Raw genomic sequence first — 72,089 nt, 5'->3', positions numbered from 1 at the left:
AGTGTGTACCCCAGGGAGCAGAAGGTGCCGTCCTTCCTCCCCAGCGGCAGTGTGTATCCCAGGGAGCAGAAGGTGTCGTCCTTCCTCCCCAGCGGCAGTGTGTATCCCAGGGAGCAGAAGGTGTCGTCCTTCCTCCCCAGCGGTTTTTTCGGCATGAAATTGACCGACCGCACAGCCCAAATCTATGGAACTGTTTTGGGCAGGAAATTGTGCTTGCGGTCGGTCATAAAGGACTTCCACCTAACTTTTGATTCACTGGAGGGATCTGTGTGATTTTTGGAAGGGTTTATGTTTAAAGTGTGCTGATTCCAAATATGCAGTTTTTAGGAAGATTGGATGTATGGATTTAAAATTATAGCACATGTATAAAAACTGTATTTTCCCTGGCTGTAATAATTATGTTAACTGGTTATCTGAGGGGAGGGAACTTGTGGGTTGTAACCGTTATGCTATTGGCTGTTTTACCCCGCCCCTGTGGGCGGTCTTATATGTGTAAGTTGGAAATAAAAGCAGACTGGGTGTGCTAGCACCTCAGATCATCTTGTACCTTCATGAAGTTTCGGCTCATGTTTGGGGGATTGGAGAACTACACTCTGGGGATTGCTATAATCACTATACTCCCCAGGGTATTATCGTTGAGCTCTGCTAAGAGCTTGTTCCTGTTCCTGCTCTCTGGAATTCGGAGAGGTCCATCTACTGGAAGCTAGTCCCTGGTCTTGGGTCCAGAGTGGGTAGCGTGGCGAGACCCCAACCAAGCTGCGGCGGTTCGTGGGAGTCTACAGTGGTTATGGTGTCTGGTGGAGTGCTTGGAGACCTCGGAAAGCACTAGGAGCATCCGTCAGCGGAGGGTACCCGGTCGGGGTGCCAGCGGTTCCGTTACATTATTTTTTTCTTTATTGTGCTCTATTGGGCACTATATAATAGGTCCCCCCCCTTATAGAGAAAAAACATTTAAAAATAAAACTTACCTAGACTTCCATGCCATGCTCCGGTGTCATGCTGTGTCACTGACTGCCTCTCCTTGATCCATATAAAATTCTCCAGCGTAGAGTCTATACTGGAGAATTAATTCACAGATGGGAGAAAAACCTAGTTTTAAATATATAATTATAAATATACTGTATAGATAGAATTGTATGCTAATTGTATTAAAAAGAGCAAATGTGGTTTCTGGCATAACATGTTCCCTTTAAAATGTACTCTTAGAATAGATAAGCATGCAATAAAAACATTGTTTGAAATGTTGTATGTATTTATAATACAGAAAAAAAGAAAACTATTATTTTCATGGGATGTGTATATCACCCGAAATGCTGTGTCCCCTAGCCAAATGTGTCTTCCAAACTGAATATGCCCTGACACTCACTAACTCCTAACTAAATGATACCTTAAACATTGCCATGAGTATCCCCTAACCAGCAGTATTCCAAACCCCAAGTATGTGAGCCCCAACTATACTTATAAACAAGGTACCCTTTAGCAACCAGTAAGCCTGAACTCTGTAAACCCTGACCTCTGTAAACAGGGAAATGTGAGAAATGGACAATGGTATTTTATTGTGCACGTTTTTGGATGAAATCGCCAAGTTTGAAAAAAAAAACTCTAGATTGGCTGTTTTGTCCTAAAATTCGCAATTCATTCTTTGATTTTCTTTCTGACAGCTAATAGGAGCTTGAGACTAATAGATGGAAGAATAGTGTGACAGAGCTCCCGGACTCTGACCAAATACATCTGCCAAGTCCACTTCCTCGCTTTCAGAGGGAACTCTGGAACACTTAAGACCCAGTTGCCAAAGCTTGACTGGGGTCTCTCCAAAGCTCTTCCAACCAACCAGGCTGCAGCTCTTTCCTTCCAGGCAGGCATTTAACCCTGCCTGTACAATGATAGCTCCTGCCTTTACAAAGGCACTTGTGGCTCCCAGGTCTAGCTCTCTCTTTTTGTCTTGTCTCAGGCTACAGGGATCAAGCAGCCAGCCAACAAGTACAAATACTCTGTTGTTGGGGTCCAGAACAGATTTACACAATCCACTCAATTCTTTATATTTTTTATTTGTTAACTTAACTTTATTTAATTTTTATTTTTTTATTATTTTGTATTTTTTGACAAGGACTAGCCTTTAAGGACTAGTCCTTGAACATGTGGTGACAAATATTTAACATACAAATATATAGAACATTGGAGAACGATCAACTATAATTAATACATGACCTATTTAATATAAATAACATTTTCAAACACACTAAAATGCAATAATATATTCATTTAACTGCTTATTTGGTTGCCTTCATTTGCATACCAGCATTATGCAAATGTAAAATTTCCACTCAGCCAGCAGAGGGCACTGCAAAGTTATCAAGTAACAAGGAATCATTTGTTTTTTCAATTGCTACCATCACAAGCCCCTTTCATAGTCTGTTTGCAAGAGGCTGGCCCTCAAGCCTCTCCAAAAGGCCATGGCATGGGAGCTTCTGTCACAAATAGCATCTGATATCTAGTGTCCGCGTGTAAAAATGCTGATGTGAGAAGCTGACTCTGTGCCCATTTCTTCTGTATGGAAAGCATTGGATTTCATTATTGCAACAATTACCGATAATGTGCCATAGGACCACAATTCTTGGTGACTTTGCTGGACGAGGTTTGGGTTGCAGTGAGGGGTCTGTCTCGGTGATGGAATAAAGGAGGGGGACCCATTCATTTAAAGTTATAAAGATACATAGGAAACTTTATTTTTTTATTTGCGTATTCCATTAATGAAATTTACCAGTTTTCTCCGTTAATGCCTGTCTTACATTTGCAAAGCCACGTCTGCATTCAAATGAACCACAGTTTGCCATTATACACCAGTCGGTTGAGGTTTTAAGTGAGAAACAAACACCTTTTAACCATTAGTTTGCACAGTTTTGTCATGTCTCTCACCCTCACTGGGAATGGCACCATGCTCTCGGGAGAGTTTCATAATACCATGGTTGAACTTTCACAGAAAAACCTTTTCAGAAATAGGTGGAGACCTCTTTGGCATGGCAAGTCTTATACAAATATTGTCCAAGTTAGTACATCAAATATTAGGAGATAAGTGTAGGACTAATCCAACGTTGTTCTGATTAAAATATCTGCTGTGTGCACACAAGAACACTGGCAGTGCCAATTCCTCCGAAACGCTCAATTAAGTAGTATTGCTATGCTCCTTCCTCTACGAGTATTTACATTAAAGGTAATGTGAAATACTGCTTCAGATTTTTATATCATTCCCGGTTATTTACTAAGGTGAGAATTGAAAAGCGAAACTTTAAAAAAAAAAAAAAAAAAATCTGTTTGCCTATTCTGACCTTAAATTTTAAATTCTATTTGAATTCACTTTGAGTTCTCACTTTGGCGAATAAACCCTGATTGTGTCGACCTGAATCAGCAGCGGGTTTTAGTCACTAAACACCAGAGTACAATTAATTCAAAATTGTTTAGCGAAATTTATGCAAAAATTTCGAACATTTCTCCAAATCAGCTACATTTACGGCTTGGTTATTTTAGCATAAATGATGCACTGTGGTTTTCTGGTCACAATTTGAATATATCCCGTGTGTCCAAGATTCCGTCTGTAGATGTTGATGGTTCCGAGAGATTAACAGCAATATTTACATTGCTTGATTGATCTGTTGGAAGGATGGCACACGCCATGTCTTTGTGAATGCCTATCTGGAGCCAATGATGAGTCTGTGGCACGAACCCTGAGGTCTCTGCTGTTCGGATGCAGGTGGCAGGAAGCTAGCCGTGTGTAGCACAAAAGGTCAGAGTGCAGAAACGGCTAATTATCCCATGACAGTGATCTGGCATTTTTCCGCTGGTTTGTAATGCTAGTTTCAAGGATTGGAACTTTCCAGTAGTTACAATTAAAAAAAAAAAAGTAAAAATCCTGTTCATGACCTCGGTGTGAAAAAAAATTCTTCCAGTAATTAGTCTTTTTTGTTTTTTTTGTTCCTATCGAACATTTAATTATGCAAAATATTAGGTAGAAGTTTCAGCATATGTGGTGATTTGTTTACTCAAACCAATATAATTTTAATTCAAAAAAAGGATTTTTTATTTTTATGTAGTTATTGTCTTTAAAATTTGCTTTTTTTCCCCCAAAAATCCCCCCAGCAAATCATGATTTGGAGCCTCTTCCAAGTTTAAAGAAATTGGTGGCTTTATCTCGGTTTGTAAGTCACACCTTTGCTGCGCAGGCATTTACCAGAGCTTCCAGAAACCTACTCCACTGATAACAAAATACACTCTCCTAATAATAAAACGATATAGAAACTTTTATTTAAAGAGGAATAGATCTGTGTTAGTATTGTCGTTAAAGAAACACTCCAAGTGAATAGTGCATTGTAGTGGTTCAAGCGTTCTAGAACTGCAGATCTTAGCTCAGACAGCTCTCCATTGTTGCAGTGCTTGATAGACCCCAGGTAAGACATCAAACCTGGCTCCCTAACGAGCTCTAGTGAGTGCACTGTTCCTCAAAGAAACAATACTAAGAGTTGTAAAATATACTAAATAGAAAACTTGCACATTTTAGGCTGAAGATTTGCACATTTTAGGCTGAAATTGTACAGATTTTATGCACAGCTATTTTTGCCTAAATTCCACAGTTTTATCAACGTGGCACAGTTTTGTGTTTGGTGAAAAAGCAAATAAGTGAGCAAAACCAGCTGATCAACACAATTCCCTGTGTAAATTGCACGGTGCCATTTATAGTGCCCAATCACACCCATGCAGGCCATGGGCACGCATGATGCACTTGGTTGGAGCCCTGCGTCTGTGAAGCCGATATTGGGAAGCCCACAGACATGATAACATGTAAAGCCAAGTGGAACTCTAGCCATAACCTTCTACAGAGGTGTTTTGCAGTCTGCTGGTGATGTGCTTTTTTTCTCTTGTTGTGGCTGGATCTGGACACACAGTGTGCTGGGAGACTGGTGTACACCAAACACACATGTTGGTGGTGCTGCGCTCACTCTTTGCCTTTTTTCGGATAGTTTTTCCATGTATTCGCTTGTCTGTTCCATAACATTCGTTGCTGTCCCTGTTCCGTCATTTTCCCATTCCATGTTGGTTCTCTTTTTGGTTTACAAACATGTGCCTTATCTTTCTGTTACACCAAGGCTGCCCAAATTCTTAGGATTGTTTAGGAGCCTCCACATTTTCCCAACATGAAAAATGAAAGACGCTGCTTAGGAGAGCCTGGCATCTCTGAAAATGACGCTGGGCATCAGGAATGTGTAACATAGGTTATTGCAGAACTGACTCGAGTTATTTCCCAAACTGTGAATTGCGGAAAATTAACAAGATGCCATTTTTTCAGTAAATAATAATCAGGCTGGGAAAATAGCAGTTAGAGCAATTTTCACTACTTTGGAGAATGTGGTTATTTTGGTTAAAATTTGCAATTCCTTTATTTATACTCCACAATTACTAATTTCATGATTAACCTCACTATGTTTGAAGGGTTAAAGTATCTATGTTAAACCTATATGTCAATTCACCTCCTATAGTACATTCTAGACTTCTATTTTACGTAAGAGCGAGCTCAGATTACGAGTGTCCATTGAGCGTTGTCTGACTCATTCCTTGTGTCTCTCAGTACATTTAGTCTTTTTGTACTGTATAATCCCATTTCCCTATTCGCTGCACAGAATTTGCTTATTAAGGTTAGTTTGAGCGAGTTACAGAGTGTCACGGAATGGACAGTGTTAGCAAGGATTGATGTCTTTTGTCCAAGTTCCAATTTCGTATGTTAATCTGAAACAAAATGTCCAGTGATCGCACTCACATCGTCTTTCCTACCAGGTTTACCTTATGTATGTAGTTACAGGAAAGGTGCTGCCTTGTCCTGACCTTAAATGATTTAAGCGTACTACCAGACAGGACGTGGAAGAGGTAGATGGGGTAAGGCTGGCAACCGCAGGGCAAGGCTGGCAACTATATACTCTCTAGAAACATTCCCATCCGCAGTCACACGGTAGAAATTGGGGCTGTTCCAGAATCTTCCAGAATAGCAACTACCGAAAGAAGAAACGCAAACAAAGTGACTATTAACAGCTGATAAGTGGAATTACTGGGAGGCTTAGAAAACCACAAGTTAATGCTCACAACTTGGTGTGAGTAAAGTGCAGGATGTGAACAACAGGAGCCGCAGTCTGGTAAAGTGAGTGAATTACTCAATTACCCAACCCCAACGCTAGCTAGCACCACTGCGGGCATTCCCGTAAAGGAACTCTCCAGTGGCAGGAAAACATATCCGTTTTCCTGGCACTGCAGGTTTCTGCAGTGCGCCTCCCCCTCCCATCCCCCATCCCCCATCCCCCATCCCCCATCCCAAGTTGCTGAAGGTGTTAAAACCCCTTCAGTGACTTACCTGAATCCAGCGCCGGGTCAAGCTCCGCCCACTCTCCTCCCCCTCTGACATCAGCCTGCGGGGAAGACCTTATGCGCATGTGTGACAATGGCGGCATGCATACATTAGACCTCCCCATAGGAAAGCATTATTCAATGCATTATTCAATGCTTCCTATGGGGATTCCGGCGACGCTGAGGATATCCAGTATCCTTTAAAACACTTTTCAGGTTCTAAGAACACAGAAGTCCCTCTAGTGGCTGTCTGATAGACAGCCACTAGAGGAGGACTTAACCCTGCAAGGTAATTACACTTGCAGGGTTAAGGGTGGTGGCCGTGGGAGATGGCACCCAGACCACTCCAATGGGCAGAATTGGTCTGGGTGCCTGGAGTGTCCCTTTAAGTAAAATTTGTAGCTACTGCACTTGGGAGCAAGCGAACTTACACATTGCCAATCAGTGGTGTATGTTCTTGTTTAGTGGATGAGGCTTAAGATATGAGTGGCGTGCAGTCCCAGGAGGTGGGCTCATAGACCCTCATCTTGGAAAATCACCCCCTACCCCGAAATACCCATACACCCCAAAATGCCCTGTTTTAGGAAAGATGGGGTGTGTTGGCTCAGATCCAAATAAATTAATTTTCTCCAATAGGGCTTCACATTCTATCACCAAAACCAACAGCATTGTTAAACATAAACCAGCCACTGTCACACATCAATAGCTAACGGAAATTATCTATGGATTGTCCTGTGATTTGTCCTGTGATCTGAATGCATTTTATTTCATAATTTACATTGTAAGTCTGGCTGTCCTAGTAACTTTTATCACCCATGGGTACATGTGTAGGAGAGCTGCGGCGGCCCATGCCCGGCACTTTGGGAACATGCAGACACTTCAGCAGAAAAGACTTGTGAAGAAATTGCATTTTATACTTCCGTTCCATGCATAAACAATGCAGAATAGAATCTACGGAGGTAAAGGAACAAGAACTGTTGCTTTAAGAGATAAACAAAAAGCCACTAGAGGAGAACTTAACCCTGCAAGGTAATTACACTTGCAGGGTTAAGGGTGGTGGCCGTGGGAGATGGCACCCAGACCACTCCAATGGGCAGAATTGGTCTGGGTGCCTGGAGTGTCCCTTAAAGTAAAATTTGTAGCTACTGCACTTGGGAGCAAGCGAACTTACACATTGCCAATCAGTGGTGTATGTTCTTGTTTAGTGGATGAGGCTTAAGATATGAGTGGCGTGCAGTCCCAGGAGGTGGGCTCATAGACCCTCATGTTGGAAAATCACCCCCTACCCCGAAATACCCATACACCCCAAAATGCCCTGTTTTAGGAAAGATGGGGTGTGTTGGCTCAGATCCAAATAAATTAATTTTCTCCAATAGGGCTTCACATTCTATCACCAAAACCCACAGCATTGTTAAACATAAACCAGCCACTGTCACACATCAATAGCTAACGGAAATTATCTATGGATTGTCCTGTGATTTGTCCTGTGATCTGAATGCATTTTATTTCATAATTTACATTGTAAGTCTGGCTGTCCTAGTAACTTTTATCACCCATGGGTACATGTGTAGGAGAGCTGCGGCGGCCCATGCCCGGCACTTTGGGAACATGCAGACACTTCAGCAGAAAAGACTTGTGAAGAAATTGCATTTTATACTTCCGTTCCATGCATAAACAATGCAGAATAGAATCTACGGAGGTAAAGGAACAAGAACTGTTGCTTTAAGAGATAAACAAAAAGCTCTCTTATTATGGTCCTGTTATGGATTTGTTTCAGATAAGCAATTGTTTCATAATTGTTTATTTTTCTTGAAAAATAAGGTTTGTAGCAATATTTTTTCCCAAGTGCAAATCAAAAAAATAAATTGTGCAGTCTCTGAAAAACACCCCGTATAATGCTCTACTCGGACTCTAAATTTGAACGCATGTTGAATTCCCTGATAATGTGCATCTCCTTATACTTGATTGATCTTCAGTGCAGTTTGAGGAAGAGCAATTAGCAGGAACTATGGAGATTGCTCCACTTAAAATAAATAAATTAATTTAAAATCATGCTGTTTATTTAAACCCCCCCCCTTGGCCAGTGCAGCCCAGTGTTCTATCAGATAAGTATACTTATCAGATTTCTATAAGTAAGTGGTCACCGGAAGTGGCGCGAGAACAGCAGCGCTCATGTGCGCTTTCTGATCTCGGGGTATAGCATTCTGACAGAGGCACCGCGTGCATGCACGCCACCTCCAATGGCGCGGGACCAGCTGCTCCTCTAATCTGAGGGTGTACCACGCATGTGTGCGCCACACCCTGCAGATATAGAAATCTGATGGGTGTACTGCGCATGCGCGCGGCACATCCGTCAGATATAGAAATCTAATAGGTGTACTGCGCATGCGCATAGCTAAAATGCAGGATTGTGGGGGTGACACACTAGTGATGGGGAGGTTAATGGGGGCTATATACTGGGGATGGGGTGGATAATGTTGTGACACACAGGGCATGGGGGTAATACAATGGGGATAGGGGTTTTATGGGGGTTAATGGTGTGAAACACAGGGGAGAGGGGGTGACACACTGGGGACTGGGGGTTTAATGTGGTGACTGGTGTTAGGGGGTGACACACTGGGGATTGGGGGAGTTAATGGGGTGACAGACAGAGGATGTGGGGTTGTGGAGTGACAGTCAGGGGATCACCATAATTAACCCCGACTGGTAAGTCTCCTCACTCTTCTCTCCACCAAACCCCTTGCATTTGCAGCAATTCATCCTTTTTCAGACCAGCCCACCATACATGGGCAGCAGTCATGCTCCCCACACATGCGCCCCAGTGGGTAAAACAAATATAAAATAAAATTTTACCCTAAATAAGATTGTAAGAAGATCCCTTCAGTCTTCTAATTCAGTACAAATAACCATAAACCTGTCAGCTGTTGGGCGGTTAACGCAACAGACAGTTCTCCAACCTCTTTTCCCAAGAGCCTCAACATATGCTCTGGCTTCGGTCTGCCTGGCTGCCCAATACACATACCAATGGCCCAGGATCCAAATGTATCAGGTCTTGGGTCGCTGCCCTAATGCGAAACGAGTGAGGAGTATAACAGGAGGGATCCAACCCCACGCCGCTCACGCAGGCCCTAAGCACCCAAGAAAATTGTAAATGGCTCAATGAAGACCCATCCGGATGGATAAGAAGGGAACCCCCAATACCACCCGCACCTCCAGAAACCCGCGAACCATAGCTACTGGACAAAAAGCACCACCTGTCGCGCCGATGCAAACTCGCACGCCAGCTCCCCTGGTATTCGTCGTAGACCGTTGAATTAACAGAACCAACCAGCCCTTAGAGACCGAGATATCCGACAGGGGCAGCGCAGCTGGAGCACTGACCCGGGGGGCCACCAACCAGAAGGGCACAAAAAAAAACATAATAAAAAGGTCACCCGGAACCACTGAACCTCACACCCTGAAAAAAAAGTCTAACAACCGACACAAAACCTTGAAGGAGATGGGACGACGCAAGTCTGGCTGACTCCATTTTTCCAAAAACGCTTTTGTAACATCCTTCCAACCAACCCAACGAAACAAAAAAGAAAGGGCGGCCAATTGTCACTCTGCGACCACAGCAGACTTTCCTGTAGCACACAAGGACTCCAAGAGAGATAGCAAGTTAACCAACCTCCCCACATCTAATGTGAGACCTCCGACAGACCCCACAACATCTGAGGATCTACCTTTTGGACACCCCTTCTCTAAGCCAATTTATAACCGCCGATGTTGGGTGTGTTATGTATGAAGAGCTGTATGTGTATGTGAGCATAATGTATGTAGCTAATGATTGGTGGAGGAAGGGGAGGGCTGGCAGTCCTAGGCCTGGGGGGCAAATCCAATCACTGAATCAGCTCACCATCCATGCCCACCATATACTGGTTTTATAACGCAGCCAGTCACACTAAGCCTCTCCCTTGCTCCGCTGATGCTGCCTAGTGCCTGTCCTCTGCCTCCAACCTCCAATAAGATTGTCAGTGCGAGGACTGGGAGACTGGGAGTTGTAGTTTCCTGCTGAGCTGAAGCTGGGTTCTCCCCGCCTCCCAGGAGCGTGAGTGAGCAGGGACTAAAACTTCCAGAATGCATCAGCTCTCACTCGCTGTCAGCCAGTGAGCGGCCGCTCCATTCCCCCTCCCTCTGATCCACAGCCAAGCGACAGCCAAGAGATCCTGTCTCTGCCTTTGTGGCAGGCAAACAGGCAGAGACAGTGCCCATTTTTAATATGATTTAGGCAGGGCCGGTGCAAGGATTTTTAGGTACATAGGGGAAAATCCAAAAAATAACATCTTCACCTGTGTGCCTCTTAACCTCCCTTTTGTGTTTCTTATCCCCTCTTTTAAATGTCTTACCCCCTTTAGTCTATCTTATCTCCTATTTTTCCCCATTGTGTGTCTCTCTCTTCCTTGGTGCGCCCCCCACCCCTTTAGTGGTCCCCTCCCCTTCTGGGTGTGCCTCCTACCTCACTTGTAGTGTGGCCAAGCGAAGCAGATCCCCGTCCAGGAGCTTCAGTTTTCTGTATCCGGCCAGACTAAGAGGAAGTGGTCTCTCAGAGAGCACCTCCTGTTAGTCCGGCCAGGTACAGGAAACAGAAGCTCTGCCATGGTACCCTCAGTGCTGTATACACACTGACAGTCACACACACTCAATGACAAAACACACAGACATCACTGACAGACACAGACTCACTGATCTAACACACACTCATTTATTGACAGACACACATGCACACTGACAGACTGTTAGGGACCAGGAAGCAGACAGAGACAGAACTAGATGCAAAAACACCTTTATTAATAAATAACAAATAAATAACCAAAAGCAAAGTCCAGGAATCAAGCAGGGGTCAGTCACCAGAGCGGGTAGTCAGACAAGCAAGGATCAGGAGCACGGAGAGCAGCGGAGTCAGGAACAAGGCCGGAGTCAGGAACCAGGAACAAACAGGAAACACAGGAACAAGGAGACTTGGGGAACAGGAAACCACGCAAGGGCAAGGAGGTTCTGGGATTTGCTGCTTAAATAGGCAGAACTGATTAGCAGCAGGGTTGATTACTACTCTCAGGTGAGTAACCGTGGCAACATGCTGAAGGAGCTGATCGTTAATCTCAGCTGAAAAAGGAAGGGTTGCTGTTTAACCCCTTAAGGACACAACTTCTGGAATAAAAGGAAATCATGACGGAATATTTCCGTCATGTGTCCTTAAGGGGTTTTAAAACAGCAAAGAAACCCTGACACAGACACACACACTAACAGACACTCATTGACAGTCACACACAGGCTCAATGACAAACATACTCTCACTGATTTGACAGACACTCACAAACACACACTGACAGACACCCACACACACACACACTCACATGCACACACACTCATACACTCACAGACACATACATACACTCACTCACAGACACACACACCAATTTTTTATATTTTTATAATTAAATTTTTTCCACCCAGCCTCCCTACCTGGAGAGCTGGTGTGGATCTGTCCCTTGGGTCCAGTGGGGCTGCTGGGAGGCGTGCGGCTGTGTTTGAATCCGAGGCATTGAGGGAGCTGTGATCTCCCTGCTCTGCTCCCTCGTGGGCTGTTTACTGATTCTGGGAGCCGGAATACAACGTCATATTCCGGCTCCCGGGCCATTAGCAAATGGTGCACAAGGGAGCAGAGTAGGGAGATCAGAGCTCCTTTGCTGACTCGGATTCAAGCACAGCCGCACACCGCGCCGGGGGTCCATGACGTGGCCTGGTAGGAGGGAGCGCTTCCCTCCTGCCGGTCACTAGAGTCTTGTGCCCTCAGAGCCGGTGCGCCTGTACCACCTTATGGACGTGCCGGCCCTGGGTTTAGGGCGGCCTGGGGAGCAATTACCTCCCTGCCCCCTGTCCCAGCCCACCCCTGGGTGGAGGAGTAGATGGCAGAGTGGGTAGGTTTAATGTGAATAGGTGGGTTACTGTAGGTGGCTGTATGGGTGTATGCTACAGGTTAAGTGTTGCTGGGTCATGGTATGTACCATTTTGGGAGTATGTGACACGATGCCTCTCAGGTGAATGTAACTAAATGGGGCTGTGAGAGTCCACGTCTTGGTAACAAGCTAGCTGTGGGAGTGACTGTAAAGAGAATCCACAGACAGAGTAAAAATCTTCAAAGATGAGGCGTCTGCGAGCGATACACTCTGTGCACCCGGTTAGATTACCCCTGTAGATGACGGCACACAGACCAGCTTGGCATAATAATCCCAGGGGTGTTTATTTGGGTAAGGTGGCAAAGTACCACCAGCACCAAGGGACCCACTGGGACCCCTCTTGGGCTAGCCCCTCTGCCCTAAACCCTCCAAACTCTATCTCTCTGTAACCCTATATATTTTTCTCACTCTGCTGCCATTCTATAGAAACCCTCATCCCATTCTCCAACTCATTTCTTTCTTTCCTTGTTCAGAATGTAATATTCTTTTGTTCCCCAAACCTCTATCTATCTTTTCTTTCCATTTTAATTTATTACTTTACTGCCCCTTCCCTTCAACACCTCTCACCCTCATAGACTCCTTTACCGCTTCTCATTGCTTCTTGTTAATCTCTCCCACTCTCAGAGATTTATTTACCTATTCTTATTGCCCCCACTCAATCTCTCTAACTCTCAGAGATTTATTTACCTATTTTGACTGCCCCTCCTTCAATCTGTCTCACCTTCACCAATTCTCTTTGCCTCCCCTTCAATCTCTCTCATCCTCAGAGATTAACCCCTTAAGGACACACGACATGTGTGACATGTCATGATTCCCTTTTATTCCAGAAGTTTGGTCCTTAAGGGGTTAATTGACCTATTCTCATTGCCCCGTCAATCTCTTTAATTCTCAGAGATTAATTTACCTATTCTCATTGCCCCGTCAATCTCTCTAACTCTCAGAGATTCATTTACCTATTCTCATTGCCCCGTCAATCTCTCCAACTCTCAGAGATTCATTTACCTATTCTCATTGCCTCCCTTCAATCTCTCTAACTCTCAGATAATCATTTACCTTCTCTCATTGCCCCCCCATCGATCTCTCTCACTCTCAGAGATTCATTTACCTATTCTCATTGCCCCCCGTCAATCTCTCTCACTCTCAGAGATTCATTTACCTATTCTCATTGCCTCGTCAATCTCTCTAACTCTCAGAGATTCATTTATCTATTCTCACTGCCCCCTGTCAATCTCTCTTACTCTCAGATAATCATTTACCTTCTCTCATTGCCCCCCCATCGATCTCTCTCACTCTCAGAGATTCATTTACCTATTCTCATTGCCCCCCGTCAATCTCTCTCACTCTCAGAGATTCATTTACCTATTCTCATTGCCTCGTCAATCTCTCTAACTCTCAGAGATTCCTTTACGTATTCTCACTGCCCCGTCAATCTCTTTAATTCTCAGAGATTAATTTACCTATTCTCATTGCCCCGTCAATCTCTCCAACTCTCAGAGATTCATTTACCTATTCTCATTGCCTCCCTTCAATCTCTCTAACTCTCAGAGATTCATTTATCTATTCTCACTGCCCCCTGTCAATCTCTCTTACTCTCAGATAATCATTTACCTTTTCTCACTGCCCCCTGTCAATCTCTTTAATTCTCAGAGATTAATTTACCTATTCTCATTGCCTCGTCAATCTCTCTCACCCTCAGAGATTCATTTATCTATTCTCACTGCCCCGTCAATCTCTTTAATTCTCAGAGATTAATTTACCTATTCTCATTGCCCCCCATCGATCTCTCTCACTCTCAGAGATTAATTTACCTATTCTCATTGCCCCGTCAATCTCTCTCACCCTCAGAGATTCATTTACCTATTCTCATTGCCCCGTCAATCTCTCTCACCCTCAGAGATTCATTTACCTATTCTCATTGCCCCGTCAATCTCTCTCACCCTCAGAGATTAATTTACCTATTCTCATTGCCCCGTCAATCTCTCTCACCCTCAGAGATTCATTTACCTATTCTCACTGCCCCGTCAATCTCTTTAATTCTCAGAGATTAATTTACCTATTCTCATTGAGCCCCGTCAATCTCTCTCACCCTCAGAGATTCATTTATCTATTCTCACTGCCTCCCGTCGATCTCTCTCACCCTCAGAGATTAATTGACCTATTCTCATTGCCCCGTCAATCTCTCTAACTCTCAAAATTAATTTACCTATTGCCTCAACCTCAATGTCATCTCCCTTTTCCAGATATTTTTCAATCTCAGGCTCTTTACTCTCCATCTCCCTTAATGTTTCATTTCTCCCATGCACCCCTATCTTTGCCTCTCCAGACTATTTTGCAAATCCCAATACAAAGTCCTATTGAGGAAAGAATCCCTTTGTCGTATGTGACCGGATGCAATCCAATTTTACCCTTGCCTGAGTTAATGTGTAAATCGATTCAGTGCTAAAGACTTTGAAAGGTGTTCATGTTTATAGTTGGAAGGTTATGAGCCTTCAAATGACTAAGTATTATTTTCTAGATGAAGCCTCTCACTAATAAACCCGGCAGATCAAAAAGTTCAAGGATTTTTTTTTCCTTCAAAGAGTACAATCTGACTCATTGATATTTGTAACAATATGAATTATAAGGATCCATAACTTTGCTCCTGCATTTATTACATAATAAACCGTGTTTTCATGTCTGACCTCATCCCTAAGTTTACACGTTAAGTGGTGTGGTTAAGATGTCACATGTACAAAGGACAGCGCTTATTGTCTGTGATCTCGCTTTGATGTGCTTCAGAGCGGAAATCTTCTTTTTGTTGCTGAAGGAACATTGCATGTTTCCTATTTATAACTCGGTTACAATAACATTATAATCCGGGCTCACTATAGTGTGAGCCCGAAGAAGAGGCTTGCCAATTAAAATGGCCAAATTAATATGCTTTAATAAAGATTTAGATTGCAAGCTTGTTTGGTTCCTTGGCATCAAAACTGAAACAGGGCTTTTCACCAAGTTAAGAATTGTCAAGAATTCAAAGTGAATTAAAAGTGAATTTCAGCTTTACCGCCTTTTAACGTCATTTTTGACCTTAAATTCACATTGAATTTCCAACAATTTGGGATAGAGCACAAGTGACTCTTTCCCTTTTTGTGTATATGCATTTTTTTGCTAAGACCCTTCAAGTAGACATGTTCACTCATACGGTGGTAACCTACAGATCCCCCTTTAGGAAGCTCCCCTGTCTCTTTATTGTTGCACATTGCGTAAAAGCGGACCTGAAAACACGGCTAACGTCAAGATTTATATCCAATGTGGCTTTTGTTCCCTTATATTTTAAATTCCCTTTGAATTCTCAACTGTTCGTACTTTAGTGAATAATGTCATCAAACTACTTTATTCTTTATTAACTACCGTATGTACTCAAAGCTTTTACGCACCTTTTTTGAAAATAAAGTTTTGAAAATTTGAATGCGCATTAGATTCGATGGTGCATTAGATTCGTGAAAATATGGTAAAAATAAATTTTAGTGAATTGAGATCCGGATTGTAAAAATCAGACAATATCAGCCAAACCAGGACTATTGCCAAGCTGGGGAATGTCATATTTTGCCATCCAGATATTATTTTGCTGCAATGTTTATTGAATAGCCCCAAGTCTTTACAATTGAGACTGTTTGTTCGTGATGAACCCAGTAGTGTCAGTGCCACTTTAATTGTTTTTAATCATTATAATAATGTTGTTTTTCTATTTCATTGTTAGATGGGTGTGACATTGTTCCCGCAGTCAGCGCCATCACGGCAGACCTTGTACTAATTCGGGCAGGATTTGGAAAAGCAGGATTATGAAACAGTGACAAGTACGGGGACAAGTCGAATCAAGTCTACCATCGTCTTCATAATCCTGAGCGACTGTGATTAATTACTCATTGTGGATTGCCATTGCGTCAGTCCTCCTCCGCAAATCCAGATTTTCTAGTGCCACCAGATATGTGACAACCCATTATATCATGAAATCAAGAGATGTGGATTACACATGCTCAAACATAAACATGTATCCCATACATAAACACACTCACAGAAACCCTCTCCGTGTTTACACTTTGACTAATTGCTTCCATTATTCCTGGTTTAGAGGGGAGGACAATAGGATCGTTCCATAATATGTATTAATAGGTTTCTGTGAAGGACAAAGGACAAAAACAAGAGGAGCACGGGGGGGAGACGGGGGGGGGGGGGGGGGCAGCTTTCAGGATGGAAAAGACCCTTCAAATTATCATTAATATTAAACTGCTGATCAGATTGGGGAGACTAACTGTTGGACCTTAGATGCCTATAGCATCAGAGCTATTCACTGGCGTGTGATCTGTCTTGCATGCAAAACAATTTACGTATAAAAAAATCTCCAACTCAGCTAGAGTCACATATTAGCTTGTTTAACCTAATTTTTGTAATTATGTTTTATTTTTTATTATTTATTATCACAGACAATTATCAAACCGTAATGCAAGGCCAAGATGGCCGCCTCCATACAGAAAAAAAACCACATTGATTTGTTAAATGGTAATTGCAAGGAAACGTGCAACGCCTTAACTCAATGAAAATTGTACTAACCTGATGGAAATGTTGTAAAGGGAAGAAAATATTACTTGTAACAATTTTCCAATCTGAATGTGCTGTTTAACCATCTTACGTAATCAGTTTGCAAACTGAATTTAAAGAATGTGGACGGCACCAATAATGGTTACACAGAGATTCCAGATCAAGATTCAATAGCATCTTGTACAGACCTAAGACAAGATGATTCCTGTGAGCAAGAAAATCGTAACAGAAATGCAAAAAGAGGAAGAATGCAAAAATCTTAAAATATCCATTAATGCACTATAGGATGTAGAAGGTTCACACCTGCCAAAGGGTCTCTGTAGAGGACATTCAACCTGAAATCGAAACAGCACGAGCTCAGTACAAGTGATTTCAAACCGATGCACAGAATCTGTACTGAATCCAGTGTTTCTCTGAGAAACGTTAGCGGTGTTCAGTGATGTCATGCCATGCGTGATATTATCAAATGATAGTGAGACCTTTAAAATTTAATTCCTAAGGCACTTTAGCTTCTTGAAAAGCTTCATGTGTGAAGAGTGTGTCCCCTTCATTTTATTTTACAAATAATACAGATTTCAATAGAAATTTACACATTTATAAATTAACCTTGTTTCACCCCCCTAGCTCCTAATCAGATAACTGGATCTGCTACTTCCTGTTTTGATTAGGTCAGCCGAGATAAACTCAAGAGGCAGCAATTGCCCAGAGCTCCTGCCTTGCAAAGACTTCTCATTGAGCTGCATTGGGAAGTCTGTGATTGGACAGTCACAGAAAGTCTGGGTGGGGTTAGAACGGGTGGGCTTGCAGAGACAGCAAGATCTGCAGCTTTTGCAGTTTTTTTCCAATTTTTGGGTCCTGTCCCGCCATTCCAACTTTGGAACTTTCCCAAAAAGTGTAGCACAAGTGCATTATTAGACACGCTCGTTTTACACTCAGGGCACAGTTACAGCGTGCACCCTGCATGTCCTGCCCTCAGTGGGCCAGTCTGCTTGATAGACAGGCAGCCTGGCATCCACTCGGGCTAGCTGACCTGCCATGAATTTGGGTGTTTAGCGTCTCTGCTCCGCCTGCTTTATCCCCCTCTTACCGGTGTTCCACTTCTCAGGACGCCAATGCTGGGGATATGTTATTGTCACTTTACCATCCATATAAGCACCTTTCCACATAAATTGATCAGTCCTGAGAGAGTTCTAAACACAGACTGCAGAGAGAGTTCTAAACACAGCATAACAATTCCATCCTCTGAATAAATGTCTGTGTGTTCTGTCTACTCCTAGATATATTCAAATGACACGTGTCTTTAGCCCCTTAAGGACCAAACTTCTGGAATAAAAGGGAATCATGACATGTCACACATGTCATGTGTCCTTAAGGGGTTAAGGAGAGGTTAAAATATTATATTTCCTCTTGTGTTCCTTTACTGCAACATCTACTAGATGATTGTTGGCTGGCTTGAGGAGAGCCCTACCTGAGTCTGTCAGTTACTGGTTACTGTAGAGTGCTGTGGAATTTGTCAGGACAGTCCTTGATTTGGGATTCTAGTGTCTCTGTTTTGGGTTTGTTCCAACAGAGGAGTGCCACCAATAAGTGCAGCGCCAGAGCATTGATCTCTCCAGCACAATGGGATCTACCTATTGGCTGGTTAGCATAGTGCCAGGGTGACATAACCCTATTTCAGCTTGCGTGGTGTCACTGGCATCGTGCTCCATTGTGTCCCACGCCGTCCCATGTCCCAGATTTATACCTTCCAATGTTGGGAAGTGTTATCCTGTCCGTTCTGTACAATTACATAGTCACAGGCTGAAAAGAGACTTGCGTCCATCAAGTTCATCTTTTCTCACATCTGTTTTTGCTGTTGATCCAAAAGAAGGCAAAAAAACTCAGTTTGAAGAACTTTCAAATTTTGCAACAATTTAGGGGAAAAAATCTTTCTTGACCCCAGAATGGCAGTCAGATCCAATTGTTTTTTAAACACCCGTACCAGGGTTAGGTGTGCTCTCTTTAGCTCTCACTTTCTCACTTTTTAGCTTAGCCCATCTCATCGCCTTTTTTTTTGTAATTCTGCAACAATTTAGGGGAAAAAATCTTTCTTGACCCCAGAATGGCAGTCAGATCCAATTGTTTTTTAAACACCCGTACCAGGGTTAGGTGTGCTCTCTTTAGCTCTCACTTTCTCACTTTTTAGCTTAGCCCATCTCATCGCCTTTTTTTTTGTAATTCTTTATTTTTGTGTGCTATCATAAACACAGCAACTCACTATGCCACAATAGCATTTGCAAGTCGTAAAGTATTACAGCAAGTCACAGGTATGGCATTTAAATACTAGCAGTTTTTTTAAAAAATTGAGAGGTAAACAGGCAATACATAAACGACGAATGTTTATACACAGAAGTTAAAGAAAAGCATATATACAAATCGTAATGGGTAAGAAAATTAGTAAAATAATAGTAGTAAGGGCAGCTATCATAATGCTCAAGTACAGTGTAGGTGGATGATAGGAGTTATGCCCTGTGGAACATCTGAACCCGGGTAGACAGTCGTGCTGTTAACGCTAGTGTTGCTGTGCCCTGTCTGGGAGAGTGAGGAAGAGGGTAGATGGCATGTCAGGCATGTTAGTAAAACAGGCGTAAGTGTTGCCGGACGGTCTTTGGTAGTGGAACAACTGCATGAGAAGCTTTGTGGGCTTATATGTCATAAGCAGGCTGACGTTTAACTGGGCTATGACGTCCGGGGATCGGTCAGCTAGGCTAGTAGTGTAGTGAGAGATATTAACAGTATGCTTGTGAGAAGCGTTGGCCTAGGACGGGATAAGCAATAACCAGATTATGGCGTGTAAGGATTGGGCCTGCAGTGTTAAGTGCATGAGGTACCTCCGGCCTCCCAAGCAAGGGGGTAGTGTGAGATGTGTGGTGGCAGGCTGTCCTACCGCTAGGACAAATATAAGGGAACATAACCATCGCTAGGTATGCAGCGTATAAAAACTACATATGAACTTAATAAGTCCCGCTCTCACCCGGATGGGCGCTGGTACAATAATAATAATAAAAATAAAAGGAGCCGCAAGCCGTCCCCTGACGCCGTCCCCTGACGCCGTCCGTTCGCTTAGGTAGATAGGTCAGTCCGTGGCTCAGCGTGGTGGGTATCGTGTTTGGGAGCGCCGGGTGCTGTTAGCCAACTGTCCTGAGGTGCTATATATATGATAGGGCAGTAATTGCCCTGGTAGTGGTCGTCCATAGGAAGTCACATAAACATTCGGGACCGGGAACATAAGAGTCTCGGAAATGCAGGTAGTTGTTCAGGCTAAAGTTCCTGTGGGTATGGGCAGGAGCCCTGGGTTATGGGACCTTCAGTCTTCATTGAAGTTCAGGTTGTGGCCGCATCTGCCGGTAAGTCCGATGGCCGCCTGGGGACAAATTCCGGGGCGTTAGCTGTTGGCCAGCGTGGAGGTTGTGTGAGACTCGTCGGAGGCTTAGACAAGTTAGGCATGTCCAGGGGTAAGCCTAGATGCCTCAGGGCCATCGTTGCTTCCTGCAGGGACCTAATGGTGTGCGTGGATTCGCCTTTGTTAACCTGCAGGGTGTGCGCAGGGCCCCAGCGGTACTTCACGTGGTGTGTGCGCAAGTGGGCAGTAAATGGCCGCAGGGCTCTCCTCCAAGCCAGGGTGGCCCCAGAGAGATCCGCATAGAACTCAAGGTTCATGTCCTCAAAAAGGTAAGTTGGGTGTTCTCTGGCAGCTGTCTGGACTGCGGTTCTGTCTCTCTGGGTTTGGAATTGAAGGATCACATCTTTAGTAGCTGTGGCCGGGGCTGTTGCAGGCTTTGGGATGCGGAATAAGCCTTCCAGCGTCACTGCCTTAGCAGACTTCGGGGTCAGCAGTGCTGTGAGGAGCCTGCGTGCGAAGTGGGGCAGTTCAGCATCAGGTATATCATCCTTAACGCCTCTGATCTTCAAGTGTTTCAGGCGGCGGTTGTTTTCCATCGTGACGAGTTTCAGCTCAGTCTTTTCGTTTTGCTGTTTAAGCTCTGTAATAGCTTGCTGCAGCTCCTTAATTTGGCCGCCGTGGGTTTCTATGGTTGTGTCCACCACCCTTAGCCTGCCGTCTAGGCCCTGCAAGGCCTCCCTGAGTGATGCCACATCGGCCGAGATTTTTTAGTGGTGTTCCGCCATCAGATCTCTGATTGCCTCCATGCTTACCGGCGTGGGTTTTACCGCGGTTGGCTGGGGCTGTCTCCGATCCGGTGGCTGTTGTGGCCGGGCCGGAGGGGTCATCTCCTCTGCTTCATCGGAAGTTTCCTCGTAAAAATCCGAGCATCCTCCATGCATGGATGCCATTTTGGAGCTAGTTGCGCCCTGGGCCTTCCGCCAGAGTTCGTCGATCTGTAAGTCCAGTCTGGGTTTGTCTGGTTTAAGTTTTTTTGTTTTCCGCCCCATTTTGGTGCTGGTATGCTTTGGGGTCCCTACGGGGATAGATTAACCCGTTAATAAGGGTTGAAAACGCAGTTTTTGGTTGTAGTGGCCTGGAGCTCTTCAGCCATGCGACCATTCGCTTCAGTAGTCAAGCGCCGCCCCCCTCATCGCCTTTTTGACGTCATATTCCGGCTCCCAGCCTCACTCTGCAGAGCGCGAGGGAGCTGAGCAGAGAGCTCAGAGGAAGTGCTCCCTCGCCAGCTGCCCGCCCGCCAGTGCCGCCCGCCCAGCAGCCCAGCCGCCCAGCCGCCCGCCCAGCACCCACCAGGGAGAAAGAGAACACCCCAGCATTCCCAAAGGTAAGGAGGCTGGGTGGGAGGCTAAATAAAAAAAAATTTGTTCATGTGAGTGTGTGTGTGTGTCTGTCTGTTAGTGTGTGTGTATGTGTGTCTGTATGTGTGTCTGTTAGTGTATGTGTGTGTGTCTGTTAGTGTGTGTGTGTGTGTGTGTGTGTCTGTTAGTGTGTGTGTGTCTGTTAGTGTGTGTGTGTGTGTGACTGTTAGTGTGTGTGTGTGTCTGTTAGTGTGTGTGTATGTGTGTCTGTTAGTGTGTGTGTGTGTGTCTGTTAGTGTGTGTCTGTTAGTGTGTGTGTGTGTGTCTGTTAGTGTGTGTGTCTGTTAGTGTGTGTGTGTGTCTGTTACTGTGTGTGTGTGTGTGTGTGTGTGTGTGTCTGTTAGTGTGTGCGTCTGTTAGTGTGTGTGTCAGTGTGTGTCTGTTAGTGTGTGTGTCTGTTAGTGTGTGTGTGTCTGTTAGTGTGTGTGTGTGTGTGTGTGTGTGTGTGTGTGTGTGTGTGTGTGTGTGTGTGTCTGACTGTGTGTGTGTGTCTGACTGTGTGTGTGTTTGCCTGTTAGTGTGAGTGTGTGTCTGTTAGATGTGTGTGTGCGTCTGTTAATGTGTGTCTCTGACTGTGTGTGTTTGCCTGTTAGTGTGAGTGTGTGTGTGTGTCTGCTAGTGAGTGAGTGTGTGTCTGTTAGTGTGTGTGTGTGTGTCTGTTAGTGTGTGTGTGTGTCTGTTAGTGTGTGTGTGTGTGTGTCTGTTAGTGAGTGTGTGTTTCTGTTAGCTAGTGTATGCGTATTTGTCAGTGAATGTGTGTGTGTGTATTTAGAAGGTGGGGCGGGGGGAAGGGTTGGGTGGGGGTGGCACAGGGGTGGGCAGCACAAAACCAGGATACACCACTGACATACACACACACATACACTCTAACTCCCTTTCTTCCTCCCGCGTGGCTCTCTGATAGCTGGGAGGAGTGATTAGTAGTTACTTCCTCCCAGCCCTGTCTGATGTCAGTGTTGATGGGGCCCCCTGGAAATCCATCTCCATCGGGTGGCCCTAACAGCATGGGCCACCCGATGGACACCTTGAACGGCGGCCCCGGTGGTTTGCCATGTGGGCCGGGGCCGCACAAAATGGTGGCTCGTACCCGGTTGCAGGGGTTCGCAGGGCGGCCAGGCCCCCTGGAGTGACGGGCCCGGTCACAGCTGCGACCCCTGCAACCGCGGTAAGTACGCCACTGTTGTTATTGCATAAATGGCCTATGCCTGGTGGATAATCTCAGCTTGTTTAAGCTCTTGTAGAATTAGCTTGACTACGATATTATAGAAATCTAACAGGATGTCTATCTTGATAATTTCATTTTCGATACCAATTTAGACATGCACTAACTCGCTTGTTTATATATAGGAATGACGTGTACTCCTTTCTTTCTATGTCCTCTTATGTCCTTGACATTGCTTTTGTGGCATTACACATTTGCTTGTATTTCTCTGCACAACAAAAAATAAAGAATTTAAACATTGTGTTATAAATTGTGTTTATAACAAGATCCAGACAAGCGCCCTTTCTAGTTGGTGCTTGTACCAGTTGTGACATGAAGGTGTAATTTAATGGGTTAAAAAACGTGATTCTCTTCACTGAACTACTAGTCCCTCTGTCCCAATTTATGTCCGGGTAATTAAAATGTCCAATAATTAACGTGTTCCCCCGATTTGCAGCTTTCCCCATTCGCTCTAACAGATGTTGTTCCTCATTAATATTAACATTAGGTGGATTATAACATATCCCAACCAATAACTGATTTCACTTTGTTTGCCCCAAGCAGATATTTACCAATAAAGCTTTCACATATTTGACTTTAACTCATGGTTGACATACAAACATACCCCACCACCATTCTTGTTTTTCGTATCCTTCCTAAAAAATGTGTACCTATTTAAGTTATCTGCCCAGTCTTGTCTTATCCCACAAAGTTTCTGATTTGCCTAATATGTCATATTACTTAGTGCAAGCATGTCAAACTCGCGGCCCACAATGAATATTTTTGCGGACTGCTAATTTGCCATGCTTACTAAAGCAGAGTAGGCACCTGCTTTCTCCATACTGCAGGTGCCTACTCTGCTAAAATTACCCGGCCGGGAGGAGACGAACCTGGCGCCTGCGAGGGAGCTCAGTCTTCCTGTTCCTCACTGCTCCCTCGCGCATGCCCCATGTAGTGATGCCAGGTGTCGGAATATGACATCATATTCCAGCACCGGGGATCACTAAACATGGCGCGTGAGGAGCAGGAAGACTTAGCTCCCAAGAGAAGATCAGTGAGAGGCCCCACACCAGCTCCCTGACCCTAAAATGATATGAGTGTGTGCAAGAATGTGGAAATGTGTGTGTGTCTGTCTGTCTGTGTGTGTGTGTCTGTCAGTGAGTGTGTGTGTGTCCGTCAGAGAGTGTGTGTGTGTCTGTCAGAGAGTGTGTGTGTGTGTCAGTGTGTGTGTGTGTGTGTGTGTCTGTCAGAGAGTGTGTGTGTGTCTGTCTGTCTGTCTGTCAGAGAGTGTGTGTCTGTCAGTGTGTGTGTTGGTCAGTGTTGTGATGGCCGCGGCTGGACAGTGGAGGACCTGGAGGTGCACAGAGGCACGCAACGCAACATTCCAACGTGACGTCAACGTGCTCAACCTTTGACACAGGATGTGGATGGCGCCATTGGGGGTATACCAGAGGCTGGACTCCGGAGTCGCATACTAGCAGCGGCAATGTAAGTAGAATCTGCTTGTTGGCTAATATTGTTTTTTTTTGTTTTTTTTTTTTAAACAAGGGCTGGGGTTTAGTACAGGGGGGGTCCAGGGAATTTAGTACAAAGGGGGGACTGGGATTTAGTACAAAGGGAGGGCTGTGGTTTAGTAGAGGGGGATGCTTCTTTTTATACTGTAGTTTTCAAAACAAACCTACTTTTCTATGAAAATTTAAGGTTTTGTGTTTTTTTGCGGCCCACATAAACTTAAGCCTTGTTTATGTGGCCCATGCTAGCCTTTGAGTTTGACATGCTTGGCTTAGTGTAGGCTATTGCCTCTAGTTCCCCCGTTTTGTTATTTAGGCTCCTTGCATTAGTAAACATGCATTTAATATTATCACAAGTCTCTGGTACTTTATGTGAATTTCGATTACTATTCCAGTTTAGTTTTGAATAAGCCCTCATACTGAACGGTCACTAAACGCTGAAATGAACCCTTATAGTAATCTGTAAACCGAAGGGCAAAATGAAGGTGAAAATAGCTGATTTGGAAAATTTCTCATAATCAGCTCTGATAAAAGCCTGACTATTTTAGCCTGAATTATGGGATTGGGTTTGCATTTCAGTGTTTAGTAAATAAACCCATACTGCGTGCAATATTTCCAGTTATAGTAAATCCCTGCATTGTCCCCTATATTGGGTAAGCAGTATGACATAGAGCAGGCTGCGTAAAGCCAGTATTAACACAAATAACGCATCTTTACAAGGATTCAGGTATTTATCTTCCGATTAAAGCAGGAAGTGACAGTCCTACGAGATCTGTGCGATGTGTTTATGAGGCTTTCTTTGTAGCAAATAAAAAGCCTGTAATTGAAACACAGGAGTTAGGTGGGGCGTTAGGGGAACATGTTCCAGAATGAGCCGCTCCTTTCTAATTCATGTCCCAATCAGATCCAAAAAGCAGATCCACCTGACCTGCTTCTGCCTGCAACAAGTTATTAATGTCTAGCAGGTTTGCTTAGATACGCCAGCCGTGCCAAAAACGTGCCTCGTTAGAAAAGGGGCAACACCTAGCACTCCAGCATGTGTTGGCAAACAGCGCAGCAGTCCTTAGCAGTAGCTACAGCCATGCATCCTGTGCAGAGCTTATACCTCCGATGTCTATCAGTCATGTTCACTAACGATGGGAATTCCAAGTGCATCCTAAGTAAATTCCAAATTTAAGGCTATGGCAGTCGAACTGAGCACGGCTGAGGTAGGGACATGCTTTTAGGGACGTACAGAAACAGTTCTGCTCAGAAGTTAATATGTAGATAAAAAGCATCTAATAAATCACAGGAAAAAGACGATGTGATTAATTAACTTGATTCTCCTGCATATTTTGCAGCTATTAATTCACCATGCTGCTGGGCAGAACCTGTACTAAGATCGTGTGGATCCAATAGCTGTTTCAACGCTTATAATTTGAGGCAGAGTTAGTGTACTGAGCTGCCCTGCAAGATGCATGCATAAAATACATGGCGTATGGGGATACGGTGACCATTGCACCCGCATTGCCAAGATAATGTATTTGGCAACGTTAAACCTAGCGTGCTATAGATTGCTGCTATCATTCTCAGCCAGGATTTAATGCAATCCACATAGAAGGGAAGTTACTAAAAACCTAGGGCTTTCTTTTTTTTTCAATTTATAAATAATGCAGATTCCAGGGCCACTAATTGACCACTAAAGGCACCCAGAACACTTTATCTCAATGAAGGGGTCCTGTCATTTTTAATTCTGAAATGAATCTCCTGCAACAGCTAAGTTTAACTCAGTTATTTGCATTTCGGATCAATATTTCCCTACGAGAAGCATTTGAGTGGATGCGTGAGCTGGTGCATACCGCGCATGCATGTATTTTGTCCCCGATTGGATTGGACAAGAGGCCGGGATGGTGTTGCTCAGCTGCACTGAGTGAGTCTCAGCGCAGGAAAAAAAGTACAAAAACCTTTCTTCACTCGGTTTTAATTTAGGTTAAAGGGGCCCTGCGTCTAACTATAGAGGGATATACTATAGGATGAGGTATACATGTGTCTCTAAATGAACAAACATGTATCCCTGACATTATAGTCCTGAATTGGCTGCTTAGGTACCGGTCCCGCTCAGACCGCGCTGATTTTACTCACCCTTTCTTCACTCCGCTCCAGCTTTGCTGTGGCTGGCCCCTCCAGGCCCTGCCTCCATGGCTGAAAATCATCACTCTTTCCCATAGAAGAGACTAGGGAGGCTATAGCGCATGCATGGCAAAGCGCTGCGCCAATCAGGATCTCCTCATTGAATCAATGCATCTCTATGGGGAATGTGCAGAGCCTCCATGCAGAGCATCCATGCAGAGCGTGGAGATGCTGAACACCCGTGCTGCAGCACTGAGATAGGAAGCAGCTCTAGTGGCCGTCTGAGTGACTGTCAGTAGAGGTGTTAATGTAAACCTTTTTTATACACACCAGAACCACTACATTAAGCGGTGGTGCTTATGGTAACTAAAGTGTCCCTTTAAGCACTCGAACTTAGTGAACTGCCTGCAAGCTTCATCGTATACAAGATAACCCGGCCTCCAGGGAAATTTTATGACATATTCCTGATTGATAGGTTAATTGGTCACCCTACAGGAGTGATGGAAAGACGTTGCATCTTGCAATAACTGAGAACATGGTGAATATAGTCCACATGCGTCTGCAGTCAGAGGTAAATACTAACCTAATTCTCTGCATTCCAGGGTCAGACCCTCACATTTACTCAATGGATCTGAGTCAGCGATCCAGTTACATTATAGACAGCCAGTAAACATGTTCAGGCAAAGCTTGTGAATTAAACAGCCCCAACATTTACACGTTAACAGCTCGAAACGGAAATACCAGGAAATATGACAGTACCAGGAAAATCATTTTATTATGCAAAAAAAAAATATATACATATATGTAAATTAGCATCTCCACGGAAACCACACATAACGCCTTCCTGCGCAATTCCATGTCTTGCAGCAATAAAAAGCTGTAGATTTAAATGTTATTGCTTATTGGCCATAGTTTAGGAAAAAGTACAAATCATGAGAGCAATTCAATTTATTTACTTTAAAAAAACAAAAACAAAAAAAACTGTAATTTCTAAGGAAATGTCTCAATATTAAAGCTGACTAAATTCGTCCTGTTAGTTTTATTTTAAGTTTAAAAATAAATAAATTAATTTAAAATAATTCATATTTAGATGTGTACCTAATGCAAAACTGTACTGGCATAGCCTGGCATCCCATGCAAATTCTGAACGTCCCATGATTCCTTGCACATGGCAGGCAGAGTATCTCAAGAAGATGGTGTCACAACTCACCAGGAAGTGCAGTGACTGACTCAGTTATCGTGTGTTATTACCCCCACCTCATAGCTTACCCTGGTAAAAGCACTAGTAGTTAGAGTGATGCAACCATTGCATGTACATAAGGTAAGGTAAGGTTTGGGGGTGGGGTGTTTGATGTTTTATTTAATAGCGAGATGCAGCTGCACATCGCTAGGTACCCTTCAATGCTGACATTTTCAGGATAAACCTCTGATTTTAAAGTTTACAAACATATTCATTATCTGAGATAGAAATAGCCATTGCATCTTGAGTATACTGGCATGAGTATTGTTATATAGCTGTGTGGTTTATTTTACGGACGTAGGTCCTAAAAGGGCCAATATGGGTTAAAACATAAAACAAGAAGATCAGAAACATCAGAGGCTTGGATCTGATTGGCTCTGTCTCATACCCAGGATCCGGATGTCCATTTAAAGTACCATTGCACATCAATATGCAACAGGTAGAAAAACAAGCTTTCTCAATGGGCTAATTGCCCTGACTCATAGGATTAGTTTGTTTTTTTATGAATGTTTGTTGTTGCTTTTTCTATTTTTTTTTTTTTTTTTTTCTTACTCTTCATGTCACTCCCTCCCCTTAGAGAAAAAGACTACAGATAGCTTGCCAAGCCAGCAATAAATACAACCCACAGATGGAGAGGAACATCTTTTTGGCAGCAGACAAATCGTTTCCAGAAAGATCCATTGTTTATCTGTCGGCCGTGATAACTTCAAACCTGCAACTTAATGAGATCTGACGGCAAATATGCAATAAGAAAAATGTAAAAAATGAAACACCGGTCTTTATAATCTCTTATTCTGTCTATCTATCCATCCATCCATCCATCATCTGTCTGTCTGTCTGTCCTTCTTTCTATCTATCTATCTATCTATCCATTCATCTATCCATCCATCCATACATCCATCCATCCATCATCTGTCTGTCTGTCTTTCTGTCTATCTATGTATGTATGTATCTCTCTCTCTCTCTCTCTCTCTCTCTCTCTCTCTATCTATTCTTAATATAGAAAATGTTTGAACTAGATGCAGTTTAAAGTCTTAAAATCGAGCGAGGAGGTCCTATCTCTAATAAAAGTAATACACTCCATTATACCACACTTAAAATATGAACACGGCAAAAATTCATAATATCCCACAGAAGTATATTAAGACTTCTGCACTACTAGAAGAACATCCGATGGTACATAGTCCCCACCACCAAGATCCACAAAATCTATCCAAACTCCTCACCATTATGCTGGAGATGTGTCTAGTGAATGGAGAGATGTTGTGCAATAGGTGGCACTGTGCATCTATAACCTCCTTTTGGACACCAAGTGCACCAACTGATCCTAGATATCTCAACCAGTTCGATACCCTTTCAACCCAGAACGTATCTTTTGCTGGACCTATCAAAAAACTGTTCCTAACCACGAGAGTAAACTGATATATCATATCATTCTTACAGCTCCATAGCAAGAGCTCGGAAATCCCCCTAACCCCAAAACGTCCACAACATTCTCAATGAAATCGACCAGTTTTAAAAATGTCTTTCCCCCTAACAGGGTGTCTATAGAGGCCTGGGAGCTGTGGAGCAGGTGGAGATCGGCGCCCTAACACGATTGTACAGCCATACTTGTCTAATTATACCTTGTTAACTCATACTTAACTGTGTTACTCTCTGCTGCCAAATAACAGTTGTGAGGCGCCATGCCCCGACATACTCGAGACCACACACCCTGTCATACTATACTCTGCCACCAGATACTCACCAGCATTTTACCTCAACACCTTTATGGGTAGGCACTTTTTTATATTACACCTTGAAGGTGGAAGCTCCACAGCAATAATACTCCCAGTAATGTGTCTGAGTGTATAACAGAGCTCCACAGCAATAATACTCCCAGTAATGTGTCTGAGTGTATAACAGAGCTCCACAGCAATAATACTCCCAGTAATGTGTCTGAGTGTATAACAGAGCTCCACAGCAATAATACTCCCAGTAATGTGTCTGAGTGTATAACAGAACTCCACAGCAATAATACTCCCAGTAATGTGTCTGAGTGTATAACAGAGCTCCACAGTAATAATACGCCCAGTAATGTGTCTGGGTGTATAACAGAGCTCCACAGTAATAATACTCCCAGTAATGTGTCTGAGTGTATAACAGAGGCCCACAGCAATAATACTCCCAGTAATGTGTCTGAGTGTATAACAGAGCCCCACAGCAATAATACTCCCAGTAATGTGTCTGAGTGTATAACAGAGCTCCACAGTAATAATCCTCCCAGTAATGTGTCTGAGTGTATAACAGAGCTCCACAGCAATAATACTCCCAGTAATGTGTCTGAGTGTATAACAGAGCTCCACAGCAATAATGCTCCCAGTAATGTGTCTGAGTGTATAACAGAGCTCCACAGCAATAATACTCCCAGTAATGTGTCTGAGTGTATAACAGAGCTCCACAGCAATAATACTCCCAGTAATGTGTCTGAGTGTATAACAGAGCCCCACAGCAATAATACTCCCAGTAACGTGTCTGAGTGTATAACAGAGCTCCACAGCAATAATACTCCCAGTAATGTGTCTGAGTGTATAACAGAGCTCCACAGCAATAATACCCCCAGTAATGTGTCTGAGTGTATAACAGAGCTCCGCAGCAATAATACTCCCAGTAATGTGTCTGAGTGTATAACAGAGCTCCACAGCAATAATACTCCCAGTAATGTGTCTGAGTGTATAACAGAGCCCCACAGCAATAATACTCCCTGTAATGTGTCTGAGTGTATAACAGAGCTCCACAGCAATAATACTCCCAGTAATGTGTCTGAGTGTATAACAGAACTCCACAGCAATAATACTCCCAGTAATGTGTCTGAGTGTATAACAGAGCTCCACAGTAATAATACGCCCAGTAATGTGTCTGGGTGTATAACAGAGCTCCACAGTAATAATACTCCCAGTAATGTGTCTGAGTGTATAACAGAGGCCCACAGCAATAATACTCCCAGTAATGTGTCTGAGTGTATAACAGAGCCCCACAGCAATAATACTCCCAGTAATGTGTCTGAGTGTATAACAGAGCTCCACAGTAATAATCCTCCCAGTAATGTGTCTGAGTGTATAACAGAGCTCCACAGCAATAATACTCCCAGTAATGTGTCTGAGTGTATAACAGAGCTCCACAGCAATAATGCTCCCAGTAATGTGTCTGAGTGTATAACAGAGCTCCACAGCAATAATACTCCCAGTAATGTGTCTGAGTGTATAACAGAGCCCCACAGCAATAATACTCCCAGTAATGTGTCTGAGTGTATAACAGAGCTCCACAGCAATAATACTCCCAGTAATGTGTCTGAGTGTATAACAGAGCTCCACAGCAATAATACCCCCAGTAATGTGTCTGAGTGTATAACAGAGCTCCGCAGCAATAATACTCCCAGTAATGTGTCTGAGTGTATAACAGAGCTCCACAGCAATAATACTCCCAGTAATGTGTCTGAGTGTATAACAGAGCCCCACAGCAATAATACTCCCTGTAATGTGTCTGAGTGTATAACAGAGCTCCACAGCAATAATACTCCCAGTGATGTGTCTTTAAACTGCAATCAAAGCATTTAGAAACCAGTCTGTGTAATTAAGATACATTGTTCTTGTTATAAATTAAATTTTTGTTGCACAAACTATCAATAAGTCACCAAACATTTCTTAGGACAATGTTTCCAGCCCCTAGACATCCCCCCACTCACACCCCTAAATCTAAAGTGCCCCTATTTGTCCATTATAAATGTTGGGAGATAGGCACCTATGGTCCAAGAAGGCAAATTATTGTTTCATGTCTGCCATTTCATGTAACCAAAGTGGTCCATTTTTGTTGTAGGAGGTGTATGTGGAGGTGAAGATATTTCTGTATATTTTTGGTTGACGTCTTTTCCTGCTATGGAATTCTTTGCAAAGTTAGAGTGTTGGAAAACATGATGGTGGGAGGGAGTGTGGTCACAGATGGTCAATGTTGACTACCGACTTGTAAAACCCAAGGGGTTAATGTCCGTGTGCAGAATGCTGCTGTAAAATCGCCACCAATGGCCCGCCATGTGCAATCAAACACTTACACTGGGATTTGTGTTTTCTGGTGGAATAGAAACACGAGGGAGGGATGCCAGGATTGCAGTTACAGACTCCGACTGTATGTCTCCTCCAGGAATGCTGGGAAATATCCTAAACAAACGTCCTCCACTACACAAAGTAAACTATTTCGATGCAAACTGAATTCTAAAACCGATGGGAGGTATATAATAACAGTGAGTGTGTGAGCAGAGTCAATGGGACATTAAAAGTCACAATAAGACGATGAAATGTCACTAATGTGTCTTTATATCTTTTTGTTTATATAAGCCATTTAGACGTCTTTATACATAGCATATTTCACTGTCTAACAAGGCATGTTTGGAGTCTATAAATCAAATGTTTATTTTGAGTTTGTCTTCTATTTAATCACGGATAATATTCAAACCTTGGCTGATATGTTATATGTACATACACAGGTTTGTTATGTAGTTTCTGTAATCTTGGCTCCCAGGCCCAAATTATTGTGCTAAGTTTATCCTCTGTGCTAAGTTCATCTTTCTCACTGGGAACCATTGATAGCGCCAGGCCTGTGTGTCAGTGCGTCCGCCATCTACTGAGTGCCCTAGATGTACGAGTGCAGGTCCCTGATCATAAAGGAGTCTGGTAGAGCTTCTTCCAGCTTTGGGGGGTAAACAGGGATATGGGTCCCATTGCCAAAAATCTCTGTTTCCCATTTTGCGCTCAGTTAGTACAGAGGGGCCTAGAAATATACTCGATGGGCCTCTGGGTGCTATCCTCACTTTCAGAATTATTCAGCAATGTGAGAATTCAAAGGGAATTTCAAATTTAAGATTGTATTAGCTGAACTGGAAAAAATTCTCTAAATTAGGTATGCTCTCAGTTCGTCTACTCTGGTCTTAAATGTGAAATACACTTTGAATTCTCACTGTATTGAACCATGAGTGGAAATAAACAAACAGACTTGTAACACTAAACAATTTATTAAATAAACTGCAACGTGTATCAAATTAAAATCCTAATGGTACAACAGAGGCAGAACTAGCCGTTCTGGTACAATTCTCAATCTCAGATAAAACATGGTTTGGCTATTTTTTATTTATTTTTTAAATTCTTTATTTTTCTTTGTGCAGGGAGTAACAAAAAGTTTGTCAATGCCACAACAGCATATTCAAAAGATATAAACACAGTAGTTGTACATTTGCGGTGTAAGAGTATCGGCACATTTGTTAAATGTTATGTTTTAAACACGCTGTATGCAGTATATTACACATGCTTTAAGTAGTTAATCGTGAGATCGTAGCAGAGATTTCAACAGAAGTTAACAGTATGATTAGTTATAGGTTGAGAGGCCTCAATGCGAGGAACGGTGTTAATATACTAGGCCGCTAGCATTATACCCAGTTTATACATGTTGGGATTTACGTTGAGTAGGGTGCCCATCAGGCGACCATATGCCAGAAAAACATATAAAGTTAAGCTGTGTTGCTATGGTGGGTGCAAATTTGAGCAAGATTACATTTTCTAAATAAACAGGACCTCGGTGGCTAGCTCCCTGTAACTGCATCCTTTCCACTCACACATTACCTTTTATGCAGGAGATACCAAATCATAAAATAAGATAAGATAACGATATAAATCAGAGGAGGTTGGCAGCTTTAGGGCTTAATGCCTATCTGGTGTGCTGCACCATTTGTTAAGACTAATTACAGAGCCTGATGGGTAGTGTTTAAGATGTGGATCTGGCAGGAGCAAAAAAAAAAGAGAAAACAAAATTCTACCATAAGTCTCCTATGGGTGAGTGGGGCCAGCATTAGAGACTGGTGCCTAGCCGAGAGTTCACACAGTACAGTCACCCTACCCTTTGCATACGGAATGCGTAGTCTCGCACGGCAGCCTGAGATCCATATGCCACCGGTCTCCGGTCTTGTTGGTCTGCCAGCTCTCCCCAGCGCCATGTCGCAGTTTGGGTCGAGTTGGGTTTGGCTATTTTGACCCTGTTTTGCCTTCGCATTAGAATTCTGCACAATTTAGAATTTGGAGCGTAAAGCCTTAAGTGTAGCTATGTCCTGCTCCCCTATTAGCCCAACAGGAATCTCCCCCTTGGACCACTCCCCATGCCCTTAGAAGATGGGGGAGGTAAAGTATGATCACTATAACCAGAGCTAATGGTGGTTTGAATGTCCCTTTAAGTTTAGTGACCCATCAGCAATGGACTTCACTAAGACAAAACCCATAAATCGATACATTTAGACTAAGACAGAAAACTTGGAGAGAATCTCCCATTGGGCTGGACTGGAGACTTTCTTCAACCCAATCGGTTTTCAGATCACCACAATCCACTGTATAGTGAATCAATCCCAGCGTTTGGAATAATTATTGAACATCAAATGGGGACCCGATTTAAAGTTAGGTATCATTTTACATTTATACTTCCCTTGGATTTGTAGACCATTCAACGCCTGAAAGGCCAATGTCATCTTAGAATATTAAGGGTTTGGCCAAACGTCACATCGTTTGGGGCCTGGAGTCACCTGAATCTGCCTCACAGCAATGAGGACCCTGAATATGTATGGCGGATTTTATTTGTTTCTGGACAGATTTCATTGAAATAAAAAAAATACAAATCTTTAAAATCTTTCCTGACTGATCTCATGGCCCCTGGATTATATGCTAGTTCGCACATTTTTACATTTACCAGAATTTGAATTTTCAAGTTTACAAAATTTGCCGTTGTGGTAAAGCTGGAACTATTTACCAAACAGTGAGCAGAGGTAAGTTAACTCTATGTTTCCAAGCACCGTACAGAGTTATTCACCAAAGGGAGAAGTCAAAGGGAATTTCAGATTTAAGGCCAAGATCGTCAAATTGCAAAAAAATCTGTAATTCAGCTCTGCTTCAGGCCTGGTTTCATTCGCCTAAAGTTTTAAATTCACTTCAAAATTCTCAATTTATTAAATAACCAGATGTACAGATGAAACTATTTTTTACTGGACTGGAGTAGATTTTTTGTTATCAGAATTTGTGATTTTATCCTAGGATTTTGAAATTGTGGTTTATTGAAAAGACTCCCAATGTGGGGTTGTGTTAGCCCTGCAAAAAAATATATATATATATATATAAAAATAAATAAAATCTGCAGCCATGAGGTTTGACCAGTTATCAAAGTCAACACCTTCGGAGGGAGCGCCTCGAAATCTTTGACCCAATATTTTAGGGAGCATTTATTTTTGGTGCTTTATTGGGAAAACCACAATTTTATTGGAGCAGCTATTTGTATATGCTCACTTGTGGATTTTCTAATCCCTGAACATGATTTGGATACAGTTTGCGTTCTGATTGGCTGAACTAACCAGTTATTTTACCTGATTTTCCCATTACCTGCGTTCTACGTAATGATACAATACACATTTACTTTTATAGACGAGCTTTTGTGCTTTTTCATATAAAATCTACTAATTAATATTAAACTCCAGTAAATAGTTTTATAAACTAGTTTTTTTTACCTAGAATACTTTGCAATAATTACTGATCTTATCACATAACTCGTACACTAGGAATTTTCCTAAAATTTCTAGAAGCGTGTTACCCACAGGAAAAACACTCTATTTCAACCTCTAAACACACAAGCTGTACTTTTTTTTTTTTGGCCATTAGAAATATGATTTAAAAAAATAAAATAAATAAGTAATTGACGTAGAATATAAATTTTCACAAATAACTTTATTATACAGGTTTTTACAATGTTTTTTAAACAAAGCATTTGCAACAGTACCTATTATATCCCTTTCAAAGGGAAAAGAAAAATCTGGTCAGATAATTCATATAAACAGAAAATTACAAAGTTTTGTAAAATGGTAAAAACAGTGCACTTTGCAAAACGAGCTCTTTGAAAATATATATACAGTCGCAGCGCACAAAAAAATCCACTAGGTGTCGCCATTTCTCAGTCAGCTGTATACATGAGCAATATGACAATCATCGCATGGCTTAGTAAATTGCACTTGTAATTTAAGAGCACAAGAGTTTATCAAACAGCTGTAACCTTCCAGATTAGCCAGCACATTAAAATGCACCTTACAAAAACGCAACAAGCATACAAAACAAAACCTCTTTTTACAAATACTGTACAAATACAGAGAAATAAAATATCCCTGAACATATTATAATGCTGCTTTTTAAATATTATATTTTGTTTGTTGTTTTTTTTTTGGTTTGGTTTCTATCAGGTTTTGACTTTTCTTTAAATAGCAAATTTACAGACCCAATGCTATGTACAGAGACCCCTGTAAGAAAATATTAAATTTCTTTAAATAGTCCTTTATATATATATTACTGTGTGTATGTACAAATCTCCTTCATAGCTCTCCGGCACTGGCTTCGTGTCTACATGTGTCTCTTCATGTGGAGGGCCAGGTGGTCGGACCTGGAAAACGCTCGCTCACACAGGTGGCACTGGAAAGGCCTGTGGCCAGTGTGTTTGCGAAAATGGCGAGTAAGTTCATCAGATCTGGCAAATTTCCATCCACATCCTTCCCAGTTACAGTGATAAGGCTTCTCACCTACAAGGGATAAAACAAAGATTTCTATTAAATGATATGCATGTTAAATAAATACATTTCAGTATTTAGACACAACAGATCTATAAATGTAAACAAAATAAATGAACTGCAATGCATTGTCAGCATGCAAACTCAGATCTGTCTACTGTCCAGAATTAATGAAAGCACCTGTCCTCTCCTCACATGCAAAACGTGTCTAACCCCTTCTACCCAATGCCTCATACAGTTGTTTTGCAAATACTGAAAATCCCCCTGGGTTTGCTTGGAGGCCTTATATTTGTGGGTTAAACAAACACGGGATAATCTCTTGTCATTACACATAGTTCTTTGTATCTACACACTTTTTCCACTACATTCTGTCACTGTGCTGTTTAACATTTGCAAGTTTTTAATTAGAAAGATGAAAGGTTTAAGACCCCCTTTCTACATAGCACTAGCTCTGCCCTCTCCCCATAAATTAATGTGAAGATTTATAAGATTTATCCGTTTTAACCCTCTCAGGTCCATAGGGATGAGCAACAAGTGACTCAAGCCTCTGGCACGCCTAAGCTTAGCTCTGACATGCAACATTTGTGTTTTATTTACTGCAGTAACAGATCATTTAATGTGACAGTCAGTAGGTTAACCATATAAATCCCAGAGAGGAGTCAGGCAAAACTCGACAAACTATTTGGGACTCAGCAGCTCATAGCTCAGGACTCAAATAGTGAGAACCCACATGCACTTAGAGGGAAGTTACAGAACTAGAATCAAAGTTAATTGGTTTACAGCAGCACCCCAGTACATATACCCCCAAAACTTCATAGCCCCCCGTTCCTATACCCACCCACAAATGAATACCCCCAGTGCCCACAACCCTCATACCCCACCAATTTCAACAGACTGAATCCTACCTGTGTGGGTTCTCATGTGCGCCTTGAGGTGGGAGCTCTTGGTGTAGGTTTTGCCACATCCAGGGTACTCGCAGTTGTGGGTGGCAGTCCTCTTCCTTGCCCAGGACCTACGACCCCTCTTTGGTTTGCAGTCATCGGGGGGGTTCATGGTTGGGTAGAACTCTATCAGGGGCGAGGATGGGGGGGTGACTATCATGCCATGCATGGCTGGGTGCACTTTCATGGGGTCCCTGTACACCCCAAACTGTCCATGGAACTGGGCGGGGGACTGGTTGGCAAAGTGAGGTTGGTACTGGGCTGTGATCTGGTAGTGCTGGTTCATGGGCATGATAGACAGGCAGTGCAGGTCGGTCATCATGTGACAGTCACTCAGGGTCATTTCCTCGATGGGCACCAGAGGGGGGCTCACTCTGTGCTGGGCAAAGCTCTGACCTTGCATCTGAACATGCATGATGCCCGTCTTTTGGTCCATCATGGGTCCCATGCAGCTGGGAGAGGTAGGGGAAGGGGAGCTCATCATACAAGATTGCTCAGGGCGCTCCTTTTTAATTTTGTGCCCTAAATGTTGGAGCTGTTCTGGAGAGAGGTGCACATGGGCATCCATGTTAGTTACCCTCAGTTCTGTGTATTTCCTGTTGTGCATGGCAGTTTTAAGTCCATATTCAGGTGGCAAATCCATACAGGGCACATCAGGAGTCATCAGCTCAGCCACATAGCTGTGGTGGGGGCTGCTGGTAAAGGTCCCCCCTCCATATTTATGGTTAGTGTAGGACCCATCACTGTCATAAGTGGTGCTGCAGCTCTCAGGAGTCTCAGGCAGGGGGTAAGTGGAGCCTTGGGTTGGAGTCCCCCCATTCTGAGAACTAGTTGTATGAGCCAAGATAAAGTCTAAGTCCACAAATTTACCCAGGTCATCTTCTTCTTTCTTGATGCAAGAAGTCTCAATCATGGTGTAACCCAATTCACTAAGTGGTCTTAGATCCTCCAGAGCCATTTCCTATGGAGAGAAACCAGAAAATACAGATTTAAAAAAGGGACCCAGAATACTCACAGCTATGACAAACAAGTCTGAGTCAAGGGGAACAAGCTATCCCTTCTAATGCTGTCTAATTGTAATCAAACATTAGCTCACCAAGAGCCTATGCATCATAAGGAAACCAGTCAAACAAGTTATAAGCTTCACATTCAGAGAAGTTCATAGAACATATAGCAAACAAACAGCTCCAGATGCACTCAGCAGACATTGTATGTTACTTCCCTGGATTCTACTCACAAAACCAGCCAGTGGCTGTGTTTAATGTTTCTTTAAATCTACCAATTCATGTGTTATAGTAAGAAAGGCTATTTCTTCCATACAGACACATCTTCCAACTGCCAGAACTTAACTTTTATTATTAAAAAAATTATAATAAATCTGTGAAGGACTAAAATCTAACGAAATGCAAGAAAAATATACATTATGACAATTATAAAATATCATTAACGTCACATTTGTACACTTTAAATAAACTTAAAAAAATTAATCTAAAGAAAAATCAAAGTCCGAATTGTTAGAATTATTTGTTTAAATTTCTTTAAAAAAAATAGAAAAATTTACAGACAAAAAAACAAAAACAAAAAAACAATCAAAAACCTTAAAAATAAATTAAAAATCTACATTAAAAATGACCTTTGAGCACTTTTAGAAGTTAAAATGATACTTACTGAGACTATGGGCAGTTGCTTGTCTTCCACTGACTGCAGACTTGCAAAAGCCACACTCATCCTGGGGCAAAGGAATCTGCTTACCAGGGGCAACCAGGGGGTGTCAGGGGGAGAGAGCCAGGCTGAGGTACTGAGTACTCCACTAACTTTCTTACAACTAGCCACACTCACTGCTTCCACTGTCCTGTTAAGGTCCCTGCCTGGATCTGATTGGTGGAGAATTCTCATGAATATTCAGCAGATGAGCTTGGATTGGCTTAAAGGTTGGATGTGTTTGTACACATACTGTGTCTTTGAATAGCCCCGCCCACTGCCCCAGGCTTATTATATATACTGTATTAGCACACATGTGATAAACTGCATGCACAGCTTTAACCTACCTGCTCTTCTCATTACCTGAGACCAGAATGAATAAAGCCACATTGTGCAGACAGAGAAACAGTGCTGGATACAATGTGACTTCCCATGGAATATACTTTGTATCAGTAAATACTGAGAATCTCATGCAATCCCTCTGCAAGCAAGCTGGGACATTAGGTCCTTCGCAGTAACATTGTAACCAATTCAATTGTTTTAATGTTATTTATTATTTACTTTAAAATGTATCAACAAGGCGGGAGGGGGATTATTGTAAAAATACTATTAAACAAATGATAAAAGTAATAAAAAACAAACAAAAATAATACATTGTATCCAGAACAAGCTGTCAGTTTGGAGAAGGGGGGATTATTGTAAAAATATTATTAAACAAATGATAAAAGTAATAAAAAAATAAAAGTTAGTTTGGCAGGGGTGCAGGGTGTAGTGAGAGCCACAGGTAAGGGGAGGGTTAAACTCATAGAAATGATTAATACTCAATTTCTCTCCAAACCAGAATTACTACCTTAATAATGAGGGATGGGCGTTAACCCTTTCCCCGTTTTTAATTATTATTATTTTTTTTTATCCATGTGTTTTTCCCCCCACTAGTTTGTGAACAGACAGATCTTTAATATTCCGATACAAGGACTGGGAAATGAATTAACTCTTTCAGTACCGGAGTACAGGATTCGTTTATTTGCAAAGAATTAAAAGCTGTCAAAATAAATGACATCACACGCATAAAGGAGAAACAATCTAAAGGATATTTCGTTTTATTTTATTTTATTTCTTTTTAAAATTCAGATGATTTTTCGATTTCTTCTTCAGTACAAAAAAAAAAAAAAAAGGACAGGTCAACAACGCTACTGTGTATGCAGCCGCCATCGGTTAGCTGGTGAAGCCCCAGGCAGTAAATTAAGTCTGGAAAACTCCCTAAAAAAATTCAAAGCCGAGAACATGATACAATGTGCTACAATAAAAGTTTTAATTTTCACTTAGAAATTCTGTGGATTTTTCGATTTGTAGTTGCTTTTTGTAAATTTGTATTTGCCAATGAGTGAATGGGGAGGACACAGAGTTAACCTCTTGGGTGCCAGAGGGTTGGAGCAATGTCTTATAAGACAATGCAAAACACACAGGCTGCTGAAAGGGTTAACTCAAGCTATTTTTTGGAGATAACCCTTTCAGATTTAATAAAATTTTATAAAAGCTGCACATTATGATCAATGAGAATCATTCATTAATTCCCATTTTTGCCGAATGGGACAGCAAGTTATAAGCTGAGCTAAACTGCCTGCACTCTGTTGGTTTGTCATATCTTCTCCCAAACTCAGGACTAGAATTGGCCAAACTCTGGATGGGGTTTACTTGGCTCCTTGTCAGCTGATTGACAGACTGCCTGATCATTGAAACCGTTCAGTTTGTGGAGGGGAGATAAGTCTTATCCTCCTGCTCCCTAACACTCTGCTTCTCAGAAGTACTGGCTCATATCTTGGCTTTTATTATCTGCAAATGAAAGAAAATATTCCCCACAGCCTCTCTCTCTCTCTCTCTCTCTCTGCATTCTGCCACATTCTTTAAATTACACCCCAAACCCAATCACCTCTCCCACAGGGGATCAGGAATCGGAATGTAAAGAAATATCACCTTATAAAACTCCCTGTGTTAATAAATATCACTTTATTAAATTCACTGTATTGAAACAGAACTGGATCCTTAATGTTTCAGCTCGAGTGCTGATAAAGGGTTGAACTTGGAATAATTAATTACTTCTGTCATTAATAATAAATTTATAATAATCCCCCCCAGCAGACTAATCGATATATTGGAGATATTGTATAAAGGACACTCCGGGGGCAACGTTCTAAAAGTGTTGCAATCACCATGGTAACAGTGGAACGCTCCTGCTGATTGCCGCTTAGCTCCTTCTCCCCCCCCCCCCTCCCCACTAGGTAAGAATTGTTTGGGGGCAAAATTCGAGAAGTGGCGCTATCACCATGGAGACTGGTGGGATATCCCCACGTGGCTCATTAAACACCCTGCAGACTGACAGCTGTAGGTTCAGTGTTCAGGGTGGGAAGCCCACCAAGGCTGGCAAGACATCATGGGAGTTGTAGATTAACCCCTTTACATGCTATTTATTTTATAGATAAATAAATAAATAACTAAATAACGGGATCAGCAAATGGCAAGAGCAATTCATTTAACCCTCTCAGCAGCATAGTGCAGTTCAGAGAGGGTGTACAATACATATTGTATATATAGATCTATGGCATATATCACAGCAATGAACTACTCTGCATTCAGCACTGAAACAGGTAACTGAATGATCCCAGACCTGTAATAATGAACTCCTAGCCTTCCGGCAATGAAGGGGTTAAGTGCATAGTACATAGGCGAGGCTGCGAGATGTTTAGGAAGTTTGGCTTTTGTGTCTATATTTGTATTTTGTTCTGTGTATGGTTAACCCTTTGTTACTGTTATTCTCTGTAGATTAACTCCTTCACTGAAAGTTACATAAAATCGATTTAATCACTTACCCTGGCTATCATGTTCAATGAAATAACAATGGATTTATTGCTAATTCTGATTAATCATTACGGTCAATGTCTAATGGATGCCCTGAAAGGTAATTGGATTTATTCATTCTGATTACAATGTTTTATTTCATTTATTCCTGATTAACCCAGGTATAACAAGACTGATTAACTTATGAATAAAAAAAATAGGTTTAGATTGTCCCTGTTATCAGTTTCAAATAATAACCATTGTTACAATCATTCGGCAAATTCCGTTTCTGAATGATTTTTGGGTCACACATTTAACCCCTTGGATGCCAGGAAGTGCCATTTCCTTATTATTATTTAACCCCTTTCTCACTAGGACCATCTACCTATTTGCAAAGCTGTTTGGGAATGCAGCCCCCCCCCGCCCCCCCAAACGAGAATCAGAATACATTTTTTATTTGTATTTTAATAATCATTTTTCACTCGTTAACCTTCAGTGGCAGCAAAAATGACAGTTATTTAGTATTTCCCACAAATAATTGCGAATGAAACAAACCCATCGAAAATAAACACATTGTGTCTACCTTCAAAAACAAAAATCAAGTCATTAAACAAACTACAAGTGAATTAATAAAAGCAACATTTAACCCTTTGAGAACCTGCCACGAAGAGCCCATTCCTAGATGCCAATCTTAATGCCACCAATTAAACTGATTGACTAAATGTCATTAGCTGAGCCTAAACACGATATTATGATAAGATGTCTTTTAACCCTTTGTTTCCCAGTCCGCCCCTTGTTAATCACTCCTAAAGAAAGAAGGGGGTCAATAAATTAGGGAGATCCAGATATGTGCAAGTCTAAGTGTCTATAGCAATGTTAAAACACCCAATACATGATCTGAAAGGCACCGCAGACCAATCAATGTGGGTATTCATGGCAGCCCTCTAAGCTTTGCTCATTGTTTATTTAAATGCCCCTCTGTACTCTCTTTAATTTGCATATAACGTTTCTTTTATTGTGTTACATGTAATTACAAGCCCCCCCACTGACAGCAAGTTGTAAATCCAGTCCCTGTTTCTGTGGATTTTATCCAATGATGATGTGTCTTTTTTTAGAATACAACTTCTAAAATAAGGGAATACACCTTATACATATTTAATCTGATTTTTTTTTGTTTGTTTGTTGATTACATTTTTATTGGGTTTTGCCAAGACACATCCTGGTAGCTTTGTCTGTGCAGTTGACATATTCCAAGCACATTATAGTTGTTACAAAGCTAAATGGTGGGGGGAGGGGGACACAAGAAATGCAATGACCTTCTGTGTATCATGTCTAAAATGATATCAATGAATCAGATTTCTTTTCATTCTGTCTCTGTAAGCAATGAGCACTCCAAATTCCTAATAGACATCATGGATTTAACATCAGACTGGAGTCTCAGTGAAAGCCAAGCACTGGGGTGCACATCAATGAGGTGTCCATGACTTAATGACGGTTAATTGGTAGCAGAGAGCCTTTGTCATCTTATCTGACTGCAGTTAAATGTGTTAACTAGGTGTATTGATGGTCCATTCAATTCATGGGCAGTTTACATTAGATTTAAATGGCTGAGCTACTGTGCAGGGATTGGGAATTCATTCCAATTTAGGTATATTGGCCTACATTGACTTGTAGTATATTAACTCATCTCAAGTCACAAGTATAATGCCATAAAGAGTTATTCACCAACATGAGCTATCTGCAATTCAGACATAATTTAATATTTTAGGTAAAAAATAAACCAACATTGACCAAAATACTGAAAGCACATAGCCCAAGTTATTCGCTGCATATTAAATGCCCCCTGGTCAGGAATATAATAAATTGTGGCACCATCGAAGGGTATTTGGAACAAAAAAATCGCACTGTTCATTAATGTCCAGATACTGCAATATTTTTTCTGAATTAAAATGAATGCGTTTGGATTTTAATCAGGCTCAGATCTGGATCGGATCTGAATTAATGAAATACACAACCAAACGCTCAGATTCACCATAAGTGCTCACTCTCTAGCTCTGTAAATTCTGTCCGAATGAATTGGGTAAATTTGGTTGGACAGAATTTGTAGGCGGAGAGCGTCCAATCATTTTAGAGAGGGTTAACTCCATAGAAGTGGTCCCCTACACCCCAATTATTAGATAATATTTAATAAAGGAACACTCTGGGCACCATAACAACTTCATCAGAATGTACGGCACCCTATAGAAGACTTTGGGGTTACACCGTTCATTAACAGTTTAACCACAGAAGGCAAAGCCAGCTCCAGGGGTCGCCTGGTACCATAACAACCTATTTTCCATGAAGTTTTTATGATCGCAAGAGGTTTCCTATAAGACCAATAATTTTTCTGGTTCAGCTAATTTGACCTTAAATTTTACATTTATGTTAAATTCTGACTTTAGTGAATAACCCTGTAATGTAGTATAATTTTTCAATTCACTTTGAATTCCCAAAAATTCTCTTGTTATTAAAGAAACCTATCTGTGTTTGATGAAAATGCAAATCCTATGTTTTCTCCCTGGATTACCCTTTGAGAATTAATACTCATTTTCAAACAGCCACTGTTGAACCCAAACGCTATGTGATGACCTCCAGCGTCGCCGGAATCTCAATAGAGAAGCACTGAATAATGCTTTCTTATGGGGAGGTCTAATGTGCGTTTTCCTGGCACTTGAGAGTCCTTTTAAGGACGCAGAACACCTACATAGATGGTGGGAATGCCTGATCATTAAAGAATTATGACAAGATGTCGGTAAAAGGATAAATAAAACAATAAATATAAAGATTCCCGATTAGAGCTGATTCGATGCTTTTACATATTCATTTACCTAACATGAAAAACAAAGAACTGATTTTGTTACTACATATGCTGCTGACTGCTGCCAAATTAATTATAGCCAGTAATTGGAAAAGTCCATCTAAACCTGACTGGTACCTAACTAAACACCAAATATGTTACCAACTGAATATGGAAAAATATATCCCGACCCCCAAAAACAAAAAATATAGGTACAGTGGTTTTTGGGACGAATGAATAATAAAAAAAAATATGCTATAAGGAAATTAAATATAGCACGAGAGAGCATGATATTTGTTTGTCTAATTTGTGTAAATTATGTCTATCTGTGTTCAGTGAGATGGTTTACAATCTGATATCTGCCTTATGATATATTTATCTTTATTATCAATTATACATTTTAGATGGATCCTATCTTTAGCATCTTGATAGAGATAACAAATACAATTTTAATAGGAACGATCCAACTGATTGTGTACTTAGGCAGAAAACTCTTTAAATGTAACTGTCTTTTTTATGTTTTGTGTACAAAATACGAATAAAGAGAAATTGGAAAAAGAAAAAAAATCCACATGGTCCCTTTAATCCCTACCTATCATTTTTTCCCACAGATCACCAGGTTAAACAATGTTCTGTGCCAATAATTCAGCTTTAAATGACAGGTCTACTAAATGCCACAATCTGGGGTGCAGGGTGCCACATTAATGAGGGAATATGCTTATTAAAGGCTAATTAGTATCTAGCAGCCTTTGTCCTGGTCTGCTATTTACATATTTTGGGGGATTACCCACATATACTTACCTCCAAAGACTACTTAAAGGGATTTGTAATGTCATTATGTATTTAAATAAAGACTGATTAAAACTTATACAGGGGGAGGTAAGAGATGATTTAAAAAGATTTTTTATTTTTGAAGTAGAATAAAATCTTCCAGAAGATAGATAAGGAATACTGAATGGATTAAGTCTTTTCAGTGGAAACGTCCTGTTGTCTGAGTCCTAAAACCAGGTAATCTATTGTGGAAGGAACAATAGGAGATTAATCTGCTTTGTGTACCTGGCACAAATGGGAATCTGCATTAGTGAAAGTAAATTAAATAAATTTATCACCTGCAATCCCATACCTTCCCATATCACCCACAATCTCCCCCTACTTTCCCTTTCCTCGCAGAACCTCCCAAGAACTCTCTATACCTCCCAGAACCTCCCTGTACCCCTCTATACATCACAGAACCTCCCCATACCTCTCTATACCTCCAATAAACTCCCAAGAACTCTCTATACCTCCCAGAACTTCCCTATACCTTTCTATACTTCTCAGATCCTCCCCATACCTCTCTATACTTCCCAGAGCGCCACATAAACTACCTGTACCTCCCAGAACTTCCCAAGAACGCTATGTACCTTCCAGAACCTCCTCATACCTCTCTGTATCTCCCAAATCCTCCCCAGGACTCGCTATACTTCCCAAAACTCTCTATACTTCATAGAACCACTCCAGATATCTCAATATCTCATGGAATGTACCTCCATGTCTCTGTATCACCATATACCACCCTATACATCCCCATACATCCCATCTGGCCCAGTTCCAGTAGGACATTTGAGATTTCGGATCATCGCTCCATGGTAGAAAGTTTTCTTTCCTGCAATATCTCACTCTGGATATATCAGAATGAAATCTCCAAAAAACTCAGCATTGCATTACATTACACAGCATTGTTTAAATGCTGGACACGGACTGGTCATTTCATGAAAGCGGCACAGGGAATGCTTTCCCTTGCCAGGCTATATCTAGAATATTTCTAGCTATTTCCAGATTTCTAAATATTGAGAAGTTACCATGAAAACTAATGGGAAGTTCTGATTCTCCTCAGTCTAGACGTCTGTCTGACGCTTCCCTCCTGTTCCATTCTTCTCTCTATTGTCATTTATTCTAGTACTCCAATTTTCTCCTTTCATACTAGCCCTCTGACTATCCATGCTATCCCTCCAACTGGTGCCTTTATTTTACTATCCCGCTATCTAGTGTCTTCATGCTAGCCCTCCAACTGTTGCCTTTCATTCTAGTCTAGCTATTGTCTTCCACGCTAGCCCACCAACTATTGCCTTTCATACTGTCCTTCATACCAGTCATCTTCAGTGGCCTTTGGTTCCAGTCCTCTGTCCATTGACCATTGACCATTGACCATTATTCCCCTATTCGTCTGTTACCATATATTCATCTTGTTCTGTTATCCTAACTCTGGGTCGAGCTTTGTTTTGGCAAGTTGTTGCTTAGGGATAGAACTCATATTTAACACGATAAATTAGCACTTGATTCTGTGCATTCACGCCAGGAGGTTATAGTGAAGGAATGTTTGGAGCTGATATCATGTAGCTAGATAAATTCTAATGCAATGAATGCATATTCCATTTCAATGCAGAAAATATCTAAAGACTTTTGGACATTCCATTGATTATCAATGGCTTTAACATGTGCCACGAAGGCCCAGACTGGTTCCTACAGGGATGTGTAAATATGCAAATGATCTGCGTTTCAATATGAATGGTAACATTAGCTATGACATGAAACAAACTATTTTCTACATAATAATTTATGGGACACTATAAGCATCCAAACAACTAAAACTTAAAGTAGTAGTTTTGGTGCCTAGATGCTGGCTCTCTGAGTTATGGCCAGTTTACATTTGGCCTAAAACACATTTCGTATAAAAGGAACTCTAACATTAAACATAAATATAAACCTTACTTTAAACCCATCACACATCCATGCACACATTATTCATTTTTATTGTGAGTCATTGGCCACAGATGTGTTTCGGTGAAACTGTAATCTCATGGAAAAGGGTAAATCCCTGGAACATAAACCCAAGTCCTAATTAAACTTGCGCGTGGAGAGAGAATTCAGTTCCGCTGAACCATTTTCCCAAATACAGAACATTTTTAAGGATTGCCAAATTTCCCCATATGCCATAGAAACATAGAACGTGACAGCAGATAAGAACCGTTTGGCCCATCTAGTCTGCCCAATTTTCTAAGTACTTTCATTAGTCCCTGGCTTTATCATATAGTTAGGATAGCCTTATGCCTATCCCACGCATGCTTAAACTCATTCACTTTGTTAACCTCTACCACTTCAGCTGGAAGGCTATTCCATGCATCCACTGCCCTCTCAGTAAAGTAATACTTCCTGATATTATTTTTAAACCTTTGCCCCTCTAATTTAATACTATGCCCGCTTGTATATGCTGGTCAGCTATGCAAAATATCGGTACCCAAAAAGCAGATTCGGTAACTAAACTGGCAAACTACAATGGCAAAAAAATGGACCAGTCCATTTAAATCAAAATATACATATTATATAATATTGTAAACAAGCCAACAAGGTTATGGTGGGGGGGAGTATTTGACAACACCTTCCACTTGAAGTCTGTGGATAGTTAATACAATGTTAAACACAGATCTGCACACAAGTAAAGCCATAAAACTTGATTTTCCTGCAGAAATCTCACATTAGCATTGTTGTCACTACTGCAAGGGATTCTGGGTGGGCATATGCAAATGAGTTCAGCAACAAACAACTTTTTTGACTCATTATTTCACTTAAACATGGATTCTTTGAAATGTATTTCTACTGCGTACAAGAGCTTTGAAACACCACTCATGGATAGCTATGTCATTGTTAATGCAACTCATCAACACCAGGTCAGTTACTGGCTTGCTAGCCATTACTATTTTGGTCCTCGTCAAAGTTTCTCTTCGCTTTCTTTTTGCTTGTCCATTTTTCCTGTTTCCAACACATGGAATACAAGAACTGGCTGTTCACTCGCTTGCTTATATCTCCCACCCCGTGACAGGAGCCATTGTAACAATATTATCAATGTTATTCACTTCACCTGTCAGTGGGTTTAATGTTGTGGCTGATCAGTATGTATATATATATATATATATATATATCTATACTTTACATTTTGAAGATCTCTGCGCCAACTCCACATAAATCATCCTGAAACCAACTAATCTGATTTTACATTTCTTTATTTGCCACCAAACATGCCGGTAATTACCTGTATTTATCATAATTTGGAGTAATGTTTCCAAAACAGAGCAAACAAACTAGGCTTTGGGCATCTGTCCCGCTCCCCCCCCCATGAAACCAGGGAATGCACTTTCTTAGAATGCTGGCAGCTATATATTACAACTCCTAGAACTCCCAGCCAGCCCGTGTCAGGGTTTATTTTCCACAACAGCTGGAATGCCAGAGTCTGGACGTCATTGTGCGTCTGTACTAATTGCCCTCCTATCCCAGGCAGTAAAACGCTACGCTGAGGCCCTGCTCAGCTGCATATGGTCTGTATACTGGGCAGATAACTTATCTTATCAGGGCAAGTCGAAAACTTGACTTTGGCAGAACTAGGAGCAAAGGTTTCAAACAGGAGAGGAAGCGAAGGTTTTACCGGCACAGTATTTACATCCTAGCTGTAAGTAAACAGACTATTTAAGAAACCGCGGCAGCATTGTCTCTTTCAGACATCAACACGCAGAGGCTTATTCAATAAACCGGGAATTGTGGAGAATTGACGTGACAAATGCACATTTTAGGCCAAACTTACCAAATTCTAAACATTCTTCCGAACCAAATTTTATTTTCCAAGTAAAGTTTTTTGTTGTTGTTTTTTTAATTAAAAATGCAGTAATATGACTGCTTGCCTTTTGTGACTGCCGTTTGTAAGGAAGTTTGCAAAGTCTTTTGTAGATTCACATTAACAGATGAAAGATTTTGTGAGACGCCTCGCAGTAATGATATAATGAAACTGTCTCCACTCCTGAAGGCAGGCAGACAGGGTCATGATGGTATCAATGCTCCCCACCCCCAATTTCTCAATAGTGGTATGACCCAGAGTGGACACCAGGATTACCAGATCACCAAGTCTGTGCTGGGGTCTTTGGGTTCTCATTCGAACCCTGCACTATCCCTTATATTCCTTCCCCATGCCAGATCTCATCACTCTGTGTTCCAGCCTGATGCCTACCTGTTCTTTTGTAGTCAGTCTCTCTCTCGCTCTGTATTCTATTTTAGACTCTCCTTCTCTTTGGTTTTAGTTCTAGATCATGACTTTCTAGACTTTCTTAATGCTCAGTCACCCTGGTTACACATTTCCCTTCTCTGTAAACTCTCTTGCTCGGGTTTTCAAGGGCTCTACATTTCTCTCCCCGCAATATCTGTTTTATTTACTCGTTTGCCAGCACCCTTCCATGTCCCCGTTGTCTTCTCCTGTAAACACTGGGTATTCTAGCAAAACATATGAAACATATAATATACATGGTTTTAATTTGAAGAATATTATTTCGAAGTTTAGAAATTACTCTAGAAGCCAGAAACACTGAATATTTTGCTCAAATACTTCTTAAAGTGTTAAGATAAGGGTTGGAGCTTAATGCTGGGATATCCTTCTTCTCCCTTTTGTGTTGCTGTATATTTTATCTTTTATATCACGTTGTTATGTATGATGTTTTGTTAGTATTTGCACTTTTTGTTAAAACATAGGATTTAGCTGCCTGCTGCCGCAATGCTCCATTTTCTCTTCCCCTTGTGATATTCATGTTTGAATTCTTTTATGTATAAGGTGTGCATTCCATTATTCATACTTGTGTTATTTGCAAAGATGAAACAAAATTGAATTTTGCATAAAAAAAACAAAAAAACAAACACAATAAAAATTAAAGGAGCACTGTGCACCATAACAACTTTATGGGAATAAGGTTGTTAAGGTGTAAGAAGGTCGTGGGTGGTGGCTGAACTAAAGGGCTTCAATCATTAACAAATGATCTAATCCAGGGGTCCTCAAACTCCGCCCCCACGATGTTGCTGAACTACAACGCCTATGATTCTTTGAATTACATAAATAGCCAGAGAATTATGGGAGTTGTAGTTCACCAACATCTGGGGGGGGGGGGGGGGGCAGAGTTTGAGGACCCCTGATCTAATCCCTACAAGCTTGCACTCCATCTCTTTGCTTCTTAAGGTCCACTGAATGTCCCAAGACTCACACAGGGCGCCATCGATGCTCTTAGCCTATCAGTAGCTCCCCATTTAAACAGAGAGTGAAAAAGAAGCATTTTTCACTCTCTTTTCTCAATGGGGAAACACTTTCTCTCAATGTCCGAGAACCTACTGGCTCCCTGTCCGAGGCTTACTGGTTTAAGCCTTTGAAATTGATCAGAAGTTCATGGGCAGAGTATTTGGGCTCAGCTTAAAGACTTTGGGGTTAATCAATTTGTTAACAGTTTATCCTTCAGATAAGCTGGCGCACAGGGCCTCCTCGCACCATAATAACATTGTACATGTTAAGTTGTTATGGTTCCCTTGGTGTGTCTTTAAGGTAATTTATTTATATAGTGTCAGCAAATTCAGCGGCTCTGCGTTTACGTAGTTGCTGTATATTAAATATTATTCAGTTTAACCTTCAAGCCTGGCATACATTTCCAGCCCCTGTCCTTACAGCGTGACTTGTTATCATAGACATAGTGACATGTATCTTTTAGTTCTAGCAGAGGTCAGTGCGCGTGTAAATCACACTCTCTCTATGCTAACCCTATCCCAATCAGTAGCAAGGTTCCTTGTCTGTGTTTAGACTGAGTCATTTTCAGTGTTATCTGCTAGGCCTTCTCTCTGTTATGGTCTGTGGGACTCTCCAGCTCTCTTTATATACCCCTGCTAAATTTAACTCTGCCTACGCAAATCAATATCCGGAGGGAGCGAGCGGCTTAGCCAAACGGGAAAAGGACATGGAGTAAGCTTCCTGAACAAGACCAGAAAAAAAATATATTAAAAAAATACATAAAACTTAGGGCATGATGACTTTTCTTCCTTTATATCTCACTAGTACAATCCATTTTTTTCTCATTTCCTTTAACTTTCACTGTGACAGGAAAGTACAGATTAGCAGATGTATTGGAATTAACTGCTGCTAGTTCGGAGGGGAAAAAGCCCTATCTCTATCCGAGGTGACATCGCTGCCCTATGTAATATCTACTGATCATTTATGGTCATTAAATGTGGTCTTCAAATAACTGCACAGGAGAGATTATAGACCCCAAACGTTTGTACAAACACAGCAATTTAAACTGAAGGTAAGGATTTATTAAAAAAATCACTCAAACAGGAGATTTCTTCGGAATAAACGAGAGGATTTAAAATTTTAGGTGAAAAAACGCAAACTGGATTAGTAACTGGCTCGTATAATATTTTCCGCCAAATTTGGCCTAATTTCAAATTTCCATATCAATATGTTTGACAATCCCCTTTTTACGGAATAATCGTGTAAAAAACGATAAACTGAAGAATGTTCAGTGGCAGCTGTTGGATTCAGTGCAGGTTATCGATATAATAACGTCCTGATAATAACGTTTGTGGAACTTTGTTATGAAATGGTATGTCAAACAGAGCATGGTGTCTGCATGTAACCTCGGCTGGTCGATAGATATTAGGGGATAAAACATGTTGGAACCTGTGAAACACAAAACTTTAAAGTATAGTAGAAGGATAAAGAACGCTCCAAGTTTATTTTAACGCACTCGCCACGCTGGCTGGTAGATCCAGTGAAAGTGATTTTTAAAGTTAAACAAGCTTTAAAAGAAGAGCTATCACCATGGATACATCTGTCGGGACATTACAGCCAATACATCACTTTAATCATTTTGAAGCACTTTGATAAACCATCCCAAGCATTCTAACCCCTAACCCTTCACTAGACGTACATAACCCGCTTAGTATGGACTAAACTGACAATTTTAGTACCATATTAGAGAGAAACAAACACATAAATAAATAAATAAATAAATACAAGCAATAAATAAGAAACAGATTTTCAGAGCCCAAAGATTCCATATTATTGGAAGGATCCCACTGTCGGTCCCCAAAAATCAAAGAACAAAGTAAACAGTCCCCAGGATCTCATCGTAACTGGAGAGGGCCCAATAAGTTGCCAGTTATTTGCCTATGAAGTCCGAATCCATACAGACATGTACATGGACTATTTGAGAAAGATTAGCACAGGGTATGGAACACCACTGATGGCTGACTATCGCATTTATTAACCTGGACCTTGTCAAGATCTATCGTTACAGGAAGTGTCTAGGAAGGCTGTGAAAATCACATGCAGGCAGGTGTGACTAGGGCTGTGTAAACAAAGTGATTACACTCTTAAATGGCAGAGAATTGAGTAATGAGACTGCAGGGGCATAAAATATACACCAAAACTTCTTCATTAACCTAAAGTTGCTTTGATGACTATGGTGTCCCTTTGAGGACATCCTACAGCCCTATCCGCACAGACACATCCTGCAGCCCCTATCCCTAAGGACACATCCTACAGCCCTTATCCCTAAGGACACATCCTACAGCCCCTAGGCCCACAGACACATCCTACAGCCCATATTCCCACAGACACATCCTACAGCCCCTATACCCGCAGACACATCCTACAGCCCCTATACCCACAGACACATCCTACAGCCCCTATCCTCACAGACACATCCTACAGCCCTTATCCCCACAGACACATCCTACACATCCTACAAAGACACATCCTACAAAGACACATCCTACAGCCCCTATCCCCACAGACACATCCTACAGCCCCTATACCCACAGACACATCCTACAGCCCCTATCCTCACAGACACATCCTACAGCCCTTATCCCCACAGACACATCCTACAGCCCCTATACCCACAGACACATCCTACAGCTCCTATCCTCACAGACACATCCTACAGCCCCTATCCCCACAGACACATCCTACAGCCCCTATCCCCACAGACACATCCTACAGCCCCTATCCCCACAGACACATCCTACAGCCCCTATCCCCACAGACACATCATACAGCCCCTATCCCCACAGACACATCCTACAGCCCCTATCCCCACAGACACATCCTACAGCCCCTATCCACACTGACACATACTACAGCCCCTATCCCTAAGGACACATCCTACAGCCCCTATCCCCACAGACACATCCTGCAGCCCCTATCCCCACAGACACATCCTACAGCCCCTATACCTACAGACACATCCTACAGCCCCTATCCTCACAGACACATCCTACAGCCCCTATCCCCATAGACACATCCTACAGCCCCTATCCCCACAGACACATCCTACAGCCCCTATCCCCATAGACACATCCTACAGCCCCTATACCCACAGACACATCCTACAGCCCCTATCCCCATAGACACATCCTATAGCCCCTATCCCCACAGACACATCATACAGCCCCTATCCCCATAGACACATCCTACAGCCCCTATACCCACAGACACATCCTACAGCCCCTATAACCACATACACATCCTACAGCCCCTATACCTACAGACACATCCTACAGCCCCTATACCTACAGACACATCCTACAGCCCCTATCCTCACAGACACATCCTACAGCCCCTATCCCCATAGACACATCCTACAGCCCCTATTCCTACAGACACATCCTACAGCCCCTATACCTACAGACACATCCTACAGCCCCTATACCCACAGGCACATCCTACAGCCCCTATCCCCATAGACACATCCTACAGCCCCTATCCCCACAGACACATCCTACAGCCCCTATCCCCATAGACACATCCTACAGCCCCTATACCCACATACACATCCTACAGCCCCTATCCCCACAGACACATCTTACAGCCCCTATCCCCATAGACACATCCTATAGCCCCTATCCCCACAGACACATCATACAGCCCCTATCCCCATAGACACATCCTACAGCCCCTATACCCACAGACACATCCTACAGCCCCTATACCCACAGACACATCCTACAGCCCCTATCCCCACAGACACATCTTACAGCCCCTATCCCCATAGACACATCCTATAGCCCCTATCCCCACAGACACATCATACAGCCCCTATCCCCATAGACACATCCTACAGCCCCTATCCCCATAGACACATCCTACAGCCCCTATCCTCATAGACACATCCTACAGCCCCTATACCCACAGACACATCCTACAGCCCCTATACCTACAGACACATCCTACAGCCCCTATCCCCACAGACACATCCTACAGCCCCTATCCCCACAGACACATCCTACAGCCCCTATACCCACAGACACATCCTACAGCCCCTATCCCCACAGACACATCCTACAGCCCCTATACCTACAGACACATCATACAGCCCCTATCCTCACAGACACATCCTACAGCCCCTATACCCACAGACACATCCTACAGCCCTTATCCCCACAGACACATCCTACAGCCCCTATACCCACAGACACATCCTACAGCCCCTATCCTCACAGACACATCCTACAGCCCTTATCCCCACAGACCCATCCTACAGCCCCTATACCCACAGACACATCCTACAGCCCCTATCCTCACAGACACATCCTACAGCCCCTATCCCCACAGACACATCCTACAGCCCCTATCCCCACAGACACATCCTACAGCCCCTATCCCCACAGACACATCCTACAGCCCCTATCCCCATAGACACATCCTACAGCCCCTATACCTACAGACACATCCTACAGCCCCTATACCTACAGACACATCCTACAGCCCCTATCCTCACAGACACATCCTACAGCCCCTATCCCCATAGACACATCCTACAGCCCCTATCCCCACAGACACATCCTACAGCCCCTATCCCCATAGACACATCCTACAGCCCCTATACCCACAGACACATCCTACAGCCCCTATCCCCACAGACACATCCTACAGCCCCAATCCCCATAGACACATCCTATAGCCCCTATCCCCACAGACACATCATACAGCCCCTATCCCCATAGACACATCCTACAGCCCCTATACCCACAGACACATCCTACAGCCCCTATACCCACAGACACATCCTACAGCCCCTATACCTACAGACACATCCTACAGCCCCTATACCTACAGACACATCCTACAGCCCCTATCCTCACAGACACATCCTACAGCCCCTATCCCCATAGACAAATCCTACAGCCCCTATCCCCACAGACACATCCTACAGCCCCTATCCCCATAGACACATCCTACAGCCCCTATCCCCACAGACACATCCTACAGCCCCTATCCCCATAGACACATCCTACAGCCCCTATCCCCATAGACACATCCTACAGCCCCTATACCCACAGACACATCCTACAGCCCCTATCCCCACAGACACATCCTACAGCCCCTATCCCTATAGACACATCCTACAGCCCCTATCCCCACAGACACATCATACAGCCCCTATACCCATAGACACATCCTACAGCCCCTATACCCACAGACAAATCCTACAGCCCCTATACCCACAGACACATCCTACAGCCCCTATCCCCATAGACACATCCTACAGCCCCTATCCTCATAGACACATCCTACAGCCCCTATCCCCACAGACACATCCTACAGCCCCTATCCCCACAGACACATCCTACAGCCCCTATCCCCACAGACACATCCTACAGCCCCTATACCTACAGACACATCATACAGCCCCTATCCTCACAGACACATCCTACAGCCCCTATACCCACAGACACATCCTACAGCCCCTATCCCCACAGACACATCCTACAGCCCCTATACCTACAGACACATCCTACAGCCCCTATCTCCATAGACACATCCTACAGCCCCTATACCTACAGACACATCCTACAGCCCCTATCCCCACAGACACATCCTACAGCCCCTATACCTACAGACTCATCATACAGCCCCTATCCTCACAGACACATCCTACAGCCCCTATCCTCATAGACACATCCTACAGCCCCTATGCCCACAGACACATCATACAGCCCCTATCCCCATAGACACATCCTACAGCCCTTATCCCTAAGGACACATCCTACAGCCCCTATACCCACAGACACATCCTACAGCCCCTATCCCTACAGACACATCCTACAGCCCTTATCCCTAAGGACACATCCTACAGCCCCTATACCCACAGACACATCCTACAGCCCCTATCCCCATAGACACATCCTACAGCCCTTATCCCTAAGGACACATCCTACAGCCTATCCCCACAGACACATCCTACAGTCCCTATTCCTACAGACACATCATACAGCCCCTATCCCCACAGACACATCCTACAGCCCCTATCCCCACAGACACATCCTACAGCCCCTATTCCTACAGACACATCATACAGCCCCTATTCCCACAGACACATCATACAGCCCCTATCCCCACAGACACATCCTACAGCCCCTATCCCCATAGACACATCATACAGCCCCTATTCCCACAGACACATCCTACAGCCCCTATACCCACAGACACATCCTACAGCCCCTATGCCCACAGACACATCCTACAGCCCCTATACCCACAGACACATCATACAGCCCCTATCCCCATAGACACATCCTACAGCCCTTATCCCTAAGGACACATCCTACAGCCCCTATCCCCACAGACACATCCTACAGCCCCTATCCCCATAGACACATCCTACAGCCCTTATCCCTAAGGACACATCCTACAGCCCCTATCCCCACAGACACATCCTACAGCCCCTATACCCATAGACACATCCTACAGCCCCTATTCCTACAGACACATCATACAGCCCCTATACCCACAGACACATCATACAGCCCCTATTCCCACAGACACATCCTACAGCCCTTATCCCCACAGACACATCCTACAGCCCCTATTCCCACAGACACATCCTACAGCCCCTATCCCCACAGACACATCCTACAGCCCCTATCCCCACAGACACATCCTACAGCCCCTATCCCCACAGACACATCCTACAGCCCCTATCCCCACAGACACATCCTACAGCCCCTATACCCACAGACACATCCTACAGCCCCTATCCCTAAGGACACATCCTACAGCCCCTATGCCCACAGACACATCCTACAGTCCCTATCCCCAGAGACACATCCTATAGCCCTTATCCGAACAGACACATCCTACAGCCCCTATCCGCACAGACACATCCTACAGCCCCTATCCCCATAGACACATCCTACAGCCCCTATCCCCATAGACCCATCATACAGCCCCTATTCCCACAGACACATCCTACAGCCCCTATACCCACAGACACATCCTACAGCCCCTATCCTCACAGACACATCCTACAGCCCCTATCCCTAAGGACACATCCTACAGCCCCTATCCCTAAGGACACATCCTACAGCCCCTATCCCCACAGACACATCCTACAGCCCCTATCCCCACAGACACATCCTACAGCCCCTATCCCCACAGACACATCCTACAGCCCCTATCCCCACAGACACATCCTACAGCCCCTATCCCTAAGGACACATCCTATAGCCCATATCACCACAGACACATCCTACAGCCCCTATCATCACAGACACATCCTACAGCCCCTATGCCCACGGACACATCATACAGCCCCTATCCCCACAGGCACATCCTACAGCCCATATGCCCACAGACACATCCTACAGCCCATATCCCCACAGGCACATCCTACAGCCCCTATCCCCACAGACACATCCTACAGCCCTTATCCGAACAGACACATCCTACAGCCCCTATGCCCACAGACACATTCTACAGCCCATATCACCACAGACAAATCCTACAGCCCCTATCCCCACAGACACATCCTACAGCCCCTATCCCCACAGACACATCCTACAGCCCCTATCCCTAAGGACACATCCTACAGCCCCTATCCCTACGGACACATCCTACAGCCCCTAGGCCCACAGACACATCCTACAGCCCCTATCCTCATAGACACATCCTACAGCCCATATCACCACAGACACATCCTACAGCCCCTATGCCCACAGACACATCCTACAGCCCCTATCCCCATAGACACATCCTACAGCCCCTATCCCCATAGACACATCCTACAGCCCCTATCCCCATAGGCACATCCTACAGCCCCTATCCTCACAGACACATCCTACAGCCCCTATTCCCACAGACCCATCCTACAGCCCCTATCCCCATAGACACATCCTACAGCCCCTATGCCCACGGACACATCCTACAGCCCCTATCCTCATAGACACATCCTACAGCCCCTATCCTCACAGACACATCCTACAGCCCCTATCCCCATAGACACATCCTACAGCCCCTATTCCCACAGACCCATTCTACAGCCCCTATCCCCATAGACACATCCTACAGCCCCTATGCCCACGGACACATCCTACAGCCCCTATCCTCATAGACACATCCTACAGCCCCTATCCTCACAGACACATCCTACAGCCCCTATCCCCATAGACACATCCTACAGTCCCTATTCCCACAGACCCATCCTACAGCCCCTATCCCCATAGACACATCCTACAGCCCCTATCCCCTCAGACACATCCTACAGCCCCTATCCTCACAGACACATCCTACAGCCCCTATCCTCACAGACACATCCTACAGACCCTATCCCCACAGACACATCCTACAGCCCCTATTCCCACAGACCCATCCTACAGCCCCTATCCCCATAGACACATCCTATAGCCCCTATCCCCACAGACACATCCTACAGCCCCTATCCTCATAGACACATCCTACAGCCCCTATCCCCAGATACACATCCTACAGATGTATTACCTCCAAACACACCCTGCAACACCAATTCCTCCAACACACCTTACAGCCCCTTTCCACCAAATGCTCACTAAAGCACCTACCCTCAAAAAATACACACTACACTACCCGCAACCCTACAAGAAGCTTCCTCTAGATACACAATCCCACGAGAAGCATCTCCAAACACATCGCCCCACAAGCAGCATCCCTATAAACAAGCAACACTACAAGTAGCCTGCTCTAACACACATAACACCACAATCCCCAACAAACACCCAAAGCGTCTACACACACCCTCTCTCAGCCCGGCACCCACCTACACATCATCATCCATCCAAGAGAATACCCCAGGCTAGATGCATTCACCCAATCATATACTTCATACTATATGCATTCAATCATCCAATCACAAACACCAAACGTTCTTTGTATATATATATAGATAGAGAGAGATAGAGTGAGAGCGAGCGAGAGATAGAGAGAGAGAGAGAGAGAGAGAGAGAGAAACTGGAATTGGGGCAGCAATGAGGTTTAATATGATCCTGTCACCATCCCTACTTTAACTGATGTAAAAAGGATGGTCTCAGCTTATTTTTTCCAACTTCTATGGTCAGCATGTAACATGTAACATAGTGAGCCCTTTGTCCAACATGTAACATGTAACATAGTGAGCCATTTGTTCAACATGTAACATGTAACATAGTGAACCCTTTGTCCAACATGTAACATGTAACATAGTGAGCCCTTTGTCCAACATGTAACATGTAGCATAGTGAGCCCTTTGTCCAACATGTAACATGTGACATAGTAAGCTCTTTGTCCAAAATGTAACATGTGACATAGTGAGCCCTTTGTCCAACATGTAACATGTAATATAGTGAGCCCTTTGTCCAACATGTAACATGTAATATAGTGAGACCTTTGTCCAACATGTAACATGTAACATAGTGAGCCCATTGTCCAACATGTAACATAGTGAGCCCTTTGTCCAACATGTAACATGCAATATAGTGAGCCCTTTGTCCAACATGTAACATGTGACATAGTAAGCCCTTTGTCCAACATGTAACATGTGACATAGTAAGCCCTTTGTCCAACATGTAACATGTAACATAGTGAGCCCTTTGTCCAACATGTAACATAGTGAGCCCTTTGTCCAACATGTAACATGTAATATAGTGAGCCTTTTGTCCAACATGTAACATGTAACATAGTGAGCCATTTGTCCAACATGTAACATGTAACATAGTGAGCCCTTTGTTCAACATGTAACATGTAACATTGTGAACCCTTTGTCCAACATGTAACATGTAACATAGTGAACACTTTGTCCAACATGTAACATGTGACATAGTGAGCCCTTTGTCCAACATGTAACATGTGACATAGTAAGCCCTTTGTCCAACATGTAACATAGTGAGCCCTTTGTCCAACATGTAACATGTGACATAGTAAGCCCTTTGTCCAACATGTAACATGTAACATAGTAAGCCCTTTGTCCAACATGTAACATTTAACATAGTGAGCCCTTTGTCCAACATGTAACATGTGACATAGTAAGCCCTTTGTCCAACATGTAACATGTAACATAGTGAGCCCTTTGTCAAACACGTAACATGTAACATAGTGAGCCCTTTGTCCAACATGTAACATGTAACACAGTGAGCCCTTTGTCCAACATGTAACATGTGACATAGTGAGCCCTTTGTCCAACATGTAACATGTGACATATTAAGCCCTTTGTCCAACATGTAACATAGTGAGCCCTTTGTCCAACATGTAACATGTGACATAGTAAGCCCTTTGTCCAACATGTAACATGTAACATAGTAAGCCCTTTGTCCAACATGTAACATGTAACATAGTGAACCCTTTGTCCAACATGTAACATGTGACATAGGTAGCCCTTTGTCCAACATGTAACATGTAACATAGTGAGCCATTTGTCCAACATGTAACATAGTGAGCCCTTTGTTCAACATGTAACATGTAACATAGTGAACCCTTTGTCCAACATGTAACATGTAACATAGTTAGCCCTTTGTCCAACATGTAACATGTGACATAGTAAGCCCTTTGTCCAACATGTAACATGTGACATAGTGAGCCCTTTGTCCAACATGTAACATGTGACATAGTAAGCCCTTTGTCCAACATGTAACATAGTGAGCCCTTTGTCCAACATGTAACATAGTGAGCCCTTTGTCCAACATGTAACATGTGACATAGTGAGCCCTTTGTCCAACATGTAACATGTGACATAGTTAGCCCTTTGTTCAACATGTAACATGTGACATAGTGAGCCCTTTGTCCAACATGTAACATGTGACATAGTAAGCCCTTTGTCCAGCATGTAACATGTGACATAGTAAGCCCTTTGTCCAACATGTAACATGTAATATAGTAAGCCCTTTGTCCAACATGTAACATGTGACATAGTGAGCCCTTTGTCCAACATGTAACATGTAACATAGTAAGCCCTTTGTCCAACATGTAACATGTAACATGTAAACTACTTCAAAACCCTCATAAGCACACTGTCCCATCAACCCAAACACCTGTTTCACACTTTTGATGCTCTTCTTCGCCCTGTGACTACCCCTCCTTCCACCACCTTGTCCGCCACAAACTTTGCATCTCATTTCACTGAGAAGATCTCTACAATCAGGAAAGAGATCTCTAATCTCTCTCCTTCCCCTATCATTATATCACCCAACCCCACTCCCCCTGCCATCCTATGCACATTTGCACCTGCTACAGCACAAGAGGTTTCTGCACTGCTCCTGTCCTCCCGCCCCACCACCTGCTCTCTCGATCCTATTCCCTCGCATCTCATCCGCACTTTGTCTCCCTCTCTTGCTCTTCCTCTCGCTAGCATTTTCAATCTCTCCCTTTCCTCTGGCACATTTCCCTCACCCTTCAAACATGCAACCGTAACCCCGATTCTGAAAAAGCCCAACCTTGATCCCAACTCCCCATCCAACTACCGCCCTATCTCGCTACTCCCATTTGCCTCCAAGATCCTCGAGAGAGTTGTGTACGCCAGATTGACAGACTTTCTCGAATCCAACTCTCTGCTTGACCCCCTTCAGTCTGGATTCCGCGCTGGTCACTCTGTCGAAACTGCTGTGACCAAAGTATCCAACGACTTAATTGCCGCTAAATCTCGCGGCCAATACTCTATCCTAATCCTCCTTGATCTTTCTGCCGCATTTGACACTGTTGATCATCAACAGCTTCTTCACATTCTTCGTAACTTTGGTCTACGGGATACTGCTCTCTCCTGGTGCTCCTCCTACCTCTCCCAGCGCTCTTTCAGTGTTTCTTTCTCTGGTTCCGCCTCTACTCACCAACCCCTCTCTGTCGGCGTCCCCCAAGGATCTGTCCTCGGCCCCCTACTGTTCTCTATCTATACTGCCTCCCTTGGTAAACTCATCAGCTCCTTTGGTTTCCAATATCATTTATATGCAGATGACACGCAAATCTACCTGTCCTCCCCTGATCTCTCTCCGCCCACCTTGACTCGTGTTTCTGACTGCCTCTCTGCTATTTCCAACTGGATGGCTGCTCACTTCCTTAAACTCAACCTGTCCAAAACAGAACTTCTAGTTTTTCCTCCCTCAAGTGCTGCTACTCCTGTTGTCTCCATCCAAGTCAACGGCGCTACTATCACCTCTACCTCGCAGGCTCGCTGCCTAGGGGTTCTTTTCGATTCTGACCTCTCTTTTACTCCCCATGTCCAATCGATAGTCAAATCCTGTCGCTTCCAACTCAAGAACATAGCGCGCATCCGCCCATATCTAACGCCGGACGCGGCTAAGATATTGGTTCATGCTGTTGTTCTCTCTCGCCTCGACTACTGCAATCCCAATCTCACCGGTCTTACGTGTTCCGAGCTTGCACCGCTGCAATCTATAATGAACGCGGCTGCGAGGCTTATTTTCCTGTCCGGTCGCACCTCCCACGCCTCCACGCTCTGTCAGTCCCTGCATTGGCTTCCAATTAGATATAGGGCCCAATTCAAAATTCTGTCACTTGCTTACAAATCCCTACATAATGCTGCTCCAACATACCTATCCTCCCTCATACACAAGTATGTCCCGTCGAGACCCCTGCGCTCATCCCAAGACCTACGTCTATCCTCTGCCCGGATCCCCACTTCTGACGCTCGCCTTCAAGACTTCTCTAGGGCTGCACCTATTCTTTGGAACTCCCTTCCCTCCTCAATCAGACTTTCACCCAGCCTCCACTCCTTCAAAAAATCTTTGAAAACTCACTTCTTCGTTAAAGCGTATCAATTACACTGTCAGCAGGCTTCTCATCCCCCACCCCTTGACTCCTTCCCTGCAACTGTCAAAAATGACCTACCAAGCACTCAATAAACCCTTCTCTAACAAACTTAATTCCCCTACTTTAACCCTTTGTGTCACTATACCCCACTCCCTCTAGCATGTAAGCTCAGCGAGCAGGGCCCTCAACCCCTCTGTTCCTGTACGTCCAGTGGTCTGATCTCAATTATGTGTCTGTTAGTCCACCCATTGTACAGCGCTACGGAATTTGTTGGCGCTATATAAATAATAAAATAATAATAATAATAATAATAATAATAATAATGTGACATAATGAGCCCTTGGTCCAAAAATGATTTGGTTTCCTTATCTCCATTATCAAAATTGATATGAAACAGTGTCCCCTGTGGCATCTCATTCATAATACATGGCGGCTGTCATTGGCGGCATTGGGATTAGAAATAAAGTCTGCGTCTCTTAGGCATACATAAACCTGTATGGTACGCAGAGATCTCTATGGTATGCACAGATCTCTATGGTACACACAGATCTCCATGGTACGCACAGATCTCCATGGTACGCACAGATCTCCATGGTACGCACAGATCTCTACAGTACACACAGATCTCCATGGTACTCACAGATCTCCATGGTACGCACAGATCTCCATGGTACACACAGATCTCCATGGTACGCACAGATCTCCATGGTACACACAGATCTCTACAGTACACACAGATCTCTATGGTACGCACAGATCTCCATGGTACGCACAGATCTCCATGGTACACACAGATCTCTACAGTACACACAGATCTCTATGGTACGCACAGATCTCCATGGTACGCACAGATCTCCATGGTACGCACAGATCTCTACAGTACACACAGATCTCTATGGTACGCACAGATCTCCATGGTACACACAGATCTCAGTGGTACACACAGATCTCTATGGTACGCACAGATCTCCATGGTACGCACAGATCTCCATGGTACACACAGATCTCTACAGTACACACAGATCTCTATGGTACGCACAGATCTCCATGGTACGCACAGATCTCCATGGTACACACAGATCTCTACAGTACACACAGATCTCTATGGTACGCACAGATCTCCATGGTACGCACAGATCTCCATGGTACGCACAGATCTCTACAGTACACACAGATCTCTATGGTACGCACAGATCTCCATGGTACACACAGATCTCAGTGGTACACACAGATCTCTATGGTACGCACAGATCTCCATGGTACGCACAGATCTCCATGGTACGCACAGATCTCCATGGTACGCACAGATCTCTACAGTACACACAGATCTCCATGGTACTCACAGATCTCCAGGGTACGCACAGATCTCTATGGTATACACAGATCTCTATGGTACGCACAGATCTCTATGGTACGCACAGATCTCCATGGTACACACAGATCTCTATGGTACGCACAGATCTCTATGGTACGCACAGATCCCCATGGTACGCACAGATCTCTATGGTACGCACAGATCTCTACAGTACACACAGATCTCCATGGTACTCACAGATCTCCAGGGTACGCACAGATCTCTATGGTATACACAGATCTCTATGGTACGCACAGATCTCTACAGTACGGACAGATCTCCATGGTACACACAGATCTCTACAGTACGGACAGATCTCCATGGTACACACAGATCTCTATGGTACACACAGATATCTATGGTACGCACAGATCTCTATGGTACGCACAGTTCTCTATGGTACGCACAGATCTCTATGGTACGCACAGATCTCCATGGTACACACAGATCTCTATGGTACACACAGATCTCTACAGTACGGACAGATCTCCATGGTACACACAGATCTCTACGGTATACACAGATCTCTACGGTACACACAGATCTCTATGGTACGCACAGTTCTCTATGGTACACACAGATCTCTACGGGACACACAGATCTCTACTGTACACACAGATATCTATGGTACGCACAGATCTCTACGGTACGCACAGATCTCTATGGTATACACAGATCTCTATGGTATACACAGATCTCTACGGTATACACAGATCTCTATGGTACGCACAGATCTCTATGGTACACACAGATCTCTACAGTACGGACAGATCTCCATGGTACACACAGATCTCTACGGTATACACAGATCTCTACGGTACACACAGATCTCTATGGTACGCACAGTTCTCTATGGTACACACAGATCTCTACGGGACACACAGATCTCTACGGTACACACAGATATCTATGGTACGCACAGATCTCTACGGTACGCACAGATCTCTATGGTATACACAGATCTCTACGGTATACACAGATCTCTATGGTACGCACAGATCTTTTGATCCGTCAAGCTGTGCAGATCATGCTGATGGAGGAATATAGCAATGACTTGCAGCTCCAGCATCCTCCATCTGATAAATCTGTATATTGCAAGCTTCATGTCAATATGACTAACTATCCATACTGAGTAATGCAAATTTTGCCGTGGCAAGATGGCGGCCACTATGGATGCCTGCGCAGTGTGCATGAGGTTTGGGAGGAGATGTTGGGTGAGAGACTATGATGGATTGCAGTTTGTAGCCACAGAGGAGGGTTCCGCCTATGTGGGGGTGGGGCCTGTCACGTGGCGCGCTCAGCCTTTAAAAATCTAGCCACTTCCCTCAGTCAGTGCTTGGCTGTTATGGTTCCTTACCTCAGTACCCTCGTAACCTTGTGCTTTGCTTCTTCGTCGGTTCCCATCTTTCCCTACAGTTTTTGTGAATGCACAGCTTTTGATCCTTGGCTTTAATTCTGACTTCACGCCATAGCTGCCTGCCCTTGACATCTGGACTTTCTGACTTCGACACCTGCCTTCTCCCTTATTGGATGCTGGGCATCTCTGTCCCTTTTATAATTAAAGGCCCCCGTACCACCACAGTTCTCTTAGGGTCCTGCATCACTTCCAGGTACCTAGTGAGGTCATACTTGTAAGGGGGAGTTGAACCACAGCAATTGAGTTCCTCTCCAAGTAAACTAACCGGTAGGGTGTCACACATGCCAAACTCTCCCAGTTCCCAACACCTGGGCAAACTCTACAGCTTACACTGTCAACACATCTTTGACTGGTAGCCAGGGTTATGTATACACTGTGCCATTTATTGCAGACAGACATCAGAGACAGTGCTAAACATCCTTGGCGATACTTATGCAGCAAAATTGGTTCTTTCAACCGAAAAAAAAAAAAGGATATAAATAAACTAATAGTGCAGGTCAGTAAAATTAACACATTGGAATGTTTATATGGGAATAAAACTCACAAGAAATGAGTGGGCAGGGAACATTGGCAGCAATGGGTGTCACTTCTCTAGAAATTAAACTAATTAATATAACACCGAAAAACACATGTGAGTCGTGTTAATTGTTTTTTTGAGATGCTTAGTTTTCATACAATGCATATTAAAGATTTAGTGACATCACATTCCAGTTCAGTCTAGGCACAGCCAAGGCACTCTATGCAAATGAGCAGAAGTAGAGAAACATGACCTCTTGCGACACTTGACCCCACTCCTTCTAGAATGTAAGTTCATAGAAACATAGAAACATAGAATGTGACGGCAGATAAGAACCATTCGGCCCATCTAGTCTGCCCAGTTTTCTAAATACTTTCATTAGTCCCTGGCCTTATCTTATAGTTAGGATAGCCTTATGCCTATCCCACGCATGCTTAAACTCCTTTACTGTGTTAACCTCTACCACTTCAGCTGGAAGGCTATTCCATGCATCCACTACCCTCTCAGTAAAGTAATACTTCCTGATATTATTTTTAAACCTTTGTCCCTCTAATTTAAGACTATGTCCTCTTGTTGTGGTAGTTTTTCTTCTTTTAAATATAGTCTCCTCCTTTACTGTGTTGATTCCCTTTATGTATTTAAATGTTTCTATCATATCCCCCCTGTCTCGTCTTTCCTCCATGCTATACATGTTAAGATCCTTTAACCTTTCCTGGTAAGTTTTATCCTGCAATCCATGAACCAGTTTAGTAGCCCTTCTTTGAACTCTCTCTAAGGTATCAATATCCTTCTGAAGATAGGGTCTCCAGTACTGTGTACAGTACTCCAAGTGAGGTCTCACCAGTGTTCTGTACAATGGCATGAGCACTTCCCTCTTTCTACTGCTAATACCTCTCCCTATACAACCAAGCATTCTGCTAGCATTTCCTGCTGCTCTATTACATTGTCTGCCTACCTTTAAGTCATCAGAAATAATCACCCCTAAATCCCTTTCCTCAGATGTTGAGGTTAGGACTCTATCAAATATTCTGTACTCTGCCCTTGGGTTTTTACGTCCAAGATGCATTATCTTGCACTTATCCACATTAAATGTCAGTTGCCACAACTCTGACCATTTTTCTAGTCTACCTAAATCATTTTCCATTTGGCTTATCCCTCCTGGAACATCAACCCTGTTACATATCTTAGTATCATCCGCAAAAAGACACACCTTACCATCAAGACCTTCTGCAATATCACTAATAAAAATATTAAAGAGAATGGGTCCAAGTACAGATCCCTGAGGTACCCCACTGGTGACAAGCCCAAGCTTCGAATATACTCCATTGACTACAACCCTCTGTTGCCTGTCACTCAGCCACTGCCTTACCCATTCAACAATATTGGAATCCAAACTCAAAGATTGTAGTTTGTTGATAAGCCTTCTATGTGCAACAGTGTCAAAAGCCTTACTGAAATCGAGGTAAGCAATGTCTACTGCACCACCCTGATCTATAATTTTAGTTACCCAATCAAAAAAATCAATAAGATTAGTTTGGCATGATCTCCCTGAAGTAAACCCATGTTGTCTCTGATCTTGAAATCCATGTGTTTTTAGATGTTCAACAATCCTATCCTTTAACATGGTTTCCATCACTTTCCCCACTACTGAAGTTAGGCTTACTGGCCTATAGTTGCCCGACTCCTCCCTATTACCTTTCTTGTGAATGGGCACAACATTCGCTAACTTCCAATCTTCTGGGACTACTCCTGTTATCAATGATTGGTTAAATAAATCTGTTAATGGTTTTGCTAGTACACCACTAAGCTCTTTTAATAGCTTTGGGTGTATTCCATCAGGTCCCATTGACTTATTTGTCTTTACTTTTGACAGTTGAAATAGAACCTCTTCCTCTGTAAACTCACGTGTAATAAATGACTCATTTATCCTTTTTCTTAACTGAGGTCCCTTTCCTTCATTTTCATCTGTAAATACCGAACAAAAATATTCATTGAGGCAGTCAGCTAGACCTTTATCCTCATCTACATACCTTCCTTCTTTTGTTTTTAATCTAACTAATGCTTGTTTTACTTTTCTTTTCTCATTTATGTATCTAAAAAAGGTTTTGTCCCCCTTTTTTTACTGACTGTGCTATTTTCTCTTCTGTGTGTGATTTGGAAGCTCTTATAACTTGCTTAGCCTCTTTCTGCCTAATCTTATAGGTCATTCTGTCTTCCTCACTCTGGGTTTTTTTATAATTACTAAATGCTAACTTTTTGTTTTTTACTATTTTGGCTACATCTGTGGAGTACCACAGTGGTTTCTTGAATTTTTTGCTTTTACTGACAAGCCTAATGCAATTTTCTGTTGCCTTCAGTAGTGCAACTTTTAAATAATCCCATTTCTTTTGGACTCCATTTAAATTGCTCCAGTCTGATAATGACTCCTTTACACATATTCTAATTTTGGAAAAGTCTGTTTTTCTAAAGTCTAAAACTTTTGTTTTTGTGTGGTGTGACTCAGTCACTGTTCTTATATTAAACCACACTGACTGATGATCACTGGATCCTAAACTTTCACCTACAGTAATATCTGATACCAAATCTCCATTTGTTAACACTAAATCTAGTATGGCCTCTTTACGAGTTGGCTCCTCAACGACTTGTTTTAGAGACAATCCCAGTAGGGAGTTTAGAATATGTGTGCTCCTGGCACAAGTAGCTATTTTTGTTTTCCAATTTATATCAGGAAGATTAAAGTCACCCATGATGATAACTTCCCCCTTCATTGTCATTTTAGCTATTTCTTCAACTAGTAGATTATCTAACTCTTCAATTTGTCCTGGGGGCCTATAAATCACACCTACACGAGTTACTGTGTGATTACCAAATTCTAACGTAACCCAAACTGACTCTATGTTCGCCTCACTAACCTTTATTAGGCTAGATTTTATGCTATTCTTTACATACAGGGCCACCCCTCCCCCTTTCTTGCCTTCCCTGTCTTTTCTATATAAAGAGTACCCTGGTATTGCTATGTCCCAGTCATTTTTCTCATTATACCATGTCTCAGTAACAGCGACTAAATCTACACTATCAGTTGCCATTATTGCCACAAGTTCATGGATCTTATTCCCTAAACTGCGAGCATTTGTAGACATGACTCTAAGCTTATCATTTTTTAACACACTTGCTACAGGCACCTTCTGTCCTTGTTTTGGGGGACAATTGGATTGATGTTTTATCACCCTTTTGCCCCCCCCTCCTAGTTTAAATACATCCTAGCAAAACCTCTGAACTGCTCACTGAGAACATTTGTTCCCTTTTGAGAAAGATGCAAACCATCTTTTTTGTACATTTGAGCACTACCCTCAACATCCTCTGTTCCTGTGCGTCCAACTCATCTTGTTGCTAATACCTGTCTGTTAGTCCACCTATTGGACAACACTGTGGAATTTGTTGGTGTTTTATAAATGATAGTAATAACATATAAAAAGTGACTGTCATGTTCTTACAAGGGTTCTAAAGAAGACTTGGAGATTTTTTTTCTGTTCAAAGTGTAATTCGTCTGAAGTTGGGGCTATAGGTAGAATTCCTGAACTTTGAGCTGAAATGTACCTGAATCACTAATCAAATGAGCCGTTCGATGGCTGAATTTGTGATTTTGAATTTGGCCCGTGGCATCATAAAAAAAGATGATTGATGGCTAGGGGACAGTAACTAAAGTTTGATTTTATTCACAGAGCAAGTGAGTAGTAAGTAATGCAGGGTAATAAGAAAGAACAGCAAAGTTATCTATATTTCTTTTATATTTAATCAATATAGAATATATAAATATAGATTTTAATACTGCTCCTATTTTTTCCCCTATTGGTTAAATCTTCTTTCATGATCTGTGGACCAAGTGGCGGGAAAATGCTAATAATATAATATTAAATTATGTGTATATTATGCAGTGCACTGATTGGCCCATATTTGCAACATTTTAGTTTGTCAGATTTGTTTCCAAACAAACCGAACTGCTGTGTGGCTGAAACCTGGCGGTGTTTAAAAATGTCCTCTTTGCTGGAAAAATCCTTTGGCTGAATTTTCTTGCTGTGCAGAAGTCTCGTCTAAAGTACTAAAAGTGCGTCTATCGTCATAGAAAGCAGTGCAACCGGCATGCGCATCCCATTGATGTCTTCCATGTTAGCATCACTTTTCAGAACAGACACTTTATATAAATAAACCGTCTTTGTTTCAGTACCATTTCTTCCTCCACGTACGCAACTTCCGTAACAATGCCCAGTTCCAGCGTCAAGGTTAATTAAACATAAAATTAAAAATACCCACTAAAACGTGGGAACTAGAACGAAATTTCTAGTAATATTTAAAAAAATGGGTTTCTGGAATATTACATAATGTTGAATATATGCCTGCTTGATTGCATCCCAGTGTGTACTATTTTGATGTAAAGATTTGAATAAAATGGAAAATTTGAATAAATTAGAATTTATTACAATGTCAGTCACTAGTTTCTGAATGCATACACATCTATTGCAATAATTCGGCAGAACATTAATTACAATGTTATTCTTTCAATAATGAAGTTTGCTGTATCCATGCCTCTTTTCCCCAACAAACCTTTCGACATCATCTTATATTTCTGCCTTTAGGGAGATTCTGTCCCCATAACACGCTCAGGATCACTTTACAAGGATGGGAATGCATGCACTTGGTTATATGATGGAGTCACATGGAGCGGAGCTTCTTAACCTATTTTGACAGGAACACAAACTCATTCACCGTAAAATTAACTCAGTAACACATTCTTCAAGTGCAATCTAGATAATCAGATTTTGATAATTACCCTGGGTGATTGCTAATTCCAAAGGAGGAGACAATGTTGCTACAGTTTAGAATTTATTTTGGGCTGCTGGCATGGTGATATGATGTAACTATTCCAAACACTGTCAAACTACCAAAATTTGGTTCCTGACCCATGGGGTAACGCGGCTCTGTCACTTTGGAGGTTTCGCTTACAAATTAATCGTTTTTTTCCCGCTATATCTCCTAGTTTTTGATTTGCTTTATTTTAAATTCACCATTTTTAATTATAAATGAATATAAAGTAGAGGCGGCCTTTTCTCATGGGAAGCATGATCTTTGGCAATGGGTGAAGCTTAGGCAAAGTACCATTTTAGTTGTAAGGCT

General features: G+C 42.8%; 1 protein-coding gene across 1 annotated transcript; it reads right to left on the bottom strand.

Annotated features, from left to right (window-relative positions):
• Positions 1-35,587: 35,587 nt before the first annotated feature.
• Positions 35,588-39,214, bottom strand: KLF17 (KLF transcription factor 17). Its single transcript, XM_063427171.1, has 3 exons — positions 39,043-39,214; positions 37,339-38,335; positions 35,588-36,445 (listed from the first exon to the last, which is right to left on the bottom strand). The coding sequence occupies exons 1-3, from the start codon at positions 39,100-39,102 to the stop codon at positions 36,270-36,272; spliced, it is 1,233 nt and encodes a 410-aa protein (XP_063283241.1). The 5' UTR covers positions 39,103-39,214; the 3' UTR covers positions 35,588-36,269.
• Positions 39,215-72,089: the final 32,875 nt, after the last annotated feature.

This window comes from Pelobates fuscus, chromosome 7 (assembly GCF_036172605.1).
Source record: "Pelobates fuscus isolate aPelFus1 chromosome 7, aPelFus1.pri, whole genome shotgun sequence".
Taxonomy (NCBI): Eukaryota; Metazoa; Chordata; class Amphibia; order Anura; family Pelobatidae; genus Pelobates; species Pelobates fuscus.
Note: the sequence above shows the minus strand (reverse complement) of the source record. Positions and strands in the feature narration are given on the sequence as shown.

Excerpts from the sequence above, each read along its gene's own strand:
- KLF17 (XM_063427171.1), bottom strand. The coding sequence starts at position 39,102 with ATGAGTGTGGCTTTTGCAAGTCTGCAGTCAGTGGAAGACAAGCAACTG. Across the intron at positions 38,336-39,042 it reads AGCAACTGCCCATAGTCTCA|GAAATGGCTCTGGAGGATCT; the intron begins GTAAGTATCATT and ends TTCTCTCCATAG. Across the intron at positions 36,446-37,338 it reads GCACATGAGAACCCACACAG|GTGAGAAGCCTTATCACTGT; the intron begins GTAGGATTCAGT and ends TATCCCTTGTAG.